The following is a 72,089-nucleotide window of genomic DNA, read 5'->3' as shown; positions in this document are numbered from 1 at the left end:
ATATTTTCTGTTTGGTACGCATTCAATGCGCATAAATTTCAGGTCGTATCGATACGAGTTTTGATGAAATTCCATAACAGTACCTTATACTTGACTAGGTTCGGAATGTGAGCTTTCGATGCATGTAAATTTCCATCCTCACTCATACCTCTCTATTATATGAGATAGACTAAGGGCTATAAGTTTCGATGCATGTAAATTTTTTTTATCCTAAAGCTATCACATTTTAGATAGGCTAGTGACTTGTCCAAGATGCACGTAAATTCCTCCAACAACACCACTTGGCCTATCTCATGTTTGTTATGTAATTTTGCATGTTTAAGACTTAGCACATTGGCATGTTCATGTAATAAATGCATGTAGTATTGCATAGTTATTCTCACGACACTGAGCTTGTAAGCTCAGCGTATGTAATGTGTTTCCGCGTGCAAGTTAGTAGAGGGATCGTTGAGGAGCCTATCGCATTAGTACATTCCAAACCAGACGATTTACATATTATGTCTTGAGTCTATTTTAGAGGGCATGTATTCTATATGGACCCTATATTATTTGAGTCATAACTCTATTTCCATTGTGATTTAAATTTTATGGTCATTTTGTACGTATTTTGGGAGATTCCCACACTTTGTAAACTTTGATTTAAATTATGCTACTATGATGAATAAATGATTTTGATCTTTACCAATGTTTTTGAAAAGAAATTTTTGGGTTGACCATTTCGGTGGTTCTGTATGGCATCGTAATCCATGGATCTTTATGTCAAACTGGATTAAGGTGTTACACAACACCTGTTATTGGACCTTTATGTGAAAGTTTCCTACTCTATCACGATCCAGTGGGCATCTAGGTGGGTGTTTACTAGAGCATATCGGTTACCCATGCGTATATGTCCAAGGTTGATATACTTTCCTTAATAACCTTAAGTACCTTTTTGACCTTGCATATTCCTTTTGTAAAAATACCTACATGTTTAGTGAAAAATATCATAATATACAAATACGTGTATAGAATTTTGTCCTGGTTTATTCAAGTCGAGTGGTTTCTTGTTTTTCTAGGACGGTGAGGTCTAGAGAGATTCCATCGATTTGGGGAATGGATCCCATTTGATGTTTTCATATTCATTAATAGTTTAGCTTGTGACAGAGTGTTGTTGATGAGTGGCCCTTGTTTCGTCTAGCTGCCCTTTCAGTTTTGTGTATTGATCTAACCCCCGAGTGTTTTCGTAACACCCCAAATGTTGGGCTAATAGTTTTAAGTCTACCTGAGTGGTTAATTGACCCCGTGGAGTTCATATATAAAGTCTTTTGGCCGACTGTGTGCTTAATTGGGTTGAAATTGGGCCCAATTAACCATAAAAATATTAGAAATATAATGAAGCACCAATAGTTTGATTATCCCATTTTTAAAAAGATGAGGGTTTTTATCTCTTTCATATCGTTCTTCTCTTTATTTTCTTCATTTCTTTCTCTTATTTTCCTCTTTAAGTGTCTAGCTCAGAGGTTAGTTCTTGAGAACCTTTTGCGGTTCTTTCAAGCTTTAAATTCATCCACAATTCTTCCAGCAACCATGTTTTAAGGATTCAAGCTTTGGGTTCTTATTTTGCTAGAGAAAGTGGGGGTTTTATCATCCAAGTCCTAGAGGAGAGTGTTGGTTGGCTAAAAGAGCATCATTTCAGGTTTCTAACATTAAGGTAGTGTATTTTTTTATATTTTGTGGTGTTAAGGCATTTATAAGCATGAAGATTTGTTAAGATTTGAGTATTTGAGTATTTTAAGGTTTATGCTTGATTTCATGATTAACATTTTTATGTAAAACATGTGTTTTTATAGTACTTTATGACGCTAAATAACTTCCTTCAACTTTAGCTCATGTTTTAAGATCAAATTAGGACCTTTAAGGTGATATTTGGGTGTTTTCCAAGTTTAAATAAGGTAGTTTTGGTTTCGAGTATCGATACTAGATGAACATTATTGATATTGTATAAACTGGGATGAATTTTGGGCAATTTTAAGAGGGAGTACCAATTCTAAGGGAAGGAGTATCAATATTGCACCTATAGTATCGATACTAGTTTCAATATCCACATCAATACTAGTATCGATACCTGTATCAATACTAGTATTAATACCTACATCAAATCCAATATCAATACCCGTAACAATACTAGTATCAATATCAGTATTAATACACGCATCAATACTGGTATTAATATTGTCTAATGACAAAAGATTCAAAACATCACTCGTTGCATCTGAATATCTCTAGATTGCTATAAAATGTACAACTAAGCTTAGAAAAGAGTCATAATTTATGAAATGACTCAAATACCCATAAGTGGAATAAATTACCAAAATGTCCATAATAATAACTTCAAAAGTACCTCTAATGGTACACATAGCGAACGATAGCAAGTGAAGAATCTTTGTGAAAAAATGTTTGCAAGTGAAGTGATGTATTATATGAACAATGCGATAGAGAAATCATGTATCATGTGAATATAAATAAAGCGATGGTGCACAAGTCGTCCCTCCAATTCAAGGGTGAATTGCGGGAAAGCGTGATGAAAGAGTCTAGAGTATCACTACCAAGTACTGAACCCGAGTCAGGTATTAGGCTAGAAAATAATACAACAAGTGAACAGTGGAATCAATAATCGTCGTAAAATCAAGAAATGCATAGGAATCTTCTTAGCAGAAATGATTAAAACGCCATTCAGTGCTAAATGACCAAAATAGAGCAGCTTAAGAGACTAACATATATAACAGACTAATAAACCCTTGCACAACGTTCTAGATGAGAGGACGAGGGAAATAGCAGCTAGTAAGGGAATGATCTTACTTTAGTATGTTGAGCTATGCTACAGTGTGGCGAGGCTACCTTAGTTTCCCTAGTGGGGCATTGTCAGTAGTGTGTAGCTGGGCTACCTCAGTTGCCCTTATGGGGCATTGTTAGTGTTTTGTGGCCTTGAGCCATCAGTCATGCATGTATAGTTGCATCAGTCCAATACATCAGTTATCCTTAGAGCTTGGCTTGAATTCTGCATGAGACCGAGTCAATACTTCAGTTGAGCAGGAATTGTACTGATGTTATGTGACACCGGGTTCCCCCTCCATGATCTACCTGATTGCAATGTAAGACTAGGAGATCGTTTAGTAGCTTAGTGAGAATTTTACCGATGCTTTGTGATTATTGGGTTCCCACAGTTAACTAGTATCTATGTGAGACCAAATACTAGTAGTGTGTTGCATTCAAATAACACACAACAATGTCAATGTTGTATTCAGATAATGTAAATCGTGTCAGAGTTGCATTCAGATAATGACAGCGATGTCAGCGTTGCATTTAGATAATGCACAGTAGTGTCAAGGTCGCATTCAGATAATGCACAGTAATGTCAAGGTCGCATTCAGATAATGTATAGTAATTACAATCATTGTGGCTAGAGACCCATTAAAGGTGTACTCATGGCAAGGCCCTTAACAAAGGATTAAGGAAGTATGAGACTCCTACTTCAGCTATATAATAGTTAAACCTTAAGTAGGTAGCACTGGATAATGTATAGTAATTACTCATGTGGCTAGAGACCCATTAAAGGTGTACTCATGGCAAGGCCCTTAACAAAGGATTAAGGAAGTATGAGACTCCTACTTCAGCTATATAATAGTTAAACCTTAAGTAGGTAGCACTGGATTAAGATCATGAATGTAACTACTGTTTAGTACTATTTGTTTAGCATGTTTTTGTTTATGAGACTCATAATGTTGCTCTAGATTAACGATTATATTGTTGGGCTTTGAAAGCTCAGCGTTCGGATATTTTTCATTCATAGGTTATTAGCTTAAGTCGTTCAAGAGCATCGTTGCAATAGGACTTCTAATATCTTCATAGTACTATACTATAGCTTTAGTGGGCATACGTATTCATATGACCCTTATTATTGTATTCAGATTTATAACTATAAGTTGTATTATTTTGGTTTTAAACTATATGTCACGGAGCTCCGATTTGTAAAAGTGTTTTTGTAACTGTTATTTATGTCTATTATGGTATCATTCAGTATGTCTTGAAAAGAAAATGAACAGGTTTGAAAAATCAGAGGTTACCTCAGCAGCCCAATGTGACATTTTAGGTTCATTCAGATTTAGGGTGTTACAGTTGTTACCTAGGCATGCATAGCTTGATATACTTCGAACAGATGTCTCATTTCACCATTTTTTGTGTGGCTTTTTTTTTCCCTTTTCAGCTAATAGTACCGATTGCCTATGAAAGATCTCACTTAGTAGGGTTCCCATAATTTCCCATATCTCTTTGAATAAACCTTTTCGTAAAATTTCTTAATCTTGGTTCGATGTCATTGGACTCCTCTGCCACTCTTTTTCCATCTTCCTCCGTGAACCATAATGTGTTATCCTGCCAAGAGAAAAAGATGGGAGCATTAAAACAAATAATAACCTTTTTCCCTTGCAAGGGGTACCAAAGCTGACAATCGGGGTGGATTTTAGGAAGAGAAGTGTCGGTGTTTTGGAGGATGTTTGTTGGAATGTCCTACTGATGACCCCTACCATAATCAACATGATTTTTCGATATGGTAGATAGCGTGGTTTTTGGGCCCACCAGAATGGAATAATCTGGTGTTGTAGTTTGATCTAGAGTGACCTTAACAATAACCAGGATGGGAAGACCATAGCTTGACCAGGTAGGAAAACAAGAAAGAGGGGAGATGATTTTCTCTCACTAAAACTCATTTTTAAGAACGAATGGGTTGCAAAATCAAGGTCATTACACTACTCACAGGCCTATTTATAGGGTCTAGCAGTAATAATAAGAGAGGATATAACTGCCAATTACTTATGTATCATAAACTTGAACGTAACCATTATTTATAGGGCTTCAATCATCAATGGTTACAAGAAAATGATAAGGGCATATGAATGGTGCAAGGTTATCATAACAGATATATATATTTAATACTAGTATTTACAACATAATTATCTATAAAATATGATCTTTCAAACGTATAATATAATATTGTATCATATCACGTAAGAGATGCATAAAACATGCTAAAATACCAAGTAAATGTAGATACTGAACAATCTCATGCTACAGTCCGCTAAAATATAAGTGAAAGGAACTCATAAAGAACATAATAGGGAACCAAATACAGAGAGAAGCCTTTCAGATATCGATTAATAGAGAAAAAGGGATGAACTAAAAACTCAATATAGTTTGAAAGTGAAAACAAGAAAACATAATATCAAGCAAAATTATTATTAGAACAAGAAAACATAATATCAAGCAAAATTATTATTAGAACAGACATAAATATTTCTAGATACCAAATTGATAATGAGATTGTCAAATATTATTTAACCCTACTCAAAATGTTCAAGGAGAAAATGATAAATTCAATATCATAATTCCCATTATAAATAGTCAGGGAACCCAATTCCATGCTCATAGGATGGACTCACAACCATGGCTTAATCGAGTTCCTTGTAATGACCAAAAACATGCATGCGGACATGTTTGCTCAGGTAAAAAAACAGAGCGAATCTTAAGCAGAGTCTGTAATGTGAGACGGATAGATATAAGATTTTATGTTAGGGGTGAATTTATAAAACTTTAAGAAATGAAAACAAATTATCAACAGAAAATATAAAGAAAATACCAAAATTTACAGGAATTTGAAATTTTCAGGGGGTAAATGTCCCACATGCTCTACATTGGTTTTGTATCTAGAGCCTCGTCCATCAGCTATGACATCTTTTTCACACATTGCTTTATCAGGATAATGAGAACCAATTCCTGTCATGTAGTGGATGGTCTGAAATCCATTCAACCCTGTCATGACATGAGAAGGTGGACACCATGCGGATGAGGAAGCACCACTGTTAGTTTGAGGGAGATACTCTTGCATCCTCCACCATGAAGAAGCATGCTCAGCACTTTGTACACTGTTATCCACATTGATAGGGTATACCATCATGCTTGTCTCGCCTGATTCCTTTTGTTTTCCCTTTGTATTCCACAATGCGGATAAATCAAGTTTTGGTTTCCCTGAATCATTATTGGGGAAAGAAGTCTCCAAGTGAATCTCATTGCTTTGATTAGCAGCATAATCCTTGAAAGAATCAATCATGCCCACATTATAACCTGCAGACACCTTTCCTTCATTCCAAAAGAAGGTTGGACCATCCATTGTTTCGCCTGCCAATGTCTGATATCCTCTAGAATCCCCAGGCAGATGTGAAGATGGAGCAAAACCCCTACTCACAGACGGAATCATGTTCTCTTGGAAGTCAGCAGGTTGACTAATTCCTCCAGTTAATGCATTATTAATGGTCATATTGTCATCCGTTGGTGCCTGTCCTCCATGTGAGAATCCACCGTGAAGGTTCATTTTATCTACTGAAATATTTTGGCATCCAGGTGTACTTGAAGGGGCTTTAAAAGATGGAGCAACCTTTATATTTGCCGCAGAAAGTGCATTAGGAATTTGCATATTTGGGGGCCAGACCTGACTATTTGTAGTCACATTCCAAACTCTTATGGCTTCAGAAATGTAATCATTTACCTTCTTCATGGCAACCTTTTGAGCTATCGGACCCAAATCTTCAGAAAACCTCTTTAAGCTCTCTAAATATCCAATATCTGCCTCGGCATTCTGAAGTACAAGACAAATAATCATTAAATAATATATATAAGGGGAATGTTATTCTCAAATGTTTTTGATTGAAAACACTTCTTCGGTTTCATTCTTGTATATTTAATGAAGTGCATGTCCAGAGAAAGATGTAAAAATAGAAAATTTCTTACCAATAAACCCCTAGAGAATGTAAGTATGAGGCAATTAAAATCGTTTCATCATAACACACTAACTGTTACAAAAAAATGAAGCTTAAAGACCTGGTGATCCAGGCACGAATTCTACTTTATTTGTTTCTTTTCTTTAGCACTCACAATTAATAAACTATCAATATTTCTCATAATCCTGCTAATAAATAAACTATCAATATTGCTCATAATTCTGTTATAATAAATAAACTATCAAGATTGGAATACATAATATTCGTTCGCCAACTTGAGGGGAAGTTTTAGAATCAGCTGTCAACTAAGTGAAGACAATAGTTTTTTTTCCATTTGGTTTTTTATTTTTATTATCATTATTATATTTATTACTATTATTATTATTATTATTAATATTACTTATTTTTATTATTATTATTAGTATTATTATTATTAATACTATTACAGGCCCAAATAAACCGGCCCAGTTACAAAAGCCCAATAACCGGAGGCCCGTTTTACACCCAGACTGGCCCAAATAGTACTATAAACCCATTTAGGGTTTGTATCTCAATCTCAGCCGCCATCCACCAGCCACTGTTAGATCTGATGAGATCCAACGGTCCACAGACGCACCAGAAGGAACCCTAGGGTTATGATACCCTAGGGACTACGTCGGTCGTCGCCGCTCCACGTCTCAGCCAGATGTCGTTCCATGCCCAGCCGTTTCAACAGGAATCAAAAGATGGCCGTCTACGTTATGGCTTTAGGGTGAGTCACCACTTTAGGTTTGGTGACTCACTAAACTTTGCCCTATTATCCGGTCCGAAGCAAGCGCCGGTGATGGCTATAAAGCCATCAACCGAACCTGCAAAGAAAGACACAGAGAGAGCAACGAGAACCCAGCAACCAAATACCACCAAAATATTGAAACAAAAATTAAGAGAAGCCTTACCGAGGAAGTAGAACCGCCACCGGAGTTTCCACACGCCCATACGCACCACCGTTGAAGTCGAAATACCGAAGGTATTTCTTCAGATTTGCCAAAATCCATCGTTTTTTAGGATTAGCAGTGGTCAGATTTGGGTTTAGATCACTCGGATCTATTATTTGGGGAAATTTGGAGTTTTCCGGCCACCAGCGACGGTGGCCGGCGGCGGCAGACGGCTGTCGGTCGGCGAATGCATTCTCTCCGGTGAGGGAATCCAAGAGAGAGGCGAGAGAGAATTGCTTCTCTCGTTTTTAAAGAGAGAATGAGAGAGGAGAGAAATGAGAAAATGGCCTAAAGGCCGGTTATAAGGGGGTATAAATACCCTCACCAAAACCGGTTATAAGGGGGTATAAATACCCTCACCAAAACTACGTCGTTTTGGTGAGGGACCCCTGTGTAATTTCGCGCATGTTTAACTATTCTCGCAGTCACTGTAACTTTAAAAACTTACAATTTGATCCTTAAAGCATGTTTTTATTTATTAAAATTTGATATTCGAATTTTAGTTTAATATAAATTAGTCCTTTACATAATTATATATATTTTAGGGAAAATAATTGTGTTAGTCATTATAATTTTATTAATTAATAATTTAATCACGAACAACATGTTTTAATTTGTTTTAATTTGATGTTCAAATTTACTATATGTTTATTTTAGTCACTAAATTAATAATAGGTAAAATAGCATGTTTAGCCACTGAAATTTAAATAAACTAATTACGAATTAGGGTATTTAATTTTAATATATTATAATTTAATCACTAATTTTAATACTTTCATTTATTTTTAAACTACAAGTTTTTTATATTTTAATACTATAGTTTTAATTTTATTTATTTTTGTCACTGTTAGTTATAGTTTTATTTTATATTTTTATTTGTAATATATTTAATTATTATTATTATTATTTAGTCATATAAATATATATAATAAATAATATTTATTTATTTATTTATTTATTTATTCTATTAAATAAAAATCCTATTTATAAATTTAATTTTATATAAATTACTTTTAGGAAAAATAATCATATTTTAATATTATTTTTAATATTAAGAAAATGGTTGTCTTAAAGAAACTAGAAGTACTTTTCTGATATTCTTAAATAAATAAATATCCTACTTTTATAAATTATATATATATTAATTTATTTTTTAAAATATTTTTAGAGAAATGTTTTATTAATATTTATTTATCTTTTAATATCAAGAAAGGGGCTTTCTTAAAGCAACTAGAAGTCCTTTTCTAATATTTCTAAGTAAATAAATATTTTATTTAAAAAAAACTTATATATATATATATATATATATATGTATGTATATTAAATATATAGATATTAATATATTTTTAAAAATTTATACTAACAATTTTGAAATAACAGGATTATGAATTAAATGTATTTTTGAATTCTTAAATTTCAAATAATATAGACAATTTATAATTAATGGGTACCAATTTTGGGCGTTATAGGGGTGTTAATCCTTCCCTAAACGTAACCGACCACAAATCCCTTTTTACTATTTTTTTTTTTTTGCTATACGTAGATCAGCTTATCTTTTAAATTATGTTTTCTTAAAAACTATTTTAAAAGATTATTTTTAGGTATTTGACCTACCTAACCCAAAAAGGTCAATGGCGACTCCCAAAACATTTTTTAAAATCAAAATCATTTATTTTTTCATTTTATTTTCCCGCCAAGTAAAAATTCGTACCCTGGCAAAAACCGGTTACGACAGCTTGGCAACTCCGCTGGGGACCAATCAAGCTTCAAAATCAATTATAAATTGTCTCTATCAATTAGAAATTAAAAATTCATACTTATTTAATTTCTAATTCTTTTCTTTCAAATTTTTTATTACGTATGGTTTTCATAATATTATATTCTTCTTTATTAATGTTTTTATTTTATTTTCAGATATTAAATTTCATTTTTATTTGTTTGTCAAAGGTTTGAATATTTCTCCTCACACGCAACACTTGCATTACATAACATAAGTTTTATAATCAAGCTTGTCTCTTTTAAGTGTGAGTGAAAGAAACGTCTTCGTGAGAATTTATTCTCCATGTCAGACCTAGCAAGTAGCTTTCGGGGTTCATATGCTCTATGTCTTCGTGAAATTTATTCTCCGTGTCAGGCATAGAGAAATGTGTCCCCTCGAATTGAACTCGATCCACTTAAGTCTGTAGTGGACTAGGATTGAGGGTTTGACAGCCCAAGGGGGCATCAACAAGGACAATTCAAGTACCTTTACTCTTAGAAATGAAACTCTGCATATAGTAAACTCTAGAAACTCTTCCGATCTGAAACCATGCTGATTTTTTGTCCAAAATAGGTGTACACAAAGGAGAAATGAATTTTAACTTTTTCCTTTTAATTTATTTATTTATTTCCCTGCTGAATAAATTGCATGTGAATTTAGATTATAGTATTATTTAAAGTATGCTATGTAGAAAGTATGTTTAAATAAAAATATTTGGGTAGACATTAAATTAAATTTTTCCTTCCTTATTATTTGAACTAATTCATTGTTTTTTATGTTTTTTATGTTTTTTATTTTTACTGTTTGCATGGCATCATACAGGATTAAAGGTATTGATCTTCGAGTTAATCGTCTCATTAGAAAACCTTCATCTATGGATAAAAAGTGTTCAAATCAAATAGTTCCAAACTCAGAAGTAAGATAGTGGTCTGAAGAATTACAAAGGCAAGAGGGAGACAGTCTGCAGGATGATTATGTACCAGATTTAGCAAGTTATGCTCCAATTTCGCTAAAAAGAAATGATATTCAAGATCTGCGAGGCATTTGGGAGAGTTGGGACTCAAACAAAACGTTACAGTTCTATCAGTGTTACGGGGACATCCCATATTTTTTCTATGTCGAAGTTGATGATGAATTGCTTCGAGCCCTGATTCAGTTCTGAATCTAGGGTATAATTTCTTCATGTTCAATAAAGAGGATTTGGTTCCTATTATTGAAGAGTATACAACTTTGCTACATAGAGAAGGTGCTTTGGAGAATCGAATTTATTCAAGGTCAATCAAAACTCAACCTTTCCGAGTTAAATTAGCAAAGATTGCAGGAGTACGAGAGGAATGGGTAGTGGCCCGTATAAAATAAAAGGGCGAGGGCGAAGGCATTTCCTAGACCAACATCAAAGAAATCATTCAGAGTCATCCAGATAATAAAGTACGATTTGATCTCTTTGCTCTGGGTATATATGGTATGGTCATCTTCCCGAAAGCATAGGATACATTGAGGCTGCAGTAGTAGATTTGTTAGAGAAACTACAAAAAAGGGTCAATCTTGCTTCTGCAATTCTAGCAGAGACTTTTCGATCGTTAAGCTTTTGTAGAAGGTTAGGAGGTGGATTATTTTTGGGATGTGCACAATTGTTATATGTCTGGATCCGTAGCCATTTTTGGAGGATAGAAAAGGTTTCATACCGTCGCTTTAGTACAGAATACTCACCTTTAAAAGAGTTTCTTGAGCAAGAATGGCCGAGAGAAGTCACGAAAGACATATGGATAAATGCCCTTCAAAATCTGCAAAGAAATGACATCGTTTGGCACACCCTGTGGCAAATTCAAAGGGAATTCTTTTACAAATGTGGTGACTACAATTGGGTGATGTTGCTCAGATTATGAGGAGGAATTGGATATGCACCATTTCTGGTTATAAGGCAGTACGAGGGTCGTCAATTTGTTCCTGTTACTGATGGGTTACATTCTTCTGAGTTTGCATTTCATAGCAAAAATTACAAAAGAAACATCATGCATGTCGTTAAAGCTTGGAAAACAACTTTTTGTATTCAAGCCAAAATAGCGAAAGTAATGTTAACCCCTGATTATGAGGAATAGAGGTCTGTCAGGAAAAATGAAAATATTTCTCTACCATACCAAAATGAGGATATCTCTATGGAAGATCGCATTCGGGTAGTCTCATCAGAGATAGAAATCCTAAAAGTTGAGTTTGAAGGAGAAAGAGAGGGTTGGTCGAAAGAGTTAGAACAAATGCGACGAGATAAAGCTATGTTGGGCGTTGACGTTGACTTTCATTCAGTACAATGTGCAATGCTGAGAGAAAACAAAGAATGAGTAGATGGCGAGTTCAGAATGTTAAAGAAGAATAACCATGAGTTGCAAAAATCTCAGAGAGCATCAAGATCAAGTAGAGCAACAGCACAGATGACCAAAGAGTTAAACATTGAGAAATGCCGAGTTGAAGATTTGAAAGGAAAAAATAGTCGTTTACTCAAAAGCCTTGAGAAAGGAAAACAGAAAATGGAAGATCTTGAGGTTGACGAAAGGGATCGAATTATAAAGCACAAAGATGAAAGTTGCAAGATTATGAATGAAATGAAGAAAGAAAGGGATCGAGCCAAAGAATTAGAAAATATGAAGAATGGTATGCTTGAGGGATTTGAGGTTGAGAAAAACACCATGTTCAAGGGATTTGAAGTAGAAATGAATAATATGGTTGTCGAACTTGAAGTTAGGAACCAAAGGATTGAAGAGTTCAATGTTGAAAAGGAAAAATGGGATTTGGAAAGAAAGAACTTCAATACCATACTTGAAGTAGAGCAAGAGGTAGCTAACAGTTGGATGTAACGATATAGAAACAAAAATGTGCAAATCCATAAGCTTAATCAAAGAACACAAGAAACACGAACAAAACTTGAAGAGAATTTGGATTAGTGTAGAAACAAAAACAAAGAGTTTAATACCTACATCTTGCAACTTGAAGAATCATTATTCCAAGAAAAGGTTCGTCTAGGACCTAGTGATCTTAAAGAGAGTTATGAGGAGAACGCTTCATTATGAAGACGAAGACGAAATCTTGATAGTACTTTGTACAGTTGTCAAGTAAGAATCACTGAGTTAGAGCAAACTCTTGATGGAACTAATGAACAATGGCAAAAATCGACTGATTTCTATGAAGAAAGAAGTGAAGATAGAAGCAGTATGGTATTCGAGGCCATGGTACAAATGAGCGAAGTTGCCAGATATATTGGGGAATTAGCTGCTGAAGCAAAGATTATTGAGCACCACGTTGATCCAATTTCTAAGTTTGGAAATAAGATATCATGGTTGATGAAGGAAATCATAGAGCTTAATAGGAAAGCTATGTTGTATCTGTAGTTATGAACTATTATATAGAAACTTTTGTATGCCGATGGAAGTTGTTCTATGACAGTTAACTTTTTAAGATCAATACCTTTTGCATACATTCATTTTGCATACATTCATTATTCATTGCATTATTTTCTTTATGTATAAATTTTATTTTACATTCAGATAAACATTCATAAAGTAAAATTCAAAAAAATAATATGAAAATGATTTTCAATCACAATTATCCTGGCCAAACAAGAAAGTCAACACCACTACGGTACTAGAAAAACGACTATGAAAATGGAGGATGAAATGAAACGTCTCAAGGAACAGCATAATAAAGAACAAGCAGAAATGGGAATGAAATTAGAGAAGATTGAAGCCAGCATTGCAAATTCACAAGAAAGTATGATGCAGAAAATAGAGGATATGATCAAAAAGAAAGCTACTATTGGAAAAATTCATGAAAATCATGTATCTTTTGACCATGCACATATATATCCTTTAGGTTTCATACCAGAATCGGTTTAACATCCTGGTATCACACCTGTGCAAATTCATGCTCGCACTTCGGCACTTCAAGAAACCAAACCTAATGAAAATCAACAAGTGGATCCCGCGTCTTCAAGTAAAAATCCGCTTATGTCAGAGGTGAAGATAGGAGAATTTAATGCTGAGCATCTAATTCCATATCTGAATGAGTTGAATGAGAGAAAAAAAACAAGTGGATCCCGCGTCTTCAAGTAAAAAATCTTATGTCAGAGGTGAAGATAGGAGAATTTAATGCTGAGCATCTAATTCCATATCTGAATGAGTTGAATGAGAGAAAAAAATCCAATGAAGAATTGACTAGACAGATCAAGAGTTTGGAGGAAAGAATACAATCCATAGAGGTAACTGAATCGTTCTATGGGTTTGACGCTAGTGAGTTGAGTTTAGTCCCGGACCTAATCCTCCCTATTAAATTCAAAGTTCATGAATTCGAAAGATATAACGGTACTACATGCCCTTCGTCCCATATTACCATGTTTTGTCGCAGAATGGCATGTCATGTGAAAGACGAGAAATTGTTAATTCATTGCTTTCAAGATAGTTCGACAGGACCAGCCTTAAAGTGATATACTCAATTGACCAAAGCCCAACATCATATCATGAAAAGATCTGGCAAAAGTATTTCTAGAGCAGTACAGCCACGTTATAGATATGGTTCCTGATAGATGGACTCTCCAAAATTTGGAGAAAAATAACAATAAAACATTCAGACAGTACGCTTAGAGATGGCGTGATACAGCGGCACAAGTTCAGCCACCACTATCAGAAAAAGAAGCCACAGTGATGTTCGTCCACACTTTAAAGCCCCCATATTTAGGCCATTTAATGGGTAATGCAACCAAAAATTTTGCAGATTTTGTCATTTCGGGAGAACTCATTGAGAATGTCATGAAAAGTGGCAAAATTGAATCAAATGAGGGGTCTAGTTCCAAAAGACCCATGTATCGAAAAAAGGAGAATGAAGTTAACAATGCGAACGCTTACAATAAGGATACCTCGAAAAGTGTTACGATAACCCAGCCAAGGGTTAAGAAGGAGGAAACAAACACTAATCGAACGGAATCCAGAGGATCTCGCAGGGAAAATGAGAGGCCTTCTTTTGCACCATTACCAGTACCCTATGCTGAGATCTATGATTCACTGTTGAAGGCAGATGTAATACGGCCTTATCCCTTGATTCCTATGCAACTACCATTCCCTCCATGGTATGATGTAAAAGCACACTGTGTTTATCATGATGGAATTATGGGTCATTCTATTGAAAATTGTTTGGCATTCAAAAGGGTGGTCCAAAATTTGATTAATAATGGAAAATTGAAATTCAATTCACTAGCTACGCCGAATCATCCGCTGCCAAACCATGGAGATAAAAATGTGAACGCGATCTAAGAAAATAATAGAAGGAAAGCAAAAATTGATGTTTCTAAAATTAAATCTCCCTTTGGTTGGATATTTCAACAAGTCTCCCTATCTGGTATGATTCAGCAACAATTCAAGCCAAAGCATAATGAAGGCAAAAATTATTGCGAATATCATCAAGAAAAAGGACATGGAATTCAACTATGCCCTGAATTTAGGGGATTGATACAAAAAACTGATGACTGACAAAGAGATAGAGTTCTTTGAAGAAGAACCAGGAAAAAGAGAATATGACGTTTGCGCATCAAAAGATTCTAAGTCCAGGCAGAGAACAAGTGATCATGTGATTATCACTGTGAAATCATCTACAACGAATCCTGTAGCAACAAAGCCAAAAGTAGTTATCACAACTCCTTTACCATTTCCATATAAGGATACCCGCAAGGTACCTTGGAATTATACTACCAATGTTTCAATGGTAGGAGGATTCGTTCCTTTGGAAAAAGCATAAGAGAAAGCACAGGGTGTGAAATCGACATCTGAAGCAATAAGTGAAGTTGGATTCTTTACAAGAAGTGGGATGTGTTACTCTCCCGAGACATCGAATACATCAGAATAAGCAAAATCCAAGGGAAAAGCTATAGTGATACCCCAAAAGGTATTTTATGATGAATCCCCGCCAATAGTCAATGAGCCCGTAACAGAAAAACAAGCACAAAATTTTTTGAAATTTCTGAAACATAGAGAATATAATGTGGTTGAGCAGCTACATAAACAGCAAGCACGAATTTCAATTCTAGATTTGTTGATGAATTCATAAATACACCGCAATGTTTTGATAAAAGTGCTTAATCAAACATTTATCCCTGAATATATATCTCTCAACAAGCTTGACAGGATTGTGGGGCACATAGCTGCTGATAATTACATAACGTTCACTGATGATGACATACCTTGGAATAGGATCAGTGAAAGCTTTGAATATTACCACACATTGTCATGGCCATGTGTTGCCAGGAGTACTGATTGATAATGGATCTGCTCTTAACTTGATGCCATTAGTTACACTGCAAAGGATGCCTGTGGATAAATCACACAAGAAAAATTATCAAAATGTAGTGCGAGCATTTGATGGCACTCAAAAGGAGATACTAGGAAAAATGGAAATACTATTGTTGATCAGACCAGTACTGTACAATGTCGACTTTGTGGTAATGGATATTCACCCTACATATAATTGTTTATTGGGGAGGTCGTGGATTCATTCTGCAGGAGCTGTTCCTTTTTCGTTACATCAGAAACTTAAGTTCGTTGTTGATGATCAACTGATATGTGTAGGAGTTGAGGAAGAAACCATTGCTTCTGTAACAACTGATGCTCCGTATATTGAAACAAATGATGATGCTCTCGAGTGCTCTTTCCGAGCTTTGGAATTTGTCAATATAACCTTTATTGCTGAGGGAAGCAAAATTCCACATCCCAGATTAGATGCTCTCGAGTGCTCTTTCCGAGCTTTGGAATTTGTCAATATAACCTTTATTGCTGAGGGAAGCAAAATTCCACATCCCAGATTATCTGATTGCACTAAAATGATTGTACGACAGACTTTAGGCATATGAGCTAAAATTGGGAAAGGTTTGAGAAAGAATCTTCAGGGAAGTTCAGTTCCTGTAAGTATGAAGATGAAAAAAGATCGTTTTGGGCTTAGATTTAAGCCCAACTTTCAATAAATGAACAAAGAGATGAAAAGAATAGGTGAAGATAGAAAGGCAAGACTGAAAGGAGAAGAAATTCCATGGGAACGCATGTCTTTCCCTCATTTGAAGTCCACGTTCAAATCCGGAAGAATGGTTAATGTAGAACAACAGTTGGTTGATGCGCTTAAAGAAGAAAAGTTGATGAAAGATCAAAGCATAGCTGAGGAAGCTATGGAAGGATTATTTATCAACATGATCACAAATGACCACAAGACTAGCAAATACTTGGCTGGGATTCGCCCTTGTCTTCCTGGTGAAACACTCAACAATTGGACTGTTGAAGATCTCCCTATAGTTTTTAGTATTAACTCAGAGTAATATTCAGAACCAATCTTTATGCTTTAGCCCAAGAATATAAAAAGTTTTTTTTATCTTGTAAGGGCAATTATGTTAAGTTCACTTAATATCAAATATAAGAAGTTTTCTTAAAATTCTCAAATGGCAATCATTCTTTATACTTTTTATTTCTCATTCTTTATATTTATTTCATAAATTTACTATATCCTTTCGGAAATGTGTCCGACTTAAATTTGCATGTGTCACAATGTTAATAGCATGATTATTCCTAAATTTAATCATGAGATAAATTTATAGCGGCTTGTATGTTTGGAAGAAATCAATGAGTGTGAGGATGAAGTAGAATGTGATGTTCCTACCAAATTGTTAAGACTGGTAAAAAAAGAAGATAGAAAAATCTTACCTCACAAAGAAGAGATTGAGACTGTAAATTTGGGAACCAATGAAGAAATGAAAGAAGTGAAAATTGGCACTACTTTGTCAGCCCAGATAAAACAAGAATTGATAAATCTCCTCCAAGAGTTCAAAGATATCTTCGCTTGATCTTATCAATATATGCCTGGTTTGAATACAAATATAGTAGTGCACAAAATTCCAATCAGTCCAGAATATAAACTTGTTCAACAAAAGCTCAGACGAATGAGGCCAGAAATGTTGTTGCAAATTAAAGAGGAAGTGATGAAGCAGATAAATACAGGTTTTCTACAGGCAGCCAAATATCCAGAAAGACTAGCCAATATAGTTTCGGTACCAAAGAAGAATGGGAAAGTTTGAATGTGTGTGGATTACAGAGATCTTAACAAAACTAGTCCAAAAGATAGCTTTCTGTTACCTCATATAGACACGTTAGTGGACAATACTACAAGACATGCATGGTTTTCCTTCATGGATGGCTTTTCAGGGTATAATCAGGTAAAAATGAACCCTGGGGACATGGAAAAAAACAACATTTGTAACCATGTGGGGCACATTCTCTTACAAAATAATGCCATTTGGATTGAAAAATGCAAGGGCAACATATAAGAGAGCAATGGTAACTCTGTTCCATGACATGATGCATAAAGAGATTGAAGTATATGTGGATGACATGATTGTCAAGTCCCGAACCGAAGAACATATTCAAAATTTAAGAAGCTTTTCCAGAGATTGAGAAAGTATCAATTAAAGCTCAACCTCGCTAAATGTACTTTTGGGGTAACGTCATGAAAACTTTTGGGATTTTTAGTTAGTCAAAAAAGAATCGAGATTGATTCAGATAAAGTAAAAGCAATTCAAGATGTTCCACCACCTAACACAAAAAAAGAAGTTCGAGGCTTTTTGAGGAGATTAAAATATATATCTCGATTCATTTCTCAATTAACTGAAAAATGTGATCCAGTGTTCAAGTTACTTCGAAAGAAAAATCCTGAAGTCTGGAATGATGAATGTCAATAAACTTTGAATATTATTAAGAAATATTTATCTAATGACCCCATTTTAGTATCACCAGTGCCTGATAGACCGTTAATTCTCTACTTAACAGTCTTTGAAAATTCGATGGGATGTGTACTGGGACAGCATGATGAGTCTGGAAGAAAAGAAAAAGCTATTTATTATCTGAGTAAGAAGTTTACTAATCGTGAAATTCGATACCCACTAATAAAGAAATTATGTTGTGCCTTGGTGTGGGCTACTCGAAGACTCAGACAATAAATGTTATATCATACCACTTGGCTGATATCTAGACTTGATCCTTTAAAGTTCTAAATGGAATCACCAGCTTTGACAAGCAAAATGGCTAGATGTCAGATGTTATTATCCAAGTTTGACATCGTATATGTCAACCAAAAGCAATAAAAGGAAGTGACATAGCTGATTTTCTGGCCATCGTGTATTAGATGATTATCAGTCTTTGAGTTTTAATTTTCTAGATGAAGATTTGTTGTGCATATCCATGAATGAAGAAGTCAGAACAAATGATGACTCCTGGAAGATTTATTTTGATGGGACATCCAACGCCTTGGGACAGGGGGGGGGCAGTGTATTGCTCCAGAAAATATCTATTATCCTTTTACAAGCAGATTGGAGTTCTTTTGCACCAATAACATGGCGGAATATGAAGCTTGTGTCATGGGATTGAAGGCAACCATAGAAAGAAAAATTAAATTTCTCAAGATATATGGATATTCATCGTTAGTGGTGTATCAATTACGAGGAGAATGGGAAACGAAAGATCCCAAATTGCCGGAATACCGAGATTTTACCCTCGAATTAGTGAATTATGATATCTTGCAATATATCAAGTATCAAAATTATCCACAAAATGCATCTGAGATTGATAAAAGAACATTGAGAAGAATCGTTGTTGGATACTTTCTTGATGGTGAGACTTTGTATAGAAGAAGCAATGATCAAATGTTATTGAGATGTGTAAATACTAGTGAAGCCAGAAGCATCATTGAGGAAGTACATAGTGGGATATGTGGAACACATGCAAATGGTCTTTCCATGGCTAGAAAAATAATGAGATATGGGTATTATTGGGCTACCTTGCATACATATTGCATTGATTATGCAAGGAGATGTCATAAAGGCTAAGTATATGTGGATAAGATTCATGCACCTCCATCGCCTTTACATGTAATGATAGCACCTTGGCCATTTTTTATGTGGGGAATAGAAGCCATTGGGGAAATCACACCAAAAGCATCAAAAGGACATTGTTTCATCCTAGTGGCAATTGACTATTTTACCAAATGGGTTGAAGCTGCTTCATATGCCAATATTAAGAGGTCTACAGTTTACAAATTTATAAAGAAAGAAATAATCTGCCTGTATGGGCTACCAGAGAGAATCATTACAGATAATGCTTTGAATTTGAACAACAAAATGATGATTGAACTTTGTGCACAGTTTAGAATCAGGCATGCAAACTCAGTGACATATCAGCCAAAGATGAATGGGGCAGTTGAAGCAGCAAATAAGAACATCAAGAGAATCATTACAAAGACTACTGAAACTTACAAAGATTGGCACGAGAAGTTACCTTTTGCTTTATATGCATATCGAACTACTGTGCGAACATCTACTGGGGCAACGCCTTTTTCGTTAGTCTATGGGATGGAAGCAGTCTTACCGATTGAAGTTGAGATCCCATCACTTCGAATCTTGAGAGAGGTAAAATTGGATGAGTCTGAATGGATCCAAGCTAGATTTGATCAATTGAACCTTATTTATGAGAAGAGATTGAAAGCTATTTGCCATGGGCAGATGTATCAAAAACGGATGATGAAGTCTCATGACAAGAAAGTACATCCAAGAGAATTCCAAGAGGGTGATCTAGTGCTGAAAAAGATCTTACCTATACATAAAGATTTTCGTGGGAAATGGATGCCTAATTGGGAAGGGTCATATGTTGTAAAAAATGCCTTTTTCGGAGGAGCGTTGATCTTGGCATAAAGGGATGAAAAAGTTCTGAGAAACCCAATAAACTCAGATTCTGTCAAGAAATATTATGTTTTAAAAAGAAAAAAAAAAGAAAAAAGAAAGAAAAAAGAAAAAAGAAAAAAAGAAAAAAAATAATAATAGAAAAGGGATGGTCAAGATGAAAACCCGCAAAAGGCGTCTTGCAACCAAATGAAGGATTTGAGTTGAAAACCTGAAAGGGTTGCTCAAATGCATGTTGATATTAGGCATCTGGCAATTAAACCCTCTTAAGAGCTTGATATTTTGGGAGGAACTCCACATCTACAAGCATTCTAGCAACGTTCAAGATCTTCCAGACATAAGCTTACCTCAGTGCTCTAAATTATATCAAGTTGATTAGTTTAGAAATACTTATGCTAATAATTTGTTGATTCATTGGAATTTTTATCATTCCTATGTTTGTCATGACTTTGAATACATTTCTATATATTTATTAATAGATTCCAAGTTTATTTTTTTCGAAATTCAATTTATTTTCGAAATTCAATTTATTTTCGAAATTCAATTTATTCTTTTATATAAACATCTTGCAAATGGATTAACATAATTTTTGAAAAAGCAACAAAAAAAATTGGCTATCAACAAAAATTCGAATTCATCACTCGATGGATGAACATTTCCAGAAGAGTTCATAATGAGAAGAACTCATCTGAAGAGGAATAAGAAGTTCATAATGAGAAGAACTTGTTCAACTTTTTGCATGATTCTATCACAGAAGGAGATAGATCAGTATCAACATTTCCAGAAGTGTTCATAATGAGAAGAACTCATCTGAAGAAGAAGAAAAAGTTCATAATGAGAAGAACTTGTTCAACTTTTTGCATGATTCTATCACAGAAGGAGATAGATCAGCATCAACATTTCCAGAAGTGTTCATAATGAGAAGAACTCATCTAAAGAAGGAGAAGAAGTTCATAATGAGAAGAACTTGTTCAACCTTTTGTTTGATTCTATCACAGAAGGAGATAGATCAGCATCAACATTTACAGAAGAGTTCATAATGAGAAGAACTCATATGAAGAGGAAGAAGAAGTTTATAATGAGAAGAATTTGTTCAACCTTTAGCTCGACGCTATCACAGAAGAAAATAGATCAACATCAACATTTCCAGAAAGAGTTCATAATGAGAAGAACTCATCTGAAGAAGGAGAAGAATTTCATAATGAGAAGAATTTGTTTAACTTTTTGCTAGATTACATCACAGAATGAGATAAATTGTCATCCCCAGTTGGAAAGTTCATAATGAGAAGAACTTGTTCAACATTTTCATCCTAATCAAGTGAAGTCAAATGAAAAAAAACTTATTGTCTTTTCGTCTTTTTCCTATTCTCGTTAACACAAGAATGAGCAAAGAGGAGCAGCTGAATACACTAGTTTTTTTCCATTTGGTTTTTTATTTTTATTATCATTATTATAATTATTTATTACTATTATTATTATTATTTATATTACTTATTATTATTATTATTATTAATATTATTAATATTATTACATGCCCAAATAAACCGGCCCAGTTACAAAAGCCCAATACCCAGAGGTCTATTTTACACCCAAACTGGCCCAAATAGTACCCTTAACCCATTTAGGGTTTGTATCTCAGTCTCAACCGCCATCTACCAGCCATCGTTGGATCTGATGAGATCCAACGATCCACAGACGCACCAGAAGGAACCCTAGGGTTATGATACCATAGGGACTACGCCGGTTGCCGCCGCTCCACGTCTCAACCAGATGTCGTTCCATGCCCAGCCGTTTCAACATGAATCAAAAGATGGTCGTCCACGTTATGGCTTTAGGGTGAGTCACCACTTTAGGTTTGGTGAGTCACCACTTTAGGTTTGGTGACTCACCAAACTTTGCCCTATTATCCGGTCCGAAGCAAGCGCCGGTGATAGCTATAAAGCCATCAACCGAACCTGTTAAGAAAGACACATAGAGAGCAACGAGAACCATCAACCAAATACCACCAAAATATTGAAACAAAAAATAAGAGAAGCCTTACCGAGGAAGCAGAACTGCCACCGAAGTTTCCACGCGCCCATACGCGCCACCGTTGAAGTCGAAATACCTAAGGTATTTCTTCAGATTTGCGAAAATTCATCGTTTTTAGGATAAACAGGGGCCAAATTTGGGTTTAGATCACTCGGATCTATTATTTGGGGAAATTTGGAGTTTTTCGGCCACCGGCGACGGTGGCCAGCGGTGAGGTTGGTGGCGGTAGACGGCTGCCGCCCGGCGATCGGATTCCCTCCGGTAAGGGAATCCTAGAGAGAGGCGAGAGAGAATTGCTTCTCTCATTTTTAGAGAGAGAATGAGATAGGAGAGAAATGAGAAAATGGCCTAAAGGCCGGTTATAAGGGGGTAAAAATACCCTCACCAAAATGACGTAGTTTTGGTGAGTGACCCCTGCGTAATTTCGCGCATGTTTAACTATTCCCGCAGCCACTGTAAGTTTAAAAACTTGCAATTTGATCCTTAAAGCATGTTTTTATTTATTATAATTTGGTATTCGAATTTTAGTTTATTATAAATTAGTCCTTTACATAATTATATATATTTAGGAAAAATAACAGTGTTAGCCATTATAATTTTATTAATTAATAATTTAATCACGAACAGCATGTTTTAATTTATTTTAATTTGATGTTCGAATTTACTATATGTTTATTTTAGTCACTAAATTAATAATAGGTAAAATAGCATGTTTAGCCACTGAAATTTTAAATAACTAATTACAAATTAGGGTATTTAATTTTAATATATTATAATTTAATCACTAATTTTAATACTTTCATTTATTTTTAAACTACAAGTTTTTTTATATTTTAATACTATAGTTTTAATTTTATTTATTTTAGTCACTGTTTAGTTATATTTTAATTTTATATGTTTATTTTCAATATATTTAATTATTATTATTATTATTATTATTATTTAGTCATATAAGTATATATATATATATATATATAATAAATAATATTTATTTATTTATTTATTTTTTCTATTAAATAAAAATCCTATTTATAAATTTAATTTTATATAAATTAATTTTAGGAAAAATAATTATATTTTAATATTTATTTTTAATATTAAGAAAATGGTTGTCTTAAACGAACTAGAAGTCCTTTTATGATATTCTTAAATAAATAAATATCCTACTTTTATAAATTATATATATTAATTTATTTTTTAAAATATTTTTAGAGAAATGTTTTATTAATATTTACTTATCTTTTAATATAAAGAAAGGGGATGTCTTAAAGCAACTATAAGTCATTTTCTAATATTTCTAAGTAAATAAATATTTTATTTAAAAAGACTTTTAAATATATATATATATATATTATATATATATATATATATATATATATATATATATATATATATATATATATATATATATGTATGTATGTATATTAAATATATATATATATATTAATATATTTTTAAAAAATTATACTAACAAATTTGAAATAACAGGATTATGAATTAAATATATTTTTGAATTCTTAAATTTCCAAAAATAGAGACAATTTATAATTAATGGGTACCAATTTTGGGCGTTATAGGGGTGCTAATCCTTCCCGTAACCGACCACGAATCCTTTTTTACTAAACTTTTTTTGGCTATACGCAGATCAGTTTATCTTTTAAATTATATTTTCTTAAAAACTATTTTAAAAGATTATTTTTAGATATTTGACCTACCTAACCCAAAAATGTCAATGGTGACTCCCAAAACATTTTTTAAAATCAAAATCATTTATTTTTTTCATTTTATTTTCCCGCCAAGTAAAAATTCGTACCCGGGCAAAAACGGGTTACGACACTAAGAAATGTTTCATCTTTAGAAGTACTTAAGATTAGATTATAGTCTTTAGGAGTATGTTATTTTATATAAAGCATACTTCACATTAATTGTAATGAAGTTAGTTTAACATATTATAGAAGTAAAGAAGATTGTGTATTTGACAAGATTATAAGAAACAATACTCACCAGTACAAGTGGCTTTGAACTGTTATAAACTGCCGAGACTAAAGATCCATTCTCACTAAGTAAATATTTCCAAGGTCTAGAGGTTTGACGCCTTTCCACATCAACATCATTAAATCTTCCATGAGCTCTATAGCCTGTTTAAAAATAATTTTGAAAACCGTTAAATTAATTTGAATAAGATTAAGCTAAGCACAAAAGAGAATCTCACACGTTTGGGTGTTATATGACAACCTTTATTACTAAACATATCTATTGCTGCATTGTATTTGCAGATCTCAATATGTATATATTTTATTTCTTAATATTTGATACTTATATCAATAAGTAACATTAATTTTTTGATCAATACATAGTTGGAGCAAAAAGAGAGAGACATGCTTAAACTAAATTTCAATAATAATAATAAAAACTAGATACCCCCAATTGGACAGCATGACCTACCCCTAGCTAGGGTTACTCTTGTTGTTACAGTTCAAAATTCCAACTCCAGCATTTGTCCTCCTACCAAGTCCCATTCTTTGTAGGGAAGCTTCAAATTCGAAGCTTTTAGGATCAGTTTTAAGAGCATGGAATAGCTTTGTAGCTAGTTCTTTCAGTGCACGTGCCTGGAAAACCAAAAATCATTTAGTTCTCTAAGAACATCAAAATTTTGTGGCCAAGTTGTCGACGATAATGTCACAAAATTCACATAAACCTGTCTGTAGTATATGGTATTTGAAGCATTGAAAAGAATGACATTGTTGGGTACCAAAAATACATCTTGCTGTGTAAAAGTATGAAAGGAACCAATTAACTAAAATGATACACAAATTTTATATGACAATAAGCCCCATAAAAGGTAGCCTTTTGGGAGCAGACCTCAAATTTTTCCAGTGTTTGATAACTTCCTTCATTCAGTTTCTTTGCAATCATGCCAAAATCCATTGGTTCTTTGATGACATCATAATTGTGTTCAACCTTTCATTTTAAGAAATGAAGTTAATTAACCCCCTTTGATTATGTTTCTTTCCATGATCACAGCTCCTCTTCAGAATTTTTCAAAAACAATGAAATAATGTTTAGCTTTGAGTCCATCTTTTTAAGTTTGATCGAAATTATAGATATTTTTTTTATAGGAATTGCAGGCCTCGTTAAAAACCTCCTTCATGATTAAAGGAACTTATAGAGAAGCTCCTTAATCAGCGGAAGGAGGAAAAGAGTGCCTTAAGATTTTATTAACCATAGAAAGAACACGATACAACCAGGGAGCCATCCCCAATATGAACAAAACACCAAAAACAGCCACCAACAATCCTACCAGAACCAGCCTAATCCAACAAAGCAACAACAACAGCCTAAAAAAGACTGGCCAAACAAAAAACCTAAACGAGGCCCGATAGACACTCAATCAAACAAAACAACCAGAAAAAAGCCAAGGGTGACAGCTGACTAAAACCATAAAAGCCAACTTCTAACTCAAAGGCCACGGAGCTTTCACATGATAAGAAAACAAAAAAAAACATGCATATAGCCGCCTTTCCACCACATCACCACGTCTTGTTGGCTAAAGACCATCCGAACTTCCAGCTCCAGACAAAAAGCATGGTGTAGATCACCTGAACCTTTTACTCCTTCCCCTGCCATCGTCTTCCGACAATAGATACACTACTGCGCCATTAGACTCACAACCCAAATCTTTCCCAAAAGGCAAGGAATTGAACGTATCCTTCTGTTGAGACTGCCCCAATGCTGGAAAATCATATTCATAAGTGAATCTGCCATCAAAAACAGACACCTCTTCCTCCCAATGCACCTTACTCTGATGGCTCTTGCTTCGGGAACCCCTATACTTTCTTTTAGGAGCTGTAAAATTCCCTTGAAAAAATTGTTTAGATCTAAATTTGTTGCCAGAACCCACCTTAGATCTCATGTACTGCCTTGCGATACCCTTTGGATTTACGAATGCGTAGTTGTAAGAACAGCCCTCGTGAATCCCTTCCTCCACCTCCCTTATCTCAACCCGACCATCCAACATGGGGAAATCATTAAAATAATCCTTTGAGCATACAAAAGCACATGCAGACTCACTATTTTTCCTAAAGGCAACTTCATTATCCCTCTCCACGTGAACCAACAGATCCACTTTATCCTTTAGGCTCACATCTTCCAATTCCTTTGACACTAAGAGACCATCCTGGATGGGAGAATTAATTAAAAAATCCTTACTCTCCACAAAACCACGTGCAGGCAAACAAGTGTCCTTAAAGACATCCACTGCTTCTCTCTCTGCATGCACCAGCAATGTCTTGTGTTCCCCCACTCCCTCTATTTGGGAAAGAACCATCCTCTGCGCTCCTCGGACCCATCATCAAAGCCTCTCCTATGTTCCTGTCCTCCACACCCTCACCCGACAGGATGCTGCCTCTAGCACTAGTCCCCAAACAGCAGAAAAAAATTTCTTCATTCTCAGAATACCTCACGGCCGACTGCACCTCCGAAGAGTGAATGGAACTTCCAGCTTCTTCAGAACCCTCTTCCAGCTCAAGAAACTTAACTGGAAAGGCACCAACGAGCTCCCTCACCTTGGATAACGGGGATACGACTGCCTCTTCAAAAGAAGACGACTCTACCCACTTAATAAAAATTCTGCACCATCCTAACAAGCTGTCTTTGAGAGTTGAGAATTTACTGTCGTCAACAGAACCAGCAATGGGAGCCACCATGTGACTAACATCCTTCCTTACATTGTTTCCCTCGACTGAATAAGGACCAGAGAACTTCTTCCTCCAGAAAACATCACGAGGAAGATATCTCGCCATGAATACTCTAATTTTGTTGCCTTGAATCCAAGATCTATCAACACAGTTGATAGCATTCCTCGCGTCCTCCAGTCTGGTGAAACGAACAAAACCAAACCTACTTCCTCCCTTGCTTCTTTTATTGGGGATGAAAGAATCCACCACCTCGCCATATTTATCGAAAAATAACCAAAGACCTTTGTAATGAAAACTCTCTGGAATGTTGAAAATGATCACAGTGACACAGTTTTTCCCAACCGGAACTCTCACCTTACTCGCCATTAAGAGAAATGATAAGGAATGAAAATATAAAAACTTGTCTAAACATGCCTGGGATTCTTAATTCTGGAACAGAGGTCTCTTGGTAGAGTGAAATCCTAGTTTTGCTAGGAAATTATAGATATTAGAAAGTGTAAAGTTTCAAGATGTTAAACAATAATCAAAGGTTTTGAAAATTTTGAAAAGGGAATGTTATCATGGATAGAGAAACTAGAGCACTTGAAAAAGAAGACAATAAGACAGTTACCTCTTCTGGGTTTACTGGCTCTGCAAATATTTTGTGTCTCTCCTACAATTCAGATGAAAAGGAAAATAGAAAAAACAAATTTCTAATCAATCACTAGCATACAAGTCGATATTTTTTCTCTCATAGAAGGAAATAGGATATTTAATCCATTATATTTCTTAGTTGAAATTATGGGAGCTTGTCTACTCTACAAGATAACTACATACCTTTGCAATATACCAAGTAATAGTTCAAGCTTGCCTTTTCCAGGTATTGCAGCTCCAGAAGGAACGATAGCTGCTCAATGTACGATGGGCAATAAATTAACAACTAAGGAATACATCATCACGATTACACATAAGAATTGATAAAACTGTACTTTTCAATGTACGATGGGCAATAAATTAACAACTAAGGAATACATCATCACGATTACACATAAGAATTGATAAAACTGTACTTTCAGTTTTAAATTAAAAGCATGAGCTAACCAGCATTTTTCACAAGGCCATCTTCTTCATTCCCTGCGTCAGTCTGCAGTTTGATCAAATAAGCTTCAACATAATATGAAAATTAACTAAAATAGATTAACAAAAGCTATCTCAAACAAACACAGAAATAAAATGTATCAGTAATCTAGTGCCAATCAACTTTCATATATTTGCATAAGAAAACTGTCGCCCGCCCCTACTGTTCATCCGCTTCTAGCATATTTTGTATTTAAAAGATACCACAGTAACACCTATTATCCAGAAAATGGCTCTACTATTATAGACAAACTGGACGGCAATTGCAGTAAGAGAAGTGTTACATTTTTGACTGGTCAATCAAGACACAAAAATAATCTGTAGAAACTAGAAAGATTCTTAAGAATGAGATGTTACCATTCTAGTACTACTTTAGAAAACTGTACATATATCAGTTAAAATCCTGTTTTTGTTAAATATAACATCATTTCTTTAAATGGAAAGTAATAACCTTCTTTATTTTTTCAAGATCTTTGTGATATAGATCCCAACTTAAACTTTCACACTAGATTCAATTTATCATCTAAAACAGCACCAGTTACCAACAAATGACACTCCAACTAAGCTTAGAGATCACTGGCATCATAACTATGGAGTAATGAAGCTTTTGATAGGATCCATTCCTGGAACATATATAATATCATAAATGACTAAATTAGTAGTCATTGGAATCAACTGACACAACAATCTACCTGTGTCACAAAAGTATAAAACTATGGCATAAAATAATGGGTGCAACTGCAAGGTAAAACATTTGAAATGGATAAGCAACAAAAGGTACCTTCTGAACTTTATATTCAACTGAATTAACAACAAGATCTTGGACAGTTCTGGCCTGAATCTTTTTCCTTCTGCGCTTTTGTTTCAAAATATCTTGCCCCTTCTCTGGTTCCTCCTCGTCCTTCACTTCACGTATCACATTGCCCTAATTTTGACTCCTCACTTGTGCTTTCCGTGCATCCAATTCAGCTATCCATGGACTCCTTCTATATACCCCACATGTCAAAAGATGCACTTTTGTACCTTTACTAGTACAAAAATGCATAAATTTCCCCCCTTTGTTTGTGTTGACCTGTTTCAAAAGTCAAACTATAAATGTCAAGGTAAGAAATACAGTACAGAGTGAAAAAATTTCATGTCAAATTTCAAATTGAACAACAAGAAACTAGCATAATTAGTTTCACTTGTTTTAGGAAAAAAATCTAATTCAATAGTATCTAATTCAGGAAAATATTAGAGGAAGACTAGATTATGATGACAATGCAATAGTTCTTGTCCAGATCAGACAAGTTACATGCATGTGCATCAAAAATTTTGTTTGTTTTAGGACACTTCGGCAACACTTCTTTTTTCTAAGGAAAAGGTAGACAGGTGGATTAAATAGTTTCACTGGTAATAGCAACAGTCGACTACATTTATATAGATTTACAAACACTAATACAAACTGAAATCCTAATAAAGAAAAATAATAAGAGTGTTAGAGGAAGACAGAGACATAGAGAATGCTAGACATATATTGTCCATATGAAGTAAGGATTCTTCCATTCTGTGCTTCCTCCTTTCCTTTGGCATCCCATCCAATAAACAACATTATCTCTCATACCAAAAGTGACCAACTTACGCACAATGCTACACAAAAGCACTGCTTGAAAAGCCTTAGACCAAGCTAGTTTAAATTTCAAGATTGTCAACCCCAAACCAATAGCAGTTTCAATATTATCATATAACTATCACCTAAAAATTGGACCCGTTGCCTAACAAGAGTGTAGAATATCTACATTTTTACGGGATACATCATGAATAAAAACAATTCTTTAGCTCACACAACATCAACAAACAAAATAAAAAAAGCAACCTTGTTTTTATGGGCAGATTAAGACTTTTTTTCTCATGGGTATATTTTATTTTTTTCCCCAATCTAACATAAGTGAAACTGATCTCCTAAAGAATATAACCAACAGTGTTGCAATAAAATAATCCAATTTAATAATGTAAACGATGCATACATATAAAAATAAACATGATTTCAAAAAACTCTATGGGTTAGATTTAAAATGGTAAAGCAACCAGAGCATTTAAAATATAAAAAATCGAAGAATGTACTCTAAGTTTCAGACATAATCCAAGAAGTACAGAATTACCAACTCTGCCTCTTACGAGCAAACAGCGATGAAAGAATTTTCTTGATTTTTCAACTAAAATTGAGAAGACTTGTATTTTTTCTCTGTTTGTGAAGTTCTGATGAGGAGAACAAGACCGTTTTATAAGGTATCTAAATTAATTTCCCATTTAAGGAAACCTAGGTGGATTCGCCAAGATATTAACACATAATGGCCAGAAAAGGTATCGCTGCATGGAGAGTTAGAATTGACATATGTACACTGAGCAAAAAAAATGCTCTATCATGATGACGCTCTACTTACGCCAATAAGGACAAAAAACCAAAAGTTTCACTCAAAATTCAATATCAACCTGTAAAGCAAGGAAAAATAAGTAACAAGGATATCTTCATTTCTAAAACATTTAGATGTTCTAACAAGGAATGATTTGTTTCAAAACAATAATTTAAATAGTAGAGAATCGAATTTATATTATGAATATGCAGGAAAATAATATAGCCATGAAAAGGAAAGAAGTAAAACATCTTCATTTCAAGCTGATTTGGATGTTCAAACAGTTCATGATTTGTAAAGATTTTCAAGCAATAATTTAGCCAGAAGAGTCTGAAATTTATATTATGAATATGCTGGAAAAACAATCAAACCGCAAAAAGTTAAAAGGAAATGATAAGAACGCCTTCATTTCAAGCACATTTGGATTTTCAAACAAGGTACAAGTCATATATGACATAAAATGTATGTGGGTTTAATGCATCATATATTTTATACAACAAATATCTATTACGAACCAAGCCATAGATATTTCCACAATCACCTTTTCACATTTCAGGTTAAGTGCTGCAATTATAAATTTAGTCTTCCAGCACGTATAACTTTTAAATGCTTTTTCAAATTATCCTGGAGTCTAATATGCTTGGCAAGCTCATCATGTAGACATCATTGTTAGCTAAACCGTTTTCTAAGTGTTCTCAAATCAGTGAACGTACATAAATAAATGTATATAATAGAGGTTTTGGTTTAGTTAAATGTACTGCAGCTTCAATGTTCTGCTTAAGAACAAATTGGGCAACAAGTATGACAAGGAATTCTTCTCATTACTGATATAAGGCACAAAGAGTGTTACTATTATTCAAGGGAAAAAAGGAAGCAATAATGATAGCTCGAACCTGATGCATGTACAGCAAGGTAGCTCTTTCGCTCATTGAGACGCAGTTGAAAGTAATGAGTTGGGAAGACGATCCCTGCATTCTAGCCCCATAAAGACTGCGCCTTAACTCCATTTTTTAGCTTTGAATTTGATGCACTGCGTATTATAAGGGGATAGATAAAAGCATTTTAGTAGTAGGGAAATGAAAGCGAGAATCGAGTTCAAACACATATATGGTACCCACAGACTATTTTGAAACTCCATGTTGCCAGAAACCGGATTGCATTTCAGATAGCCTAGTGTTTTAACAACGACAAAAGCAACAAAGAATTGATAGATATTACAAACATTAAACAAGGATGGATTCTTACAGAAGAAATTCTGGAAATACGGCCTCGCATTTTGCGAAAACATTGGAAGAGGGTTTGATGAATGGTTGAAGACGTTGAGGATTCCATCTCCATATTCGTCTGCTTGTCTTGCTTAACAGTAGCACACATCATTTAATCATTAATCTCTTTGTGCATTACCTAAACTACTCATAACCTTATAAAATCTAAATCGGGAACAATCAGTGTGTGTGTGTGTGTGTGTATATATATATATATATATAGTTTTGAAGATGGAGCAATCATTATAAGAAATGGATGAAAAGGGAAGCAAAAATAGAATAGAAAGCATCGAACAATAATGAAAAAGAAAGCCTTGAACTCATGCATTGCACAATTAGGAAATTCCATTTTCGCTGGATTTGGGAAATGTTTGGATCGGTTGCTTAGTGAGTCTCTGTACAATTCTTCAAATATTGTAGGGAAAAAATATATTTATTGATTTTTTTTATTATTTATGCATAATGTATTTAAAAATAATAATAATAAACTTCCACAATGGTGTTACCTTGTATCTCTGCATATTACTTAGGATTTGTCTGAACCGAAAAGCTTATGAGATAAATTTATTGTGTAAGCTTTTGTGTCTCTACATTAATAAAAAAGAATCTATATAATATGTTTTTTCCTCTGCTATTGTAACACGTTTTTATGTACTTGTGGCACTTCTCTCTATCCTTTTCCTTTTGTCCTTTTGTTTTTCATGGATTCTACAGTACAAACAGATTTGGCAGCCCTACATATGAATGACGAAGATGAAATTATCACTATCGACCAACCTCAACAGGAGTTGGGCATATCTTATAAAAATTGCTTTGTCGGCGCTTTTCTTACAACAAGTGTTGTTCACTTCCAGGCAATGCGATCCACCTTGGCTAGTGTTGGGCGTCCTTTGGGTGGCATATCCATCTCAGATATAGGAGATGGGAGATTTCTTTTCAGGCTCTACCATGAGGTCAACATGGAAAGAATTGAAGCAGGAGGACCTTGGAGTTTCAATAATCACATGCTAATTTAGCATCATCTGCAGGAAGGAGAAAACACTATTACAGTGGATCTGAATCATATCGTTCTATGGATGCAAGTGCAAGATGTCCCCCTGGTTTTGTTTCTACTACAGTTGCTCAATCGCTGGGGAATTTTCTTGGAGAATTTTTGGAATATGACTCTGGTGCCATCAACATGTGCTACAAAGGTATTATGGGTGTTAAAATCCGGTTGGATGTCCGAAAACTTTTAAGCTGGATAATAAATTTATCTGTTAATGATTCGAACTATGCTTCCAACTCACAATTGGTCGGTCTGGATAATCAGACCCGCCGTTCCCAATGAAACTCTTAAGCTGGAATGTCCGGGGTCTTGGGAAGCCTCGGACTGTTCGTCGTCTCCGGTGTATGCTGTGAGACTTAAACTCCTCTCTAATTTTTCTGACTGAAACCAAATTACAGAGTACAATAATGGAAAAGGTGCGTAAGGTTTGTGGTTTTCCTAACAGAATCGATGTAGCTTCCAATGGTCGAAGTGGCGGCTTATCAATTGGGTTGAATTCTATTCAGGTTTCTTTAAATTCTCTCTGATCGTCACATAGATGTCTTATTAATAGATGATTCTGATGGTTTTTCTTGGCGCTGTACTGGTTTCTATGGGGATCCAGAAGAAAGTAACCGACTTGCTTCCTGGAATCTTCTGCGTCAACTGAACAACTCTCCCTCCCTCCCGTGGCTGTAATCAGCGATTTCAACGAAACCGCTTTCTCTCATGAGAAACAATGAGGCCTGCCTCGTAGCGAAAGACAAATGAATGGTTTTCGTACTATGTTGACTGATTGTAATCTAGAAGACTTGGGTTTCTCAGGAAACTGGTTTACTTGGGAAAGAGGCAGATTTGAATCCTCTAATATCAGAGAACGTTTAGATCGCGGGGTCACGAATTCCAGTTGGTGGGATCTTTTTCCAAACTTCCGTCTTGGTCATATGCCTCACTCTTTCTCCGATCATTGCACTCCTCCTAAATCTTAGCGGTGATCCATGGTTTGCGTTTTGCGCTGGATTTGGGTTTGCCAAGGATCGTTGTGGAAGGTGATTCGAGGACTGTCTTCCACAAGTTAAGCTCCTCAGATGAAGATTTTTCTGTAATCCGACCCTTCATTTGCGACGCAAAGGTTTTAGCCCAACTGTTTCACACTTGCCATTTTCGTTTTGTGCCAAGATAATCAAACACGGCTGCACATGCAATGTGCTGTGAAGGAAGGCGAGACACCGGGGAGCGTTTTTGGGTTGAAGACGCGTCGAACGGAGCAATGACAGCTGCCGATGCTCACAGGAGGTGGATCGATCCACCTTAGCATTTCATCCATCCTCCTTCCTATTTTTTTAAGGGCCTTTTTCTGATGCTAGTTCGCCCTTTCCTCTCTTGATCCGTTCTCTCAACGCCCAGCTGGCTTTTGTTCAAGGGAGCTGAACGATCTGAGCGCTTCTTTTCTTGTCTGGTTTTGTTTGTTTTTCGAGAACATTTTACCTTTGCATGTTTGCTGTTTAGTCTCATTTAATAAAGCTTAGTTGTTCTATGTCCCAAAAAAATGTATGTTCTTTATTTTTCATATTATGTCATTTATTTTTATTATTTTTTTAAAATTTTAAAAATTAATTTATGTTCTTGTGATACACTTTTTATTTTGTGATGTGTATTTTTTTTCTCTTATAATATGATCTTTATGACTTTTGGTACGTTTTTCGTATATACTTTTATTAGTTTATCGGTAAATGTAAAGCCCTTAAAAAGCTTAGGCATCAAGATCTCCTCAAGGTCGTTACTTCTTAATCCGGCACGGATTTTCAAGGTAACAAGTTTAAGTTGGTGCTCATGTATATGCCAAATGGGAGCTTAGAAACGTGGTTACATTCAAGTCCAACCGAGTTGCACAATTCACTAATTTTAAATCTAATTCAGATAGCCATTGATGTTGCGTCGACATTAGACTATCCTCATTCCTAATTATACAACCGGTCATTTGTGATCTAAAGTCGAGCAATGTTGTCCTCGACACAGGCCTTACACCCCAACCCCATATTAATGATTTTAGCCTAACGAGGTTTCTTTCAAATACAAACGAGCAAAGCAGTTTCATGGGAACAAGAGGAACCATTGCATTAGTAAAGTTGATGCATTTTTGTATTCAATATAATGTCATTCCTCCTAATGACCAATGTCTGGAATTGCAAAATGCAGAAAGGAAATATCAACAAAAGGAGATGAGTTCTGATATGGCGAGCAATCCGGTTCCTTTGCAGGTTAACTTCCGATTTTTTATATTTGTTTTAAGTTTTCTTTTTTTATAACTTTCAATATTCGATGTTTTATTTTTCTATGAAATGAATATTAGATTCACGTTCGAAAGACCAAAAAAGAGTGAATTAAACATTTAAGGTCTAACAATTAACGACGGACAACAACAACCGACGACAACAATGATGAGTGATAACCAGCGATGAGAACTTTAACTAGACTCAAGGTTAAATTTATATTTTATATAAAATTTAGGGATTAAATTAATATTTTATATAGAATTTAAGATCAAATTATTATTTTATTTAAAATTCAAAGGTCAAGTTAAAATTTAACTATTATTACTAACATATCACATTAGCAAAGTAACGAAAATTGATGATCCAATGGTCAAAACAAGACAACCAAAACAAAAGTGACCAAAACCAAACTTTTTTAAAATTGATAACCAAAATCAAACAATCCAAAAACATAAAGGATCGCCAGTTTTGTTTACCCAAACATTTTTATTTCCCACTTCATGCAAGTGTCGCCCACCTTCCTCTCTCTACAACACACTTTTTAAGTATAAAATACCATATAATCACTCAATTATAGGTAACTTTAATTATTTTGCCTATCAAATTAATTTTTTAATTAGATCATTTAATTATTAAATTACTATCAATCAAGTTATTATATGTTAATATTTGATAAAAATGATGATGTGACAATTAAGTACATTTATACAATTACACTTTTGGTCCTCCTTACTTATAAATTCTATTAATTAAGTCTTAATTTAATTTTAATTAATAAATTTAATCATTCAATCAAATTATGACATGTCATCATTTGATTGGAGGAAATAAATAATTTTTTAATAATCTAAATAATGACAAGGTTTCGAGCTCAGATCATCTAAAGAGTATAACATTTTTTTAGCCACTCAAAAATTTAAAAAATAATTTATACCCGGGATGCATGGATAAACATTAAGAGCACCAACCATTAAATCAAGACCAGCACTAGTTAAAGATTGAAAATATATTTTGTTAGAAGTTATGAAAATAAGAACTAAACACGCATCTATCCAAATGAAGAACCACTAGGTAAAATTCAATAGATGATCAATGTATTTTTTTATAATTATAAACTATACACACCATAGCATAACAAAATGTAAGTTAAAATTTTAATTTTGATTTCAAAATCACTTTTTAAATGTATTTTTTATAAATTTTATATTTAGTAAGTATTATTTACAAGTCAAAAATGCTTTTAACCCAGAAAGTATTTTTCAAAAGTATATTTAAAGGGGACCTTAATATCCTATGTATGCAACCTATGCCCTCAACTATATAGACTAGTCTCATCCTTGTTGGAGAAACCTTGCCATCCTAATATTTTATTTGTACCCTTAAATATATTTCAGAATCTGCGACTGACTTACTTCTAAGAAGTCAATCATATAGCATCATTTTCTAAAAAGTTTAGAGCAATTGAGCAAATGATATAAAGTAAGTCTCCTTCCAAAAGAAGTGCATGGACTTTTTAAACCTTGAATTGCCCAAAGAAATTGTAAATGCAATCACCTTTTCTCTTCACAATTTTTTTTCAAACGTACTGAAATGAATTGAGCAAAAAAGCACCTTGTTGAAAGTACCCAAGAAAATGCTAATACCCCAGATGAGTGTTCAGGGTGCAATAAATCTTTTTGAAAGCAAACCAAGAGATTATATTACTGATTGCCCAAAGAAATTGTAAATGCAATCACCTTTTCTCTTCACAATTTTTTTTCAAACGTACTGAAATGAATTGAGCAAAAAAGCACCTTGTTGAAAGTACCCAAGAAAATGCTAATACCCCAGATGAGTGTTCAGGGTGCAATAAATCTTTTTGAAAGCAAACCAAGAGATTATATTACTGACCTTCCAGAAAAGGAAAACAAAACATCTTTGTCCAAAAAATCTGTCCTCGCCTCCTCGTTGTAGAGAGTTGGGTTTTATGACCATTACAAGGAGAAGAGGGATCAGAACACAAAGTCGAGAATGCTGGAAAGCCTGCTGAAAAGAAGAAAAATTTAGAGCAATGGCTAACATTCTTGGTGACAGGAAAGCAGAAATAGCTTCACAGATGTGAATAGAAACACAAAATTCTGTTAAGAATCCCCAGAAATGATAACTCCTCAAATACGAAGAGGGTTTCATCTAGAACATCTAACCAGCTACTCGTAAATCATGGCCTCCAAAACCGTCACAAAGAACAACAGGGACATCACTGGCAAAATCTTCTGGTGGAATCTCTTCTGCTGGCACAATAGCAACATTGTCCGAAACCTCAGTCAGCACAATCAGTACCTCGACCAAATTCAAAATGGAAAGTTCCTAGCCAAAATTAAGAAATGTGAAGGCAAGCCTGACTGATAAATGATTAACAGGAGTGAATGAGAAGAGGCGGAAAAAAAAAGGTAAAGCGACATCTGCAACCATTTTTGTAACCCCAGATCCGGTCGGTAAGTTAGACCCAAACTTGAGTGGTCACATATCCCATTCAGAGGTTTTTTTTTTACAACTTATAGAATATTAAATATAATATAGAACAAAATATATTAATAATACAAATATGTCCAAAACGATAGCAAATACATGTCACCAAACATAACTGAAAAACATATAAAAATATATGTCCGTACAAAATAAGTAGTTGATCTCCCTGATGCCAAATATGCTAGCTTACGGTCTGCTGTTATCTGAAAAAGTTAAAAAATATAGAATGAGCTAAAAAGCCCAGTGTGCTCCAAACAGTGCATAAAAATACGAATAAATATTCCATAAAATCGGTTTATCAAACATATTTTAAAATATGATCATTATTTCCATATAATCACTTAGGTTTCTATCTTTTATATTTTCCCGAAACATACACCCACCTGCACACCAGTAAAGACTACCCTAAGCACGAAGCTGAGGCCTGCAGTAATAACGTCTCCATCCAGTCGCTTTCATCACTACAATGTGTAGGTTCCTCAGAACCATACCCCCTGCACACCAGTAAAGACTTACCCTAAGCACACAGCAAAGGAGTCTGCAGTAATAACTCCCATCCAGTCACTCAACTCACTACATGTGTAGGTTCCCCAGAACCATACACCCACCTGCACACCAGTAAGGACTTACCTAGCACAAAGTCGAGGAGCCTGCAAGTATTCTTCCTCCACAATTTCCCCCAATGTCAGTAATAAACAAGTATGTATTCAAGTAAAATTGGTGAATAATTCATGCTTTTAAAAAAACATATCGAAATACAGAAATCAGATATCAGGAAATCAATATTCAGGAATCACGTTCAGTATCATGTCACAACAGTATATGAATTATCACCAATCAAAAAATATTTTAAAACAGTAATAACACTGTCATGAAACACACCTGTAACAGTCTGAAATCAAATAGGAAGCTTATTACTGGTTTTGTCGATCACGCTCTGCTGCGACGCTAGATCCTACGAATTGGAAAAATCCATATTGGAAACCTAATATAAATAATCTAAATATTATTTAAATAATATACGGAAACCTACGGATAATTCTCGTAGTACGCGGTTCAGGCTGATCTAATGAACGGACAACACCGGACCTAATTGATCATTGCTCAGGTGAAACATGAGTACCTTCATAAAATATTTTTTTATTGAATCAATTCCTTAACCAAATCTCAATTAAATAATCAATATTAAAATATTAAGCCTTTTGGGTTTACAAGCTCGATTCGGGAATTTCGGGTCAGAATTTGGCAAAACGAACTTCGGAATCAGATTCAGAACGTAGAAAAACATAAAGTATGACTTTCCAAAAATTTGAATTATTGGTCAAAATCAAAGTCAACGGGTTTGACCGACAATTCGAAGACTTTTGGGTTTGAATTTTGTGAAACCGACCCCAAAAACGGATTTGGAACGTCAAAAACTATCAGGATAGGTATTTTCGGAAAATATTAACGGCTGTTTAATAGCCGGTCAAAGCCGGTTAAAGTTCTGGTCAAAGGTGGTCAACAAACTGTCAATCATTTTACAGAAATAGCACCATTTTTAAATTAAATACCAAAATAGCACCTTTTCGAATTAAATTCATAAAATAGCACTTTTCGAATTAAATTCCCAAAATAGCACATTTTCTGAATAAATTCCCAAAATAGCACCCTTTTCGAATTAATTCCCAATATAGCATCCATTTCGAATTAATTCCTAAAATGTCACCCGGTCAACGGGTCGGGTCAACGTGTCGGGCCGATCAACGGGTCGGGTCGTGTCGGGTCAAACCGGTTAAACACTTTGAAAAACCGATTGAACCGGTCATTTTAGTCTTCCCCACGCGCAGTGGGGGCGCGTGCGAGGTCTATAAGCGTCGGAAAATTTACAGAAAAATTCCTAAAAATCATTTTGAGCGATTTCGAGATACTTACAAAGATCGGTTCAAATTTTTGAACGGCGGAGAGCTCGTTTACAACAAATCGAAAAGTTTGACTGTTTCACCTCCCCACGCGCCGCCGTCGACGGAGACCGAGGATGACACCGACGGACTCGGAACGGCACAAGGAACACGATGGTGCGGGAGGTGTCGTAAACGGAGCAACTATCGGCGATGAATTTAAGATTTTCTCGACGATTGAGCTAAAAAAACATCGATGTTTTAACTTGAAATTCACGGCGTTTGGCAGCGTTTCACTTCAATTAACTTAAGGGATTTGTTCCTCACTCGATAACGAACACGATGGTGGTTTTAAAACGACGATCGGAATTCGAACGACTTCGGGATCGTAGTCGGAAGTTGAGGTTGGGGAAGGGAGTTTATGCTCAATTTAGGAGCAATTGGTTTCTGATTTTTCAGAAACCAATTGTCGTATATAATACCAAACTTTACCAACCTTTCTTGGGTAAATTCAGGGCTTGGTCCCTGAATTTTATTTAACTCTAAAATAAGCTACACTTTTTTAAAATCTTACAATTTAGTCCCCAAATTTTACCAAATTACTTAATTAAAACCTCAAATTACAATTATATATTTTTTTTCAAATTTCCGGTTTGTTACAATTCTCCCCCTCTACAAGAAATTTCGTCCTTGAAATTTACCTTATGCAAATAGATAAGGAAATTGAGTCTCCATTGACTCCAATGTCTCTCAAGTAGCTTCTGAAGGACTACGATTACTCCACTGAACTTTGACCATTGGAATACGTCTATTCCCAAGAACTCGCTCATCCCTCTCTAAAACCTGAACAGGCTCCTCCTCATATGACAAATCAGGTCTCAGCTCTACCTCATCAACTTGAATGATGTGATCTGGATCTGGACGGTATCGCCTTAACATAGACACATGAAAAACATCATGAATACGACTGAGCTGGGAAGGCAACTCAAGCTGATAAGCAACAGGTCCAACTTTCTTCAGAATACGATAAGGCCCAATAAATCGCGGACTCAGTTTACCCTTACGTCCAAATCTCAATACTTTCTTCCATGGAGATACTTTAAGAAAAACTTGATCTTCAACCTTAAACTCGATATCCTTACGTCGCTTATCTGCGTATGATTTCTGTCTATCAAATGCCTCTTTCATGCGATCACGGATCAATCTGACAGTATCTTCAGTCTCTTGAACCAAGTCTGCACCCAAAATTTTTCTATCATGCAACTCTGTCCAACATATAAGAGTACGACATCTATGTCCATACAGAGCCTCGTACGGTGCCATGCGAATACTTGCCTGGTAACTATTATTATAAGCAAACTCAGTTAATGGCAAGAAATCTTCCCAACTACCACGGAAATCAATCACACAACCCCGTAACATATCATCCAACACCTGAATAACTCGCTCAGACTGTCCATCAGTCTGTGGATGAAAAGTTGTACTGAAATTCAAACGTGTACCCAGAGCCTCGTGCAAAGCTTTCCAGAATCTGGAAGTGAACATTGGATCTCGATCAGATATGATAGACAACGGAACACCATGAAGTCTAACGATCTCAGAAATATACAACTTAGCCAGTTTGCCCAAGGAATAATTAATCCGGATAGGAATAAAGTGCGCTGATTTAGTGAGTCGATCAATAATCACCCAAATAGAATCCTTTTTAGAAGGAGACAAAAGAATACCAGTAACGAAGTCCATCGTAATGCGCTCCCATTTCCACTCAGGAATCTTAATTGATTGTAACAATCCAGATGGATGCTGGTGCTCTGCCTTAACCTGCTGACAAGTCAAACACCTCGCCAAAAAATTTGAAATATTCTTTTTCATACCAGTCCAAAAGTAACGCTCCTTGAGATTATTGTACATTTTGTCCCCGCCAGGATGCATAGCATAAGGACTACTATGAGCCTCCTGAAGAATAACCCGTCTCAACTCATCATCTTTAGGGACACAGTAACGACCGTGAAAACACAAAATACCATCCTGATCCATAGTATACTCTGAACTTGATCCTTGCTTAACTTGCTCAATAATGGGAAGCAATGAGTTATCCAGAAGTTGTTTGGTCTTAATCTCATCTGCCAAAGTAGGTTTAACCTGCAACTCTGCTAACAAACTATTATCATCAAATAGACTCAAGTTGGCGAATAAGGCTTTGAGATCTGATATTGCCTTACGGCTCAAGGCATCTGCCACTACATTAGCCTTCCCTGGATGGTATTCTATCTCCAAATCATAGTCCTTTAGAAGCTCCAACCAGCGATGCTGTCTCAAATTCAATTCTTTCTAAGTAAGCAGATATTTCAGACTCTTATGATCAGTATAAATATAACACTTTTCTCCGTATAGGTAGTGTCTCCAGATCTTTAAAGCAAAAACCACGGCAGCTAACTCCAGATCGTTAATAGGATAGTTACGCTCATGCGGCTTTAATTGACGCGAAGCATAAGCGACAACCTTTCTATCTTGCATCAAAACACAGCCTAATCCAGAGTGTGAAGCATCACTGTAGACAGAAAAATCTTTCCCTGATTCAGGCTGAATCAACACTGGGGCTTGAGTTAGAACAATCTTCAATTTCTCAAAGCTAGCTTGTTGGTCCTCAGACCAGACAAATGGAACATTTTTCCTCAATAGTTTCGTCAGAGGAGCTGCAATAAGGGAGAACCCCTCAACGAAACGACGGTAGTAACCAGCTAAGCCCAAGAAACTACGGATCTCCGAAACGTTCCTGGGTTGCTTCCAGTTCAGAATAGCCTCCACTTTGCTTGGATCCACCCGAATACCATCATCAGAAACGATATGTCCAAGAAAAGTCACTTCGCTGAGCCAGAATTCACACTTGCTCAACTTAGCTTATAGCTTATTCTCCCTTAGAGTCTATAAAACAATCTTTAAATGTTCCTCATGTTCTTCTTCACTTCTGGAATACACCAGTATGTCATCGATGAACACAACTACAAACTGGTCCAAATAAGGTCGAAACACCCTATGCATCAGATCCATAAAAGCAGCAGGGGCATTTGTTAACCCGAACGACATCACTAAAAACTCATAATGCCCATACCGAGTTCGAAAAACAGTCTTCGGAATATTCGAATCTTTCACTTTGAGTTGATAATACCCAGACCTCAAGTCTATTTTTGAGAAAATAGAAGCCCCTCGAAATTGGTCAAATAGATCATTGATTATGGGCAAAGGATATTTGTTTTTAACCGTGAGCTTGTTCAGTTTCCTATAATCGATACAAAGTCTCAATGTCCCATCTTTCTTCTTGACAAAGAGAATTGGGGCTCCCCACGGTGATACACTGGGTCGGATAAATCCCCTGTCCAACAACTCCTGGAGTTGGACTTTCAGTTCCTTAAGCTCCTTTGGGGCCATACGATAAGGAGCCATTGAAACCGGGGTAGAACCAGAATATACTTCAATTTCAAACTCAACCTCTCTATCCGACGGTAATCCAGGCAACTCCTCGGGAAAAACATTGGAAAATTCCTTGACAATTCGGATGTCTTCAATATCGGATTGAGATCTCCTGGTATCCAATATATAAGCAAGAAACACCTCGGAATCTTTCCTGATCATCTTCTCAGCTACCAAAGCAGATACAATATTCGTCAGAAATCCACGACGTTCCCCGATCATTACAATCTTTCGATTATCTGGGGTCTTCAGAACAGCTCTCTTAGTCTCAAAATCAATATTTACTCGATGTTTGTCCAACCAATCTACGCCGAGAATCAAATCAAACTCTTCCAAAGGTAACTCCATCAGGTCAGCCAGAAAAATCTCTCAATTGATCTCAATAGGGCACTCTTTATAAATACGATCCAACACAATGGACTTGCCTAAGGGACTTTGAACTATCACCGAATGCTCAGTATTCTCAACATGAATATTTAGACCCTCAGAAACAGAATGCGATACATAGGAATTGGTAGAGCCGCTATCAAACAATGCAAAGTATGGAACTGAATGAATAGCAACAGTACCTGCAATTACATTAGGCCAATCACGATCCTGTCGAAGTCTGGCAGTGTAAACCAATGCAGGCTGTCCAGTCTTAGATCTGACTGAACCCCTACTCTGAGATGCTCGGCCTCTACTAGCAGATCCTGGTACTCTACTCTGATTACGACTTACTACTGGAGTCTGAACAGTACTTTGAGTACGTGCGAGAGTGCGAGCTGGCGTCTGAACTATAGTAAATGGCCTTGGACAATCCTTCATGAAATGGTCACGAGAACCACATCTAAAACATGTACCCAATTTCTTCCAACATTCTCCAGGATAACATCTCCCACAATAATCACATAGCTGCAAAGATTGGGACCCAGAAGATCCACCATGTCTAGAAGGCTGAAAAGTTGAAGAACTAGATGCAATAGGTCTGACACTCATACCACCTCTATGAAAGGACTCACCCCTGCCTCTCTTGCTAGGGTGTGCTGAAGAATCAACAGAACCAGAAGGCCTCCTGAATCGGGTTTGAGCTCGACTCCTGATCTCATACCAGAGTCCATTCTCAAACCTCAAGCATCGATCTGTCTCCGTGTCAACAAGTCCAGGAGCATAACGGCTCAATCGGATGAACTCCACCTCGTAATCCATAGCAGACATATTACCTTGCTCCAGATTCTGAAACTCCTGGCGTCGCTCCTGCAGATATCTCTCTCCGATGTAGCGACTCCGGAAGCGCGTCTTGAAAAGATCCCATGTTAATTGGTTCCTCGGAATACTACTAGAAATTGATTGCCACCATCTAAAGCTCTCTTTCTTCAACATAGTTAGGGCCCCCCTTCAACTTTTGCTCAGGTCTGAGGTCCATCTCATCCATAATCCTCTCAGTGTCCTCCAGCCAATACTCAGCGTCTGTCGGAGGTCCACCAGTAATACCCTCGAATGGAATTACACCAGCATCGACCAAAGAATTTGAAATCTCCACTGCAGTCATGTTACTAGGGGCTCTAGCAGCTCTCTGAAACATGCGGAAGATAGCTCTATTAATGGCGTCTTCATTCATCTCAAAATCCTCATCTTCAGTGACGGGAGGTCTCTCACAGGAGTAAACTGATCATCATGAGAAAGAGTCGGATCTACTTGCTGAAGAGGAGGATCATGTGGTGACATCAGATCGTCTATCGTAACAGAAGGTCGAGCGACTCGCCCTCTACCACGTCCACGTCCTGTCCTACGACCTCTAGCAGCATTCATCATTGGATCTATAAGGCTCTACAGAAAGAATTTTGAAACATGTCTCAGATTAGCATCAGGGATCTTGAGAAAACTTTAAATCATAACATAAGGTGACATTTTTTTTCTTCTTAAAAATCCAAAGTTTAGGACCCATATACAGTCCGAGTGTTTAAAACCGAAAGCTCTGATACCACCAAATATAACCCCCAGACCCGGTCTGTAAGTTAGACCCAAACCTAAGTGGTCACATATCCCATTCAGAGTTTTTTTTTTTTACAACTTATAGAATATTAAATATAATATAGAACAACAAAATATATTAATAATACAGATATGTCCAAAACGATAGCAAATATATGTCACCAAACATAACTGAAAAACATATAAAAATATATGTTCGTACAAAATAAGTAATTGATCTCCCCTGATGCCAAATCTGCTAGCTTACGGTCTGCTGTTATCTGAAAAAGTTAAAAAATATAGAATGAGCTAAAAAGCCCAGTGTGCTCCAAACAGTGCATAAAAAGATACGAATAAAATATTCCAATAAAATTGGTTATCAAACATATTTTAAAATATGATCATTATTTCCATATAATCACTCAGGTTTCTATCTTTTATATATTTTCCTGAAACATACACCCACCTGCACACCAGTAAGGACTTACCCTAAGCACGAAGCTGAGGAGCCTACAGTAATAACGTCTCCATCCAGTCGTTTTCATCACTACAATGTGTAGGTTCCTCAGAACTATACACCCACCTGCACACTAGTAAAGACTTACCCTAAGCACACATCAAAGGAGTCTGCAGTAATAACTTCCCCATCCAATCACTCCACTCACTACAATGTGTAAGTTCCCCAGAACCATACACCCACCTGCACACCAGTAAGGACTTACCCTGAGCACAAAGCCGAGGAGCCTGCAAGTATTCTTCCTCCAACAATTTCCCCCCAATGTCAGTAATAAACAAGTATGTATTCAAGTAAAATTGGTGAATAATTCATGCTTTAAAAAAACATATATCGAAATACAGAAATCAGATATCAGGAAATCAATATTCAGGAATCACGTATCATGTATCATGTCACAACAGTATTATGAATTATCACCAATCTAAAACAATATTTTTAAAACAGTAAAATAACACTGTCATGAAACACACCTGTAACAGTGTGAGAAATCAAATAGGGAAGCTTATTACTGGTTTTATCGATCACGCTCTGCTGCGACGCTAGATCCTACGAATTGGAAAAATCCATATTGGAAACCTAATATAAATAATCTAAATATTATTTAAATAATATACGGAAACCTACGGGTAATTCTCGTAGTACGAGGTTCAGGCTGATCTAACGAACGGACAACACCGGACCTAATTGATCCTTGCTCAGGTGAAACACGAGTACCTTCATAAAATATTTTTTTAATGAATCAATTCCTTAACCAAATCTCAATTAAATAATCAAAATATTAAAATATTAAGCCTTTTGGGTTTACAAGCTCGATTCGGGAATTTCGGGTCAGAATTTGGCAAAACGAACTTCGGAATCAGATTCAGGACGTCGAAAAACATAAAGTATGACTTTCCGAAAATTTGAATTATTGGTTAAAATCAAAGTCAACGGGTTTGACTGACGATTCAGAGACTTTCGAGTTTTGAATTTTGTGAAACCGACCCCAAAAACGAATTTGGAACGTCGAAAAATGTTAGGATAGGTATTATCGGAAAAGATTAACGGCTGTTTAATAGCCTGTCAAAGCCGGTCAATGTTCTGGTCAAAGGTGGTCAACAAACTGCCAACTATTTTACAGAAATAGCACCATTTTTAAAATAATTTCCAAAATAGCACCATTTCAAATTAAATTCCCAAGATAGCACTTTTCGAATTAAATTCCCAAAATAGCACTTTTCAAATAAATTCCCAAAATAGCACCCTTTTCGAATTAATTCCCAATATAGCACCCATTTCAAATTAATTTCCAAAATATCACCCGGTCAACGGGTCGGATCGGTCAACGGGTCGGGTCAAGGTCAAACCGTTTGAAAAATCGGTTGAACCGGTCATTTTAGTCTTCCCCACGCACAGTGGGGGCGCGTGCGGGGTCTATAAGCGTCGGAAAATTTACAGAAAAATTCCTCAAAATCATTTTGAGCGATTTTGAGATACTTATAAAGATCGGTTCAAATTTTTGAACGGCGGAGAGCTCGTTTTCAACAATCGGAAAGTTTGACTGCTTCACCTCCCCACGCGCCGCCGTCGACGGAGACCGAGGATGACACCGGCGGACTCGGAACGGCACAAGGAACACGATGGTGCGGGAGGTGTCGTAAACGGAGCAACTATCGGCGATGAATTTAAGATTTTCTCGGCGATTGAGCTAAAAAAACGTCGATGTTTTGACTTGAAATTTACGGCGTTTGGCAGCGTTTCACTTCAATTAACTTAAGGGATTTGTTCCTCACTCGATAACGAACACGATGGTGGTTTTAAAACGACGATCGGAATTCGGACGGCGTCAAGATCGTAGTCGAAAGTTGAGGTTGGGAAAGGGAGTTTAGGCTCAATTTAGGAGCAATTGGTTTATCAGAAACCAATTGCTATATATAATACTTAACTTCACCAATTTTTTTGGGTAAATTCAGGATTTGGTCCCTGAATTTTCTTTAACTCTAAAATAAACTACAAATTTTTAAAATCTTACAATTTAGTCCTCAAATTTCATCAAATTACTTAATTAAAACCTCAAATTACAATTATATATTTTTTTTCAAATTTCCGGTTTGTTACAAGTTTTGCACCTGTTGAATCAGCTAGTTCACGTGAATGTCACTCTCTGTACAGATGCTGCAAGAAGAAAGTAGTGAAGCTGATACTACTGGATAAAGAAATGCTGAAAGCCTTCCTGAAATGATGAAAGGATGCACCCAAGGGATTGAAGAGCTGTTGAAGCATTCTTGGAAGAGTAAGGGGGATGCAAATATAACTGGTTGATCTCACATCAGTCTTTTTCTGAAGGAGAGGATGGAACAGGATAAAGTTATTAAAAAGAGAAATGCTGACAACCTACAGCAAGAGGTTGCCCTTCAACCAAAGAACTATGACCAAGAAAAAAATTGTCTCCTTAACAAAACCACCTTTACCTTCTCACCTAGCAGCTCTCACTTTGTCTCTATTGTGATTCACAAACGAGATGTTTAATTCAATAAACATTAATAACAAAGATTCAGTGTCAGTCAAATAAAACAATGATTAGTTTCGCCAGAATTACTATTATTACTGAATGGCAGGAAAGTGCAGTTCTAATACAATTTTGGTATAGAGTTCTCAATAAAGAAGTTATGCATGACATTAAGCCATGTATCAAACTTTCAAATATATGTGTGAGATATCCTCAAGTACAAGAATAGCTAAACCACAATAAAAATAGATGCAGGAAAGAGATGAGTGTTGATTTTTAGTTGTGAAACTGAATGAAACCTTGCATTCACCCCCTGCATCAATATCAAAGTTAATCCCATCACCATGAGTGTTGTTTTGGTATTGGAGGAGGTCCAGAATATTGCTGTCCTCCTCCCATCTGTGGAGAACCTGATGACTGCCATCCACCTATCTCAGCAGGTCCAGAAGGTGACTGTGGCGACTGTCCAAAAGATCGAGGTTGACGCCCAGTGAATCTCCACCTATTTTCATTTAAAACTCTATCAATATCTTCATTCCTCCCAACTTTTCCAAAAGCTACACGCACAAACTCCTGCAATGCAGGGGTAACACCGATTGAATATCTCATCATCTGGTCCAGTACATCGAGGCTTTTGTCTAGCTCATCAGCATTGCAAAGCCCTCTGACTACAACATCATAAATAGAGGCATCCGGTTTAGGATCTTTCTCTTCCATTTTCATCAAAAGTGCAGCAACTTCCATGTTCTTACCATTCTTTAGAAATTCACTGAAAACCCTGGTTCCAAGACCGGCAATCACCCTCAAACCGGACTCAACCATCTTGGTAAAAGACCGTAGAGCATCATCAACCCGCTCCGCTTTCAAGTATGCATCAATCATGGTTCTATACATTGGAACATCTGGTGTCAGAGACTTCCCACACAGTTCTTGAAAAAACTTGTCCGCCTCATATAGCATTCCACGCTCACAAAACCTGGCAATGATATTATTATAACCAGCAGCAGTGTCCATAGCAAAAGGCTTGGATCCCGGCTTCGTTCCTACCTTCTTGAAAGTTTTAATTGCCTCCTCAAAGTTCCCCAACTTAAAACACTCGTTCACCATGATATTAAAGGTATCCGAATTCACCGCCTGCGAGTTAGGAGGGGTATGATTATCCAACATATTTTCAAACAAGGCCCAAGCTTCTTTGTTCTTCCCATGTTTGAGTAAAACCTCCAAAAGGGCATTACAAGTGGGAGGAGGCATCTTAAATTTCCTATCCAACAACGACTTATACGACTCCATGGCCTCCTTATCCTTCCCCTGTTTAAACCACCACTTCATAAACGTAGCATTGACAACTCCATCATAAACCAAGCAACGCTCTTTCAGTTCATCAAACAACTCATTGGCCTTGTCCAAATTTCCCAAATTCAGAAACCCGCATATGAGGTTGTTGAAAACCAAAGAATCTGCACCGTGCCCTTTATTCAACATCTCCCGTAACAGATCCATGGCTTCCCCAATCCTCCCAGCATCGATCAAGCCCTTGGTCAAGTGCCTGTACGTCACAGGCGAGGGGCTAAAGGGTGCCCTCTCCAAAATCTCGTGGTAAACTTGGATAGCAGTATCGACTTCACCCCTATCGCAATGGGTATTAATCAAATTGTTGTAAGAAACAACATTTGGAACAATATCAGATTGCTTGAAGAAGTAATGAAAAAGAGCGATTGCCTCGTTGAAGCGTTTGTTCCGGTACATGGCGGCGATGATAGCGTTACAAGTGAAAACGGTGGGACGAGTAGAGGAGAAAACGGAGGAGCGAGCAAGGAGAGAGGCGGCGTCTAGGTCAGAGGCGCGGATAAGGGATTGAACACGGTTGTGAAGGTTAAGGCGATGGCCAACGAGGGCAGAGGTGCTGTCTGGAAGTCTTGGGGCATTAGGGTCCCGAGTGGGAGGGGAAGAGGGGGCAGAGGCACGGAGGGCATGTATTGGGGGCTCAATCCGCAAACGACGCTTGCGGCGGCGGCGCTCTGCGGCAGCTTCTTCTGCTGAATTGAAGGCGTAGGAGCGTTGGGGAGGGGGAGGGGGAAGATTCTGGATTGGGTTTTCAGAGGTAGGGTTAAGCGCTACATTGTGGAGGAAGTGGGAGAGGGGAAGAGGGGCACTGGGTCTCGGACAGTGGCGGCTGAGGGAGCGGAGGATGAGGAAGCGGAATAGGAACATCGTCGGTGTATTAACGGCGATACGAAAATAGGCTAAAACCCTACACACAAACAACAGCTGCTTAAACCTTAAACTCAGTGCACTTTGCTGCCTCTCATATTTAAACCCAATATACATGTACAAAAAAAATGTTAATCATTCATTACATCTAAAAGTTTATTATATATGGTATGTGACGCATTTTTAAGATAATAGATAAATGTTTAATACAAAAATAAGTATTTAAATTATATCGTTTTTATATATAGATATAGTTGATGAACGTTGTACATTTTAGATGTCTTATTTATAATTATTATTAAAAATATTTGTTAAATGATACATGTTGTATTTATATAATTTAAAAAATAATTTTTTTTAAAAAAAAATACTATTTAAATACATGTATTTATATACATGTTAACCATTCTGAGTTTTGGCTATGGTGGGAAAATGTGGGTTTCAGAGGGGTTTTGATTTCTGGACAGAAGAGTGTTTTTAAGTTGTTTCTAATTGTTTAAAAACATGTTTCTAATCACTTAGAGCAATAAAACAAGTTTGTAACTTCTTTGTTTGCTTTGGTTAGTGAAAGAACTTGGTGAGTGTTCTAAAGCTAAGAATAAGGAAAAGTTGGTTTTTTCGGAGGAGCATCGATTTTGAAAGAAATGGATGAAGAAGTGTTGAGAAATCCAAATAAACTCAAATTCTGTCAATAAATATTATGCTTGAAAAAGAAGAAGAAGAAAAGAAAAGAAAAGGAAGAAAAAGAAAAAAAACAAAAGAAGAATAAGAAAAAGAAAAAGAAAAAGAAAAAGAAAAAGAAAAAGAAAAAGAAAAGAAAGAAGAAATAAAAAAATGGGTTCAAGATGAAAATCCGCAAAGGGCATATTGAAACCAAAGGAAGGATTTTAGTTGAAAACTCGAAAGGGTGGCTCAAATGCATGTTGATATTAGGCATCTGGCAATTTATACTCTCTCGAGAGTCTGATATTTTGAGGGAAGCTTCACGTCTGCAAGCATTTTGACAACGTTTGACGTCTTCTAAATACATGCTTACATCAGTGCTCCAGGGTTGATTAGTACAGAAACCTTATTGCTAATAATGGTTGGAAGCATTTGTACTTTGTTTCTTGATTTTATTTCCTTTCTAAGATTTCCATGACTTTGTAAAAAATTTGAATTTTCATCAATAAATTGTATTTCTTTAAATCCAAGCTTTTGTTTCTGGCATTTCTTTCATTTTTAAGCATATTTCGAGTGAGTCAATATGGTGAATATATAAAAACATAAGATTTCTTGGTATTACTTTGAGCTAATCTTCGGAGCGTGGGGAATCCAAAGTAGTTTGAGATCTCGACACTCGAGTTTAGTGATGAAGAGTGTACGATTGAGCGTATTAAGTGATGAGCTTTGTGAGCCTAAAATTTGGAATGGAGAAATCAAGTTTGACATTTCAATTCTCGTTGGAGCATATTTTCATCAAGTTGATGCTATCTGAGGTATATAAGAAATACCGCAGTTTGGAAGAAGAAAAATGAAAAAGAAGAAGAAAAAGAAATGCAGAAAAAAGAAAAGAGAAGAAAAAGAAAAATAGAAGAAAAAAAGGTGAAAACCCAAAAGGACGCTTTGAGAACAGTGAATCTAAAGTGAAAACCTGAAAGGGCTCTTTAAAGCGGATAAGAGAAAGAAACCCGAAGGGAAGACATAGAAGGGTTTGATATCGAGCATGAGATGAAACCATGAGTTAAATTTTGCAAGGATCATGAAGATGAAGACTGAGCAAAGAAGAAGAGAATAATATAATTGACATCATGCATTCATGTTCATTCATTCATTTCAAACATTCTTACATTTTGACAAGGATAGAGATTTACAAAGAAGACATTCCTCAGCAGGAATTGGAGTTGATGAAGAACTCAACACATGTGCATCATTACATTTTACAGAAGCTTGTTGGAAGTTGAAGAAGTTCATATAAGAGAGCTTGTTCGGTTCTAACATCCATTTTGGTGCTTGATTTCATCACAGGAGGAGATGGATCAGTGTCAATATTTTGCCTGATTCTTCGTAGAAGGAGTTGAATCAGCATAACCTTTATTTGCTCGATTCTATCATAGAATGAGGTAGATTAGCATCGATATTCTGTTTGATTCTTCACAGAAGGAGTTGGATAAACATTTATTGTGTTACTTGATCCTTCACTGAAGGAGATGGATCAGTGACAAAACCTTTCACTGGATTCTTCACAGAAGAAGTTGGATCAATGAAAATCTTACCCTCGTTTCTTCACAGAAGGAGTCGAAATGGAATCACCATTTTTCTTGGTACCATCACAGAAGGAGGTGGGCCAGCTTCATCACTTTGCTTGATTCTTCACATAAGGAGTTGGGTCAGCATTGTGTTTTTGCTCTATTTCATCACAGAAGGAGGTGAATAAACATTTTTGTATGAAGATTGAGTTTATATAGGAGAGCTCATTTGACCTAGACTGAGTCATTGTGGTATAATGAAGGGTTCATATAGGAGATCTCGTTGTTCTGTCCTAGGCATTTTGAAAATGAGGAGTTCATATAGGAGAGTTTGCTCAGATTTTTGGAGTTGACTTTTATCAGAGGGTGAAGGGTTCATGTTAGAAGGATCTGGAGCTCATGGGTGGCAGTCAGTCGGATAAAATTGGTGTTTCTTGTTTTTTCTTCATTCATATTCCACGTCAATGAGCAAAGAGGGGTAGTTGTCATCATCCTATCTGGGTGGTGACACATTTCATATTATAGTATAGTGTGTATATAGAGTATAGTATGCATATGAGAGGATCACATATCATATATCGTATAGTATATAATTTTAGTTAAGTGGTTGCATATTAAATAATAATTGTGTGTGATAGTACATATTAAATATAGTTGCATTTGCATGTCATATAATATTAAATAATAATTGCTTATTTTAAATAATATTGCATGTTATATTAGATATTAAATAATTAGTATATTATATAGTTCATATTATATAGTTAGTATAGACTATATAGTTTGCATTTTAGAATATTAGTCCATTTTTTTTTAAATAAATAAAACTAAAAAAAGAGTCCATTTGTATTAAAAAGAATCCATTTACATAGTTTTTTTTACATAGACCCAAATTAGCTGACACATGTTTACATATATGCATTAAATAAATAAAAGCATAATATCTACACATATAGCCGTCGGTTTTGGGATGTTTTTAGGGGGGAATTTTGTTGTTTTGAAAAGTAAAAGATGGGGCATTATTTAATGGTTCATCTTTTTAGGTGGTGACGTCACCAATATTGGTGAAAAAGCACAAGTCATCTCCACTCTTGATTGGATTCCATCCAATGGCTATGGATGATTCAATCCAAGTGAAACAAACACAAATGGATGAGAGCCATTGAATAGGAGAAGGATCCAAGGGCCTCGATTGTGCCACGTCATCGATCCATGTCAAGAAAGCACAAATGCATCTGAACCATTGGATCTAGATTTGATCAAATGGTTAAGATTTTATCATCCAAGGAGGCTTGGTTCTCCCATTGGCGTGTCCCACTGGTCGGGTTGTTTCGCCGTTGATGAGTCGCCATTGTTCCACCATCGCATCGTCGCCGTATCACGCCACCACCGGTTGGGTTTCGTAGTATGCAAAAATAAAGAAAATTCAGTTAAAGAACCTTTATGAATCCGAGCTCATTCTAACCATTTTTTAGTGGGAACGGTTGTATTAAGAGCACAAAATCGTGAATATAAAAGGATCTTCAATCATTATCATTAATCATAGAGATAATCACAACTAGTCATCAACCGAAGCAATATTCATCATCACCAAGCAACATTTCCAAAATCTTAAAAAAATAGAGAGATGAGAAGTGTTTTTTACCTTCGTGTTTGTCTCGTCGCCATTCGTTGCTTATCTTGGGTGCAAGGTGAGCTTTCCTTTATTATACATTTTTTTTGGTTTTTTTTGGGAAGGTTCGAATGGGTTCCGGCTGGAGTTGGATGCGGTGGCCGACTGGAGTTAGATGATGGTCGGGGTTGATTGGAGCTCGATTTCGGTTAGTGAATGGGAAGTTGGGTTTTGGTTCTTATGAACCATTGGTTTTAGGTTTGGGGATGAAGAAAACTTGGGTAGTTTTTAGGTGGTGTTCTTGGGGTTCTTAGGTTTAGAGAGAAAACAACTTGTTTTGATCTAAAGATAACATGTTTGGGTTGTTTGATGGTGTTAGTGGAATATCAAAATGGGTTGTTAGATAAGAACTTAGGAAGAACTTGGGAAGATGAGTATTGTTTTGTCTTGAAAAATATTTTTTGAGTGGATTTAGGTGTTTTTTAGATCAAAGCTTGAATTTTTGGATGAACAATGGATGAATATTATTAACTAAGGAAGAACATGTTGATTTTGGGGTTTCGATTGAGAGCATTTTTGGGGAAGAGGATATTTTGGAAGAGTGAAAAAAATGAGGCTTGTGTTAGATTTTTGGCTTTTATGGTGATTAACTTTTGGGCTAATTGTTTCATTAAAACACTACATGGTTAGCGTGTTTTCACTATTGTCTGTGACTTTTCATCTATTTTATTTTAGTCACTAAATGTTTGTAATTTGTTCCCCGAATTTTAATTGATTTCGATTTAGTCATCAATTTCACTCCAATTATTTATTGCTTGCATGAATATGTTTAATTGTTAATATTAAATGTTAATTTGTGAATCTTTTAAAATGGTCATGTGTTTAATTGTAGAATAAAACCTTTAGTTTTTTTCACTATTTTAATTTGATCATTAATATTAATTGGCCTTAGTTCTTTTAATCAAGCCTTAGATTTTAAGTGCTTTAGTTATTAATTAAAACTTTAGTTTAGGTTCCTTAATTAGAAATCAATAAGTTTAGTAATGCCCTTTTAGGTTTAGTTTCCATAATAATATTGATTAGAAACACATAAATATAAGTTCATAATTAATTAAAAGGAATATTCTTTTATTCCTAAATATTAAAAGGGGTGGTCTTAAAATAACTAGACATTCATGTTCAATATTTATTTTTCGAATAAATGAATATTCTATCCAGTGATCACCCCAAAAATCAAATAGGTTCCCTAATTTTAAATAAAAAGGTAGATATTTATTCCTACATTTAAATTGCTAAGGACGAGTTGTTTGATTACTTCAAAGTTTGACCTTCATTCTTTAAATCACGGAACATCCTTATTCTTTTAGTTAATAATTTGCCTAATTTGTCACCTTTAATTTTCTATTAGGGTTTAACAATTGAAAAATTCTTTAATTTTTAAGGATGACGATATTTCATTATTTCGATTAAAACATAAGAAATAACCACCTTAATTCTGATTAGGGGTTAGTTTCTTCTTTAATTGGAAATAACAAATATTGTGTGTGTCTCTAAAATTTTAAAATATTTTAATGAATAAAGGGATCATTAACTAAATAAAGATTCAAATTTCTTAATTTTTGATATAGGGACAAATTAATAATTGGAAATACCAATTTTGGGCGTTGTGGGGGTTCTAATCCTTCCTCAAATGTAATCGACTCCTGAACCCAAAATCTCTAAATCACAGACTGAATCCCGTCGTTTTAAATTTTTTATTTAAAGGGGTGTATCCCAGGTTTTCAACCTACCCAGTCCCAAAGGTTGATGGCGACAACAATCATTTCAAATCTTTTCTAAAATTCAATTTTTAAATTTATTCCGATTTTTGCCTCTTCAAAAAAGTCATCGCGACAGGAATGATGGAAATGTAAATGTTCGTCAATTTAAATTCATCAAATAAGGATCGTTAGAACATATAAAGGTCCGATCTCGATGTCTTTAAATAATCAAACATCCTAGTTCTTTCTAAAGGATTGATAATATATAATTAATTTTTATTTTATTTCATACATCGAAAATATGGATTAATAACAAATTTATGAATCGAATGACGATAGTTCTTCGTTTCGATTAAAAAATGAACTGACTACTTTAAGACATGAGAGGTCTTTTATTTCGATACAAAATAATTAAATATGCTATTTCTTTCATAAATTCAAAGACTAATTTTTATGGGTTTAAAAAGGGATATTAAATTAAATTATACTCAAATTTGTTAGTTTCATTGCAAAGACAACGAATTAATCGACTAGGTACCAATTTAGGACGTTGTGGGGGTGCTAATCCTTCCATCCGTGTAATCGACCCTTGAATCCTTTTCAAAATGAGTTTTTTTTGTTAAACGAATACTGCTTTTGGGTGCCCAATCACACACTAATCAAATATTGGTGATGACTCCTCGAACCGTTTTCGATTTTAAAAAAGTAAATCTAAATTAATTGAGGCGATCCCTTTTTAAACCCCCAATTTTATCGATTTTTTAGAATTCGCTTTGACAATCAGGACACATAAAGTGATAACGTTTGTAATGTTAGGCACCTCGATGAATAAAAAAAGTTTGGGCACCTATTTGGGTAAAGCAATATAGTTTGGACACTTATTTTCTAATTAAGCCATTTTATTTTAATTAAAATTCTGAAATGTGACACATGTCACTTAAAGAACTTTTTTAACGGTCGAGACACCTAAAGTGGTAATATTGTAACGTTAGGAACCTAGATGGATTGAAAAAAAAAGGTTTGGGTACCTATTTAAGAAAAATAATATAATTTGGGCACTAATTTTTATATTAAGCCTATATAAATATTTTGTAATTGAGAAATGAATTAGAATAGCTTGCGACAACAACAACCGTGTCAACGATGGCAACTAATGGGGTAGTGGAAATAAATGAGATGATATATATCGCAAATTACTTTAGTTCAATTCAGTTAAAGTTCGGTCAACACTTGAATCGAATATAATTGACTTGAAATCGAGTTCTTAATGAGTTGAAGCAAGCTTCTTGATACTTGACTCGAAAAACTCACGAACAATTAATAATAATAATATATTAACCACTTAAATTAAATTATTATTATTAATAACATTTATATGTAATTTTTTAATATATATATATATACACACACACGAGTCTTATGTACTTAAAGTTCAAGTTTGAGGTCAAGTTCAAACTTGAATTGAACTCAAGTTTAAACTTCAATAGAGTTAAGTCTGAAAATGTTTCTAGTTCAAGTTTTTTCAAGCTCGAGTCGATCTTCAATTTTTTATTTCGAGTTTGAGTCAAGCTTTCGAAGCTTGTGAGCTTTCGAGTTGGGTTGAGCCTCAATTTTTGATTTTGAGTTCGAGTCAAAATTGATAATTTTGAGTAGAGACGAGCTTAGTTTTAAACTTTTTTTAGTCGAGTCAAGCTTAGCAATACTCGAACTTGACTTGACACATTTACAACCCTAGTAACGAAGATTTGGAATTAAAAAATTTAGGTATATATAAGTTTTTTTCAAATAAATCTTTAATTTTTTTATAAATATGGCACATGTCAAATAACAATTATTTTAACGATCATTATAACACACTTAAAAGAGTAGCATCGAAAACATTAAATACATACTTACTTTAAGCAAAAAGCAAAAAGCAAAAAGCAAAAAATACTTTAGACATAAAATGAACAAATGGTATAGTTTGTGCCCTTAGTTTTTATTAAGCCCTTTTATTTTATTATGAAAACAAGCAAATGGCAATTTGCTACTACACTACATAAACAAAATAATTATTTTTCAATCCAAGGAAAGTAGTAACAGTTGACCGCAGATGAGGATCTCATTGTTGTTTTGAGGCAACCTTTCATAATTAATATGCTACAATTAAGAGTCTTTTTTGCATAAATGCACTAATGCAGCTCAAAACAAGAAATATCAAACAAGTGGTGTGACCATACAATCTAAAATCAGATTAAAGGCCTTCTCTAAGGGTAGTCCTAAAACAAAAACGTTGATAGATATCCTGGTGCTGGGAGGAGCTTTGATAAAACATATGAAACGAGTACAACCCTGAAAGTGAAACAAGTGCTAACACTACAGAAGCAAAACTACCAATTAATAGTACTAGAGCCTGATGATTCCATCGTCTGGACGTCTGGTGCAGTTACCACGTCCAGATTAAGATCAGGGGGTTTAGGCTCCCCCGCCCTCTCACGAATCTCCCTGTACTCTTGACAAATCGCACATAGATGGCAGAAAAAGTGAGTTGCAAAGTCCCCGCAAGGTGCTTCCTGCATCAGACATAAAATAATAATAATTAGCAAATAAAAAATCCAATACTAGTGCAAGCGGATTGATAGAAATCTTATCAAGCTGCATAACATAGAGAAAGAAATTTGGTGTTGCCCAATAATTCATTCTGAAAGATACCGCCAAACACAAAAGGTGAAGATACCATTAGATGATTTGAGAAAATCCTGTTACTAAAGATTGAACAACTTGCCTGTATATGAAAAACATTTAAGATTTTTTAAATGTCAAACCTTAACATTGTTGATAATCATAGGGTTCATTAATTTTGGGCGCGAGGGCAGGATTCATTTCTCAAATCAGTTCTCACCAAAAGTAAATGAGGTGAATAGAAAAGGCGCTTATGTGCCAAAATACTACCATTTCCCATCTTGAAACCCCATAGTTAGTAGGACTTCCAAATTTATTTACCATATTGCATCCAGACAAGCTATTAAAAGGAATGAGGTACAAGAACTTCAAATCTAATGAAAACTCAAAAAAATCACCTATAAACTAAAGTCTCAACAATCCCTAGTAACTGTACCATCTAGCCCATTCCATACACCGATGACATGAGTCACTTATAGAGGTTTCCATAAAAGCAGATTTCAAGTAAAATATACTCATACTTGGTGCAAGTACTGAGGGGAGTGTTATTTTTCCCTTTTCGATTAAGGGTTGGAGAATGACTTCTTGTCCTATTGTGTATATCCATAATCCATGATCCAACAAAGGGTTTGCTAATGAAGTCATATCGTTGTTACATAGAGTTGAGGCAACATCATGGAAACTTACCTCCTGGAAGACCACTTCATGGTTAGTCATTTTCTTAGGCTCCGTTTGTTTCAGGTATTTCATTTTCCGGAAAAGACTTTCCCCCTTTTCTGGTGTTTGCTTAGGGAAAATAAAATACGGTCAAAAGAAATGGAATTACAGTCAAAGGGGAAAAGGCAATAAAACACGGTAAAACAACTTACCGAAAATTTCTTGGTAAGTCATTTTCCTAAACTCACAGGTTATTTTCATTTCCCCAAATCCCTCATCCTGGACCTAGAAAGTTCACCGTCATCAACCATTCATTGGCAATCAGCTCTTCTCATCGGCTCTATTCCCCTCAATGGCTCTCTTCCTCTCATCGGTTTCTCATGGGTTCACCATCGTCACCTTAAAGCTTCTCACCGGTTCTTTCTATTTCCCCCAAATCCTTTAACTCTTTATGTTATTTTTCTTCACCCTGTTTAGATTATGTAAGAATTGTTCCTGGGTTTACTTTTATTTTCACAATGTTAGGAGTTTTCGAACTGTTTTTTTTTTGTAGCAAGAGATCTCAAAGAACCTGTGCATACAGATGATTTCTGGGTTATCTGTTTGATATCAGGACTCTACAAGGAACTACTATAACTCGGGTTAGCTTTAGATTTAAATATTTTGTTGCTAAGTGTATTTAATTCACGCAATAAGTTTTTCTTTTTCCTTTATATTGTCATATAATTGTGTTGGCGTCGCTTGAGATAATTTTTACACTTCATATGGATTATCGGTTAGGATTAGTGATATTGTTTCGAGTCTAGGTTAAGATTTGGCCTGTTTTAATTTCTCATGAAATGCTGCAAATAAAAGAAAGCTAAAGGTATTAACCTTTAATCATATCAAGCCTAATGTTATGGAGCAAGTGAAGGATCCTCAAGCAAATCCAGCTCGCAGATTCCAGAGTTGTATGAAAACCATGGTTTACTTGAATGTTGTCCATGGATTTTGGCTGGTTGGTGTGCAATATATTTTGGCTGGTAAGAGTGCAGGATGGAAAGCATTCTCTACTAATTATAATATAGTCGAAGGGGATGTTCTACTCTTCCATTTGGTCAGTTCTTCAAAGTTTAAGGTACTGTTCGATTTATTTTTTTTGCATTTGTATGAAGAATTCTCTTTATTACCATCCCAAACGAATTTGCTTCTATTATATTTTTGTAGGTTTACATAGTCCGAGCATACAAATCAAACTGAGTTGATAGTTCTTTTGATTCACTAGATGTGAATACAGGCGAAACTTATTCATTCAAGTATGTTCTCTTTAAACTTCTTGTTCTTTTTTTCATTCTTTCTTTTTTCCTTTTGGTAATTTTAAAGCTCCCTCACATTGTCGTTCCAATTGTGCCCATAATTTTCTGGGAAATGTTGAATCTTAAAGAACAATAAAAGTTCGTACAAAGCAGACAAAGAGATCCTCTAAGAAAGACAAGTGTTTGCGAAACTTAAAGAGGCTATGCGTGAGCTCGATGTCGAGATAGAAACCCTAAAAGTAAATGCCGAGAAGCATGAGCTCATGTTTCAGAAAGCGGTTATCATCATATGGTGATCACTTGCATTCCTCATTGTTTTAAAGTTTTCCCAGGAGATATAGTTTAATGTTCTCCATGATACGTCAATGTGTATTGGTTCATGTAAGCTTATATATGGAAGTTGTTGTAAAAATAGTTTAAGATCCTATTTATTGAATTAAAATGCACCAGCAAGGGGTGACTGGATTACAGGTTTTACAAAGAATATAGGGACAACATCGGCCCTCCACGCAGAGCTCTGGAGCATCTATGAAGGTTTACTCATTGCAAGGAGCCTTGGGGTTCTCAGATTATTGATACAATCAGACTGTAATAGAGAAGTCAAGCTGGTCGAAGATAATGCTGCCATTGACAGTCATATTCCACTAGTGTGCGCAATCCTGAAGCAACGAAGGTCTGGATGCTGGATAACAAAGGTCCAATGGATAAGCAGGAATGAGAACAAGATTGCAGATAAGATGGCAAAGCTTGCCTCCTGGAATCACTTCAGTTTGATTCGTTTTGACTCTCCCCCTGATGAGCTTGTTGATCTTCTTCGATTAGAAGCAGTCGATGCACAACAAAACGATGCCACTAGACATGCTTAGACTACTGTCTTAGGCTTTCTTTTAATTCAAAAAAAAAAATGCACCAGCAAGGAGTTTAACTACCTCTTTAACATGTTTGTTGGATATTAAAAATATTAATATGTTTTGACTTATTTTGTTATTACAAGTGTTATGATTTGAGTTTGTTTGATGTTATGATTTGAGTTTGTTTGATGTTATGATTTGAGTTTGTTTGGTGTTATGATTTGAGTTTGTTTGGTGTTATGATTTGAGTTTGCTTGGTGTTATATTTTGAGTTTGTTGATTATAGAAATTATTTTTCATATTATATATATATAAGAATGAGACTTTAAATTTTAATTTGACTTAGTTATAAAATTAAAATATTATAATATATACAAAAAATTTTATAAAAAATAATTTTATAATAATGAAATTAACATAATAAAAATAAAAAAATAAAAAAATTATAATATGTTTTTAATTTCATTAAAAATCAAATTTAAAAAACATTTTCAATAGAAACTACCAAACAACGGAAAATGAATTTCACAATGTCATCCAAACACCAGAAAATACTTTCTAGAATTCATTTTCCAGAAATTGTAATTCATTTTCTAGAAAACCAATTACAGCGAAACAAACAAACCCTTAATAGGATTTTATGACCTGGAAGTTATCCTATCAAAACTAGAAGGCCCTCCCTAAGGTCTATCATTGTGACATATCTATTTCCACATAAACTCCACAGGAAAAGTGCCTTAAGATCAATTTATTAATAGTACAAAAAAAAAAAAAACAATGAAAGGGTGATGGTAGTTCAATTTCCAAAATGGTTCCCATGGTCCCATGGCACGTTAATAAGAAATTGATAATGGAGCATGATTAATGTTTTCCGAGGATGATTCTCCTTGTAAAAATGATCAATAGTTAGATACTAAAACATGAAAGCAGTTAATGCATAGAGCAAAGAAGCTAGTAAAAGGATTAACTTGAAATTACTTGGAACTTTGCCCAAGGATAACTATCAATGAATCCAAAAGGATAACTTGTTGCTACATATAAGAATTTCAGCACTAGCTGCCTGAGTTTCAGACTTTTTACATCTGATCCCAATTAGAAAAGACGAAAAAGAAGTCCAGGTTCCAACCTTAACACTAACTAAAAAATACATTTTGCTCCTACTTCTATATACCAAGGATACCCAAAAAGACAAATAATCCACCCTTAACTTCGAGCACATGGTTAAAGCCTGGAAATCTCCTACTAAAATTTGAACTTGATATAGAAGTCTGTGGTGAAGAATCAGTCCTCTAGACCCAATGAAGAACTATTCCTAAACCACCCTCACAAATTTGAGAATAATATTATCCAATAAATTAAAAATATTGATTTGCTCCAGAAAGTAAGACCTAAGTGGGAGTGTGGGACCAATTTAGCAAAAAATTCATAGAAAACATGCTACTACTTCGAGGAAATATGCTATTGTAGGAATTATAGAGATATGATTTTTTACCATTCCTTTAGTTAAGGGATTCTGTAAATAGATTTCTACAATCCCTTATTTAAAGGGATCATATCCTAGGATTAGTATCTTTCCTTTCTTAAGAGTTTCGTACTTTAGAGAGATAATTTGAATATAAAGATGTAATCTGTCCTATTGAAAATAATAAGAAAATACAGAGAATTACTCTGATTTCTACATGGTACCAGATTAGGTTACGGTTTCTTTCCAACCTAGATCATGTCCGCGACCTCTTCTCCTACATCTCCTTCGTTTATTTAGGAGATCATTTCGAATCCATAAAATCTTTCTGATTCTAGCACTCAAACAGATTCATCTGGTCTGGTTATTACATGTCATCGATTGAATGGCAACAACTTTCTTGAATGGACCCAATCAGTTAAGATTTTTCTCTTAGGCAGAGAAAGATTGGGCTATGTTACTGGTGAAATCCAGAAGCCTGCTGCGGCTGACAATGTTTTTTCTAAGTGGATGCGTGACAATGGTCAGGTTATGACTTGGCTCCTCAATTCCATGATCCCGAGTATCAGCAGAAACTTTCTTCTGTACAACACAGCCGCTGAAATATGGAGTGCAGTCCATGAAACATACTCCAACACTGATAATATTGCCGAGTTATATCACATTGAAGATCAAGCAGCCACTCTTAAACAGGGAACCATGCCTGTCACTCTCTACTACAATACCCTAACCGGCCTTCAGCAACAATTAGATTTGTATGCACAACATGATTGGACAGATCCAAGAGATGCTACCCTTTACCAAAAAATTGTAACTCAGCGAAGACTTTTTCAATTTCTCCAAGGCTTAAACAAGGAACTGGACGAGGTTCGTGGTCGAGTACTGGCTATTTCTCCTCTTCTCTCCCTTCGAGAGGCTTTCGCTATTGTCAAGAAGGAAGAAAGTCGCCGGTGTGTGATGCTGCCTGATGAACCATATTCCATTCCTGAAGGATCTGCCTTACTTACTCATCAATCATCTAATACTTCGAAATGGGGGAGACCTTGGTGTGAACATTGCAAAAAGCCCAACCATTCCAAAGAGCAGTGTTGGAAGATTCATGGTAAACCTCAGGATTGGAAGTCCAAGACCTCTCAAGATAATAAATCTAGCCTAGTCGCTGCCAACTCTGTCACTCGCTTCACCAAAGAACAGATTGTTGAACTTCAGAAACTGTTTGAAATGTTTCAGGGGCCTTGTGAGAGTAATCTGGTCATAAAAGAACCAGGAAGGTAACCTTTATCCTATAACTTTTTTATCCTCTCAGTTGACTCCTAATTGGATCCTCAATTCTGGTGCAACGGATCATATGACTGGTAACAAGGATTTGTTTTATAATTTTTCCCAAACGTCGGTAAGGCAGTCAAAACGACTGATGGTTCCATGTGCAAAACAGAAGGTCATGGCACTGTGGTTCTCAATGAACATATGACACTTAAAAATGTTCTCTTTGTACCAACTCTGGCTTGCAATCTCATTTCAGTTCGTAAACTTTCCATCGACTTGCACTGCTCTGCAATTTTTACTGATATTGACTGTACTTTGCATGCACTAAACTCGAAGAAGATGATTGGTAAGGCCAGCTTGCAGAATGACCTCTACATCCTCCCTTCAATTACTACAACCGAGATCTCTAAATCGTTCACTGCTTTAGAACAAAATGATACTGTTATACTATGACACTTTTGTTTAGGCCATCCTAGTCTCCACTATCTTGCAAAGTTGTTTCCTGCTCTATTCATTAATAAAAAGCAAACTTTCTTTTCTTGCAAAGTTTGCTCTCTTGCCAAACATACTAAATCATCTTCTTCTCCTTCTAAATACAAGCCTTCTCACCCTTTTGCTTTGATCCACAGTGATATTTGGGGCCCTTATCGGGTGAAGAATACTGATAATTGTAAGTGATTTATCACTTTTCATTGATGATCACAGTAAGATTACTTGGACTTATTTGCTCAAAGATAAATCTGAAACTGCCAGTGTTTTTGCCCAATTTTATAACATGGTTCTCACTCAATTTGGAACCAAAATCCAGCTCTTTAAATATGATAATGGAAGTGAATTTTTTTTGCTAAGTCTTTGGGTAGGGAAAAGGGTATAGTTCAACTTAGTTCTTGTGTTGGAACCCCACAATAAAACGGCTTTGCCGAAAGAAAAAATAGACATCTCCTTGAAGTTACTCGTTCCATTCTATTTACCACTAATGTTCCAAAATATTTGAGGGGGAAGCCTTATTAACTGTCACATATTTGATCAACCGAATGCCTGGTAAGATTTTACACTTTAAAACACCTCAATTTATATTTTTGCAATACTTTCCCCATTTTAAACTTATATCCTCTATTCTACCCCTTAAAATCTTTAGTTGTACTGTTTTTATCCAAAACATTGCTACAAATAAGTCCAAGTTAGATCCTAAGTCTATAAAGTGTGTATTGGTTGGGTATTCTTCACTCAAGAAGGGTTATAAATGCTATCATCCTCCTTCTAAAAGATTTTTCACCACTATGGATATCACTTTTTATGAGCAGGATCCCTATTTCACTCGGGCTGAAATTCAGGGGGAGACATGGAGGGATTTTCAGCCATATCAGGTATCTCCAACCACTTTTCATTCTCAACCTTTAGAATTGCCATCATTTTTGTTTTTACTTATAGATTTGTCACCTGTAACTACTCCCATTAATCCACCTGTAGTACCTATCACTACTTCACCCATACCCACTTTAAATACCCTTCCTGAAAATACACCTACTCTCATTCAAAATCTTCCACAAACAACACAAATCAAACAGCTTCGTTTCTATACAAGGAAAAGAAAAACATATTCCTAAGGTTGTTTTGCAATCTGATTCTTGTCGAGAATTGGATTTGGGTCCAGCTGCCGAAATAGAAGAAGAAATCAGTAAGTCTACTTCTACCACTCTAGATGACTTCCCTATTGCTATTAGAAAAGGGGTTAGACAGTGCACCAAGCATCCTATTGAAAAATTTGCTGGTTATAATTCATTGATAACTTCTTTTCAAGCATTTACAACAACCTTGGATAAAGAACAGGTTCCCACAAGCATAACTGAAGCTTTAAAGGATTCTAAATGGATAAGGGTTGTTGAAGAGGAAATTTCTGCACTAGAGAGAAATACTACTTGGATTGTTACAGACCTTCCTCAAGGAAAAAATGTTGTTGGCTGTAAATGGATCTTTGCTGTAAAGTATAACTCAAATGGTAGTATCCAACGATACAAAGCGAGACTAGTGGCCAGAGGTTTTACGCAAACATATGGGATAGATTTCACAGAAACTTTTGTACTTGTGGCGAAGCTGAATACTGTTTGAGTACTCCTAAGTTTGGCTGTAAATTGTGGCAATTACACCAACTTGATGTAAAAAACGCTTTTCTTAATGGCCAGCTAGAAGAAGTCTATATGAAATTGCCACCTAGCTTATAGTCTGTTGAAGGTAGCAATAAGGTTTGCAAGCTCAACAAGTCTCTATACAGGTTAAAACAATCACCCAGAGCTTGGTTCAAGAGGTTCACTAAAGTCATCCTAAAAAACGGCTACAAGCAGTCCTTGTGTTCTAAAAGGCGCGAGGCGCTCCAAGGCGATTAGCTACCCGAAAGCCTCAATTTTAGAGGCGCTTTGAGGCTAGGGATTCACGTACGCGAGGCGCTTAATTTTACAAAACATTTGTAAATATTTTATAACCATACTTCAAACACAATTTAACCTTTGAATATGACACGTTGCGAATAGGGAATAATTTAGAAAAAGGTTAAATGAATGAATATGACACGTTGCGAATAGGGAACAATTTAGAAAAAGGTTAAGGGAGAGAAGAGATAATTAATCAACGGTTGAGGTCTTGCCATGTTGGTTTAAACCCAATGTGAATCGTTGGATCTGTCGAGGAATGAAGGGTTCAGATTCGATCATTATTTGATAATCAGTGATCGTGGCTGTTTACTAAGGCTTGGAGTGAGTTTCATTGAGGGTGAAATAGCGAAAAGAAGATGACATTTAGAGCACAAAAAGAGGAAAGAGAGAGATAAGGAGAAGAGGGATAGAAGGGCAGAGAAAGAGAAGAAGAGATCGAGAACGGGATAGAGAGCGAGATATGGAACGGGAAAGAGAAAGAGAAAGAGATCGCTTGAGTAGAACGAGTAAGAGAAGAAGAGGGGATAGATTGAAAAGTAACAAAGAAGATGGAGCTGATGAAAGTTCTGAAGAAAGTGTAAACGATGATGAAGATGATAACGAGTCAGAAGGCGGGGGAACCACCGCTGGTGGAGGTTCTGTTCGGATGATTCCGCCAAACAACGTCGCTGGGTCTCTGTCCATTCACCATCAACAGCAACATCAGCACCGACAGAGTTTTTTGGTACCGGTGAAAGTTATTAGAACGACACCGCCATCAGGCCCTTCTATGACTACCACAACAACTACGTCTACACCGGAAGAGTCTTGCAATCATTGTACGTCAATCGCTAAAAGCATCGCCTCGTCGCCTCTCGCTGCCTCTGACGACTGAATCGCCGCCTCATGTACTCACCGCCGCCTTGGTGGTCGGAGGCTTTCTTCTAAACGCCTCGCCTTGCCTAGCGCCTCAAAGCGCCTCAAGCGCACTTTTTAAAACACAGAGCAGTCCCTCGCCGATCATACTCTTTTCATCAAGGTAACTTCTACAAATAAGAAAGCTATCTTTATTGTGTACGTGGACGACATAATTCTTACTGGAGATGATGAAAAAGAGATTTGCAATTTGAAGAAATTGTTAAATAAGGAAATTGAAACCAAGGACTTGGGATAGCTAAGGTATTTCCTAGGAATGGAGGTGGCAAGGTCAAAAGAAGGACTTGTGATCAACCAAAGAAAATATGTACTTGATTTACTCAAAGAAACTGTTTTCTTGGTTGTAAGCCGAATGATACACCAATGGAGGCAAGCTTGAAATTTAACAAAGAAGATGGGTCTTTAGTAGACAAAGAGAAATTTCAAAGATTAGTTGGGAAACTAATTTATTTATCCCTAACAAGGCCATATATAACATTTCCTGTAAATGTGATAAGTCAACACATGACTAATCCTACTGAAGAGCATAGGGCAGCAGCAAATAGAATTCTCAAGTACTTGAAGAAAACTCCAGGACACGGTTTAATGTTTAAGAAGACACAAGACAGAACTGTTAAGATCTTTACAGACTCTAGTTAGGCCGGAGACCTTGATGAAAGGAGATCCACTAGCGGCTACTATACCTTTGTTTAGGGAAACCTTACAACTTGGAGAAGTAAGAAACAATTTGTCGTTCAAGAAGTAGTGCTGAAGCTGAATTCAAAGCACTAGCATTGGGAATATTCGAAGGAATTTGGCTACTTAAACAACTGAAAGAACTTGTCACTAATCAAGAGGATCACTTTGAAGATTTTTGTAATAATCAATATGCTATTCAGATTGCCAAGAACCCAGTTCAACATGATCGGACAAAGCATGTTGAGATTGATAGACATTTTATTGCTGATCAAGTTAACAAAAATATAGCCACACTTTCATACATTCTTTCAGAAGAACAAGTTGCAGACATTCTTACTAAGGCTTTGCCAAGCCTGTTTTCATAATTCCAATTCAAGCTAGGATTATACAATGTATATTCTCCAGCTTGAGGGGAGTGTAGGAATTATAGAGATATGATTTGTTACCATTCCTTTAGTTAAGGGATTCTGTAAATAGATTTCTACAATCCCTTATTTTAAGGGATCGTATTCTAGGATTAGTATATTTCCTTTCTTAAGAGCTTTCTACTTTAGAGAGATAATTTATATATAAAGATGTAATCTGTCCTATTGAAAAGAATAAGAAAATACAGAGAATTACTCTGATTTCTACAGCTATACTGAAATCATTTAGCTGAAATCATGCATTCATATATATATTAGGTAGCATCCATAAATTAATCTTGCTTAAAATTAGAATCTGCACAACTTTACAGACTCGCTCCGGGCACGATCACTTTATTTCTTTCCTTACAATAGAGAGGCAACTAACCATAGATATGAAGGCAATGTTTAATAATGATCAATAAAAGTATGGAACTCAAGTACCACAGACATAGTCCATCTCAATTCTCTAGCAAGTAGCATTCAACGAAATTATAAATAAAACCAATCATGCAGAGAGGAAAAAACGTGGACAGGGTGTTCAATTAATGTAAGCAGTAAGCATCATATTCCAAAATCTTAAAAGTCTAAACAAGAATAAGCATGAAACTAGAAAGAGATATGCATAATACCTGCAAATTGTATCTGGAGCGAAGTGTCCTTCGATATCCACAAGCATAACAAGAGATAAAGCATCCCAATCCAGGTAAGGCCAAATAGAAGCCTTGAGTTAAGACACAGCAAAGAGTGTTGGCAAGAGCCCAAAGAATGAAATGGGTGATGCAGGATCCTACTAGAGTACCAGAACCCAGAAACTCTGCATTCTTTCCGAACAAATAGCAGGGGAAAAGAAGACCTATGCAACCTGCGTGGCAATGGCATTCAAGTATTATTCACCAAATTAGTCAGTGACAATCTCAGACTCAATTGAGCACATGGCCAGGGATGGACCGAGAGTGACAGCCAGGGTAGTTGTAAAATTTCAAATTATCATATATTTTAGATATTTTATTTGTATTGCCTATCCATAATCTGTTATCAACCCTAGAATTTTATAAAATTGTTCCCTCCTAAATTTTAGAAGTTCACCCTCTCACATAAAATCATGCCTCCACCCCTACATATGGCCGTATATTATTTGCACAATCACCAAATTTATTTTCATTAACTGTGACAATATAAGTCTGAGACTCTACTGGATATCAATTCCCAAATTACTTCAATTCAATCAAATAAAACTCATATAGAGGCACCTGAGAAAACCAAAACAAGCGCAGATTCCAGAAGACCACTGAACGGAATAAGACTGCGGCGGTGACGGCCTTGATTCGCCATCAACCTCCCCAACAGGACGAGGAGGGATTTCTTCGTCCGATTGAGCCAAAGGTATGTAAGGCGGTGGGACATAGCTGCTTCGGTTTTCCATGCCGAGTTGATTATGTTCGGAAACAGTACTTGTCTTCGGTAGTTGCGATGAAATGACTCTGGAGTCTCAGATCTGAATCTGATGGTGTCAAAACGGGCATTTCCCCCCTTCTATTTAGACTGTTGGTAAGTATTTTACTCTTCCGGGTAAGTGTATTGTTAAAGTAAATTTGATACATTTTGTTTGGATTATTTGAAAAATAACTACTTAAAAGTATGCCTTACGTAATGTTTCCAGGCAAAAAGCATACGAAGCCCTTGTAGTTTTTTCCCCCTTTTAAATTAATATGGCATGAAATTATTTTTGCATTATATATGTTTTTTAACTCAAAAAAAAAATTTAATATATTCTATTGATTAATTTCTTTGTGGTTGACTGTTTTAATATTGAAGTGATAATTCATAGTGTTAACTTAATAAATTACGGTATTTCACAATAATTGATGATGTGATAATAACATAACAGATGAAATGAATTGATTTTTTTGTCTTATTATAAGGCTAAATTGATTTGTTTTATAGTTAATTCGCTTATCTTTAAATATTTTAAATTCAAAATATAAAATATTTTAAAAAAATAAATATTTAAAATTAAATTATTGAAAAATTAAATATGCATTAAAAATACTAAAAATATTATTAAAAATAAAAAAAACTTAAAAATATATAGTATGTTATAAAATGATAAATGATAAATGATAAATTATTAAAAAATTAAAAATATATTATACAATATATATATATATATATATAGTTATATCATCCACACTTGTATAAAGTACACTAATTGAATTAGTTGAAATGTAAAATTTTGTATCGAAATATAACTAGGAAACATCGAAAGTTACTCACATCAAATACACATATATAATCTTATTTCAAATAATTTTTAAGTGTCACTTGATATACTTGCTTCTTATACGTTTGTTTCACTGAAAACATTTTTCAGAAAATATTTTTCGTAAAACAAATTACATTTTCTGGAAAATATTTTACACTGTTTGGAAGAGGTTGTATAAACCATTTTCAATGGGTTGATGATTTTTCTAAAATTATTTATTAAAAATATTAAATAAAAAATTAATATTATTTATAATAAAAATTTAATATTATTATTTTTGAAATATTAAAATTATTTATTTATTTATTATTAAAATATCATTTCTATAATTTTATTAATAAAAATATTAAGATTATTATACTCTATAGAAATAAAAATATTATATATTATATTAATTATTTATTAAAGTAATAGTATTATATTATATTTTAAAAAGTATTAATTAATATATTTTGAATATCTTTATTGAAATATTATTAGATTATTATATATTGATATAAAATATATAAATAATATTATTCATTATTAATAATTTAATAATATTATTTCTATGAAATTAATAAATAATATAAAATGTAAGAATAATTTATTATATATTATTCAAATAAAAAATAAAAAATAATATTATTATAATATAATTGAGTATATTATTATAATATAAAAAATATAATATTATATTATTATAAATATTAATAAATATATTTTAAATATTTTAATAATTAATATTTTAATAAAATGATATTTTAATTTTTATATTAATATTAAATTCATAAAATAAAATAATTTTGAGTATTTATTCTTTGAAATGAAAAATTCAAAAAAAGACTTACGGAAAATCAGACCGTAAGTCATTTTCCAGAAAATACGAAGGAAATTCTATTGACCAAGAAAATATTTTACGTTGACCAACCATTTTTCTTCCAACCAAACATTAGAAAATGAAGAAAATATTTTACTTGAAACAAACAGAGCCTTAGATGTGTTATTGATACATAAAAATAACTTATTATGTTTTTTATTATATTTAAATATAAAATTTATAAGTCTCGACAAATTCACTAAGAATACTTTATACTAATATTATTGATATCTATATTTTACATGTATATATTATATATAATATATTTTTTCAAAATCATTTTAAATTTTTTAATAATTCTTAATTTATCATTTATAGTTTATGATATATATTAATATTATTTTTAATATATATTTATTTCTAATAACTAAATTTTATTTTAAGTATTTTGTATTTAGTTTCTTTAATATGTAAATAGTTTTTTATTTTAAATTTTTAAGAAAAAAAAATAAAATTTTCAATTAAAAAAATCAATTTGACCCTCGAATAAGATTAAAAAATCAATTTAGCTTATCTGTCATGTCACTTGCCACATCATCTATTAGCACGACTACCACATCAATATCATAACAATCAACAACAAAAAAAAAGTTGGTCAAATGGGCCATATTTAGTTTATTTTTTTGA

At 35.0% G+C, this 72,089-nt stretch overlaps 2 protein-coding genes and 1 long non-coding RNA gene across 3 annotated transcripts; all 3 read right to left on the bottom strand.

Annotated features, from left to right (window-relative positions):
- Positions 1-27,742: 27,742 nt before the first annotated feature.
- Positions 27,743-29,126, bottom strand: LOC120193109. The gene is made up of 3 exons (XR_005522834.1): positions 28,912-29,126; positions 28,095-28,137; positions 27,743-27,900 (listed from the first exon to the last, which is right to left on the bottom strand). It is a non-coding gene; the product is annotated as an uncharacterized LOC120193109 (long non-coding RNA).
- Positions 29,127-48,072: 18,946 nt separating this feature from the next.
- On the bottom strand, positions 48,073-50,180 carry LOC120193097 (pentatricopeptide repeat-containing protein At1g10270-like). The gene has a single exon (XM_039195706.1). It carries the CDS (start codon positions 50,117-50,119, stop codon positions 48,248-48,250), a length of 1,872 nt encoding a protein of 623 aa, XP_039051637.1. The 5' UTR covers positions 50,120-50,180; the 3' UTR covers positions 48,073-48,247.
- A 7,697-nt stretch (positions 50,181-57,877) lies between these two features.
- LOC120193221 (protein PLANT CADMIUM RESISTANCE 10-like) lies at positions 57,878-69,763 on the bottom strand. The gene is made up of 4 exons (XM_039195776.1): positions 69,601-69,763; positions 68,970-69,202; positions 58,044-58,271; positions 57,878-57,958 (listed from the first exon to the last, which is right to left on the bottom strand). Exons 1-3 carry the CDS (start codon positions 69,761-69,763, stop codon positions 58,089-58,091), a joined length of 579 nt encoding a protein of 192 aa, XP_039051707.1. The 3' UTR covers positions 57,878-57,958; positions 58,044-58,088.
- Between the last annotated feature and the right edge of the window lie 2,326 nt (positions 69,764-72,089).

This window comes from Hibiscus syriacus, unplaced genomic scaffold (assembly GCF_006381635.1).
Source record: "Hibiscus syriacus cultivar Baekdansim isolate YM2019G1 unplaced genomic scaffold, ASM638163v2 tig00116989_pilon, whole genome shotgun sequence".
In the NCBI taxonomy this organism is placed as follows: Eukaryota; Viridiplantae; Streptophyta; class Magnoliopsida; order Malvales; family Malvaceae; genus Hibiscus; species Hibiscus syriacus.
Note: the sequence above shows the minus strand (reverse complement) of the source record. Positions and strands in the feature narration are given on the sequence as shown.

Bases quoted from the DNA above. Each gene is read 5' to 3' on its own strand.
- LOC120193097 (XM_039195706.1), bottom strand. From the start codon at position 50,119: ATGTTCCTATTCCGCTTCCTCATCCTCCGCTCCCTCAGCCGCCACTGT.
- LOC120193221 (XM_039195776.1), bottom strand. From the start codon at position 69,763: ATGGAAAACCGAAGCAGCTATGTCCCACCGCCTTACATACCTTTGGCT. The intron at 69,203-69,600 runs GTTTTCTCAGGT...ATTGCCACGCAG, and splicing joins TGGAATCTGCGCTTGTTTTG to GTTGCATAGGTCTTCTTTTC. The intron at 58,272-68,969 runs GTATTATGCATA...TGTCTGATGCAG, and splicing joins GCTCCAGATACAATTTGCAG to GAAGCACCTTGCGGGGACTT.